At 43.1% G+C, this 72,089-nt stretch overlaps 1 protein-coding gene and 1 long non-coding RNA gene across 4 annotated transcripts; both read right to left on the minus strand.

Annotated features, from left to right (window-relative positions):
* Positions 1 to 2,700: 2,700 nt before the first annotated feature.
* Smad4 (SMAD family member 4) lies at positions 2,701 to 48,044 on the minus strand. Of its 3 annotated transcripts, XM_087593287.1 has the most exons (13): positions 47,938 to 48,044; positions 47,706 to 47,773; positions 33,607 to 33,983; positions 31,752 to 31,926; positions 31,115 to 31,144; positions 24,115 to 24,327; positions 20,280 to 20,399; positions 20,072 to 20,188; positions 18,750 to 18,800; positions 11,463 to 11,646; positions 10,629 to 10,797; positions 6,040 to 6,178; positions 2,701 to 4,784 (listed from the first exon to the last, which is right to left on the minus strand). In XM_087593287.1, the coding sequence occupies exons 3-13, from the start codon at positions 33,853 to 33,855 to the stop codon at positions 4,573 to 4,575; spliced, it is 1,659 nt and encodes a 552-aa protein (XP_087449413.1). In that variant the 5' UTR covers positions 33,856 to 33,983; positions 47,706 to 47,773; positions 47,938 to 48,044; the 3' UTR covers positions 2,701 to 4,572. The 3 variants fall into 3 exon arrangements, with proteins under 3 accessions (XP_087449413.1, XP_087449412.1, NP_062148.1); XM_087593286.1 differs by having other exon boundaries at positions 47,706 to 48,044; NM_019275.3 differs by lacking the exons at positions 47,706 to 47,773; positions 47,938 to 48,044 and having other exon boundaries at positions 3,304 to 4,784.
* A 9,152-nt stretch (positions 48,045 to 57,196) lies between these two features.
* LOC102551612 (uncharacterized) lies at positions 57,197 to 60,492 on the minus strand. Its single transcript, XR_015642639.1, has 2 exons — positions 59,265 to 60,492; positions 57,197 to 57,629 (listed from the first exon to the last, which is right to left on the minus strand). It is a non-coding gene; the product is annotated as an uncharacterized LOC102551612 (long non-coding RNA).
* Positions 60,493 to 72,089: the final 11,597 nt, after the last annotated feature.

The raw sequence follows: 72,089 nt of genomic DNA on the forward strand, positions 1-72,089 counted from the left end.
CGTAAGGACATATGTAACTACGTGTCCACAGAAGAACAAGTACTGAAAGATCAAGCCCAGTCTCACTGAATAACAAAGAAAAAGTAAGATTCCCCCTCAAACAGCAGAAAAAAGGTAAAGAGCAAATCTCAAACTGCTGCAGGGTGGGCAAGGTCACTTAGAAGCCAGAGCTGGCAGAATAGTCCAACCCCTCATCTCACAGACGAGGCAGCTGAGGCCCACAGAAGGGAATGACACATGACGTCATGAACTACAAGTGCAATGGTCTCAAATGAGTCCAGAGCCAGCTTCAGGTTGAATAAGAACATGGAACTCTGGAGCTACTGAGAAAAGCATCTTAAACTGCTGAAAAGCATTTACAGCAACACAGAGAGATGATTGTCTTCACCGAAATTCTCCTCAGTCCTTCCTACATTACAAAAAAAAAAAAAAAAAGGACTTAATAGCTTCCTTCATTTAATTTGATGCTAAAATCCCTGAAAACATCACTCATTGCATCAGCTGTCCCTTGGGGTATCAGACCCTCAGTTCTCACAAAGGCACCTATAGGTCGGAACTATCTACAGAGGACGGAGGCCAGAGAGCAGGGCCAGGACACGGAACAAGCAAGAGTGTTTTCCACAGCGTGCTGGACTGGTACCTCCAGCAAACAGTGCAGCTTTCTGAGTGAACTCGGTGGAAACGAAATCTTTCAAAACACCAGGGAGGGGGAGCAGCCATGGGCTATGGATTCTTATTCACTTATTTCTCTCCACATCAACCATATAAAACTCATCAAGAATTAGGGACCATGGAAGCAATCAGAACAATGCCAAATAGCAGTGCACCAAAGTCTTCTTCAGCCCCCAAGAGGAAAGTGTCCTGGGTGACACCAGTACTCCCACTTGTCTGGTTCCCTCCCCTAAGCAGTGAAGACCAGAAAACACTAAGGAGAAGCTCACTAACCACAAGAAGCAGTAGCTGACAGCAAGGAGGAAGAAAGAAGAGAGCCAACACTCAAACATCTAAACCACAATGGTCTTAGGCATTTAGGAAGGGCTAGGCAGTGCTATCTCAGAAGCCCCAGAGGTCCACAGAGACAGAAATGGCATACCAGTATATTCTGATTTGTGTAAATAGTTCCTGCCAATAAATGGCTCATTTTTCAAAAGTTTTACTGTTAGTAAGGCAAGATGATGAAAACTTTCATTCCCCAGGACTGCCAGATGAACAGCCTCACTGTGCTGAAAAAAGGCCCTGCCAAGGACGCTGCTAGGAATAAGGCCACTGCTTTTTAAGTACTGCTTCCGGCAGGCAGGCAGGCAGGCAGGCAGGCAGGCAGGCAGGCAGGCATCTCGAGAGAAGAAACTGCTTGGTTGTTAGAAGGGGAAACCAGAAAGGCCTGAGCAGGAGTCTCACAGCCTTTTCTCTGTGGTCATGCAGAGGAGGATTGGAGGGAAGGGACCATTCACAGATGGCTGTGTGGCTTGTCCCCTCCAGGCCCCCACTTGTGAGCTATTAGGTGCTCCACTCACGACAGTGACCTAAGTCACACTTTACCGCTCGACCACTAGATAAAGAAAACAGTGATGAAGACAGGAACCTATAGGAACTACCAAAAACATCTGTGGCCAGCTCCAAACAAAACTGCTCCTTCCAAGGGCTCTCAGCTAATGGCGCGACAAGTTAAAATTTAACAAGATCTAAAGAGAGAACACTAGCCAGTTGCTAACAGACAGGGAGCAAACACACTTCACATGCACAGACACTTCACAGCATTGCAGGAAGACTCCCTTCTCCAGACTGTAAAACTTCAGTTACTTCCCCTCCAACGTCGCTAATACAAACCACACCATTCACCACAAAACTCAATTTTTAACTTTGAAATACAGCACGGCTAAATACGTGTTTGCTGATCCTGCGGGTGTGTTCCTCAGCAGCTGATCCTGGGTATGAACCTGCACTGCTTACAGGAGCGATGCATTAGGGCAGTGGAAAAGACTAGAAAAGCAAGTTCACGGCAGTGGTTTATCCTCAGCTCTGTGCAGCAGGAGTGGGAAAGGAATGGTTAAGGTAGATTCTGGCCTAGAAAAGAATCTACTTCCAAGCAAATAAAGGCAATACCATTAAGGACCTCTTTAATCATGCATAGAAAGGCACGAGACAAAAGTAGAATGGGGTTCAAACTGGGTGGGCCTACTTCACTCTCCCCCAGCGTAAATCTGAGCTATGACTTAGAAAAAAACCCACCCAGAACCATACTCACATCATAATCAGACTCTAAGAACTACAGAAACTATTTTATCTCAAAATTTTTAACCTTAGGGGAGTTGTTTAACGTCTTATTCAAAGATAGTGATGTATAAGGAACAGAAACAGATTAACTGAGCTGTCAGGGATTCTGGGCTCCTTAGAAGCACAGGACAGGCAAATTACAAACATCGTCAATAACTAGAAATAATTTCTATGGCTCTTAGTAAGAAAACCAAGACAAGGGCTTGGCTCTGAAGAGATCCCTCTTAGCAAATATTTCCCACATACTTTATGAAAATGATTAAATATGGGACAGTTTCCAAACTTTCCATAAAGTACAAAAGGAAGCATCAAGTTACAGCACTGCATGGTCGGATAGCCTGGGCCTTTAAAAATCTGCTACACTAAAACTTATTTTTCTCACTCCTAGTCCCCATTCATAATGAGACGGATCTAAAGGCAAACATCTCTAGAGAAGGTATCTTTTTATAATTCTGTCAATACAACATTTTTTAAAAAAAAATCAAACTTATACAGATAATTAGGTCTGTAACAGAAGTATTTGTAAGTACATAAGAGTAGAAACTGGTGAAGAAGCTTCTTACAAAACAAGATGTGTACGTTGGACTGAGATGTACACCAGTCGCAGCAGCACTCTGGTTTCTAGGAGCCTCCGGAACCTTCTGGCTTAGGCAGGCTGCAGGATGTGTTCATTTCTGTTGGCACAAAGAGAACGGCTATGCACAAGTGTTTCCAGAGCTCAAATGCCTATTGTAAGTTAAAATTCACAGAAAACTCTCAAAGAGTAAAAACATCTCAATGATGATCTTGGTTTTATTCACACTATTTTACTGTAGCCTATTTTTTTCGCTACAGAAAATAAAAACTCAAAAAATAACCAACTCTACACATGATCCATAATGTACATGGGAAAGTCCTGGTAGAGTGTGAAGGAAAACCAGAGCTGCCCAATACAACTGGCTGTTGCCTGTCAGTTAGTAGAAGGTGTCTTGCCACTGAGATTGGATTCAAAAGTGCAAAAGGAAAGCATTTTAAAAACCAAACCTAGAATTCAACTTCGTATATGGACTCAGTTTTATTCACTCTAGTAACTAGGTAAAAAGTATACATGTCTGTGGTACAGTCAATGCGTCCCACGCTTCTACTTCAACGTCTACAAAGTCACCACCAAGGGATCAATGATGGCAAACGAAGGGCTTAGGATAACCAAAAGGTATAAAAAAGTTTGCAGTCTTGCCCCAAGATACAAAAACTGAATTTTAAACAATGTCAAAACATACATGATTTAAACAGTATATGAAAAAAAGTCACACATCAAATCAAGTACAAAAATATCCAAACTACCTGTTACCAACTGCACGGTTTCCGTTATTCTGCACAGTCTTTAACATAGAATTTAGCAGTTTCCAAAATAGTCATTATTTCAGTTGAAGCACTGCCACCTTGCAGAACAGTGAAGCATCAGGCAGAGCAACTCTGCTTTTAGTGTTTTTATAAATACAAAACCTTCTCCCTATGAATTAAGGGAAAAAAAATTCCTCCCCTAGGCTTTGTTTTTTATAAGCAACCTTGCACCTAGAAATATAGAAGAATTCATGTACTGTTTAACAGGGCACAGTGTATCTCTCGGGGATGGCCATCCATTAGGGATAAAACTGTAATTTTAAATGGCATTTCTTTGACTGGTAATTGTAAGGAATTGTCAATATGCACACAGATTAGTGTTTTGTCTTGGGGAAAAACCCTAAAGTCTGCAAGACACTATGAATTTAATTCACCTTCACTGTTTAACTTGCAAACACCATTCTGAATAAAGACTGACAAAAGGCTTTAAGGGAGTGAAGCTGCTTTTGGAAGACTGGACTGCCACTTGCGTGCAGCTCGTTCAGCAATGACTTTGCCCACTAAGTAACAGGTGACTTAACTTTGAGAACTTCTCAGCCTTAAAGTCAGCAACAGTGAATTTATTCTGCAGACAACACATCAGTGTCCTGCATGTAAGGAGCTCTCTCTCGCATACTTAGAGGGCTGAGTTCCCAGCACTGGAATGACTCCTTCATACATAACAACCAGTGAAGACTTAGTAAAAATTGGATCTTCCTGATCTTCGAGCTCTGAGCCATGCCTGAAAGTTCTAAAATAGAAAAACAGTTTTAATTCAGTTTCTGTCTGCTAAGAGCAAGGCAGCAAACACATCTTTCAACCCTTTATGAAAAGACAGAGCAGAACAAAAATGCAATAAATCTTCAGATTATAAACACGAGTATATTTCATAGTCCACCATCCTGGAAATGGTTAGGGCATCCATGGTGTGAGATCTCAGTCTAAAGGCTGTGGGTCCGCAATGGGCATGGTGTGCAGGACTTCATCCAGGAGCTGCAGAGCTCGGTGGAGGTGAATCTCAATCCAGCACGGGGTTTCTTTGATGCTCTGTCTCGGGTAGTCTGGGCCCCAGCCCTTCACGAAGCTCATCCTGAGTATGCACAAGCGCCGGAGGTCGTCTACACCAATGCCAGCAGCAGCAGACAGACCTAACGGGGGGGGGGGGCAGAAGTGGGGAGGGAGTCAGGGAGCAGGGTCCTCTCTTCCCACCCTCCCCAGTCTGCCTTCTGTACTTATTTTCCTCTCAGCATACAACTTCTCTATCAAAGTGTCAACAGTAAGCACAGATCTAAACCTTATCACTGGCGAGTAAGCATTCAGTTAAGATAGTTTATATTCCACATATGTGTTTTAACTGCCAGAGAGTAAGTAGATTTCTACGTGCCACCAATAATTCCCCACTCTCCTCTTCAGAAGTAGAGGACAGGAGTGAAAATCAACTGATCTGAAAGTCAGGGCACGTCCACAGTTCTAAGAACTGCAGAACCTGCACTGCCATATTAGATCAGGACAGAACTAATAGTCAGAGGGCCATGTTCTTGGCCTCCCTTAGACTCTCCGTTGACTTGTGCTGTCTCTTGTTTTCAAATATAGGAGGGAGAAGCATGAATAAAATTAAGGAATTGAATACTAGTCTGAATTCTTAAGAAAACAGATCATGTCTACAACATTAAAACTAGCAAATGGTTTAGATCCCCAATCTTATTTAATTAGTGATGTCTTGTGTATGTCTAAATTGTGAACTCTTGAACGTATGTCCCAGCAGACTCTGTATCTCACTTCCTAGTCAGAACACAGTCATACAGTCAGTCCACATTTATCACTATTACCATGACACTAACGGGAAGGGCTTGCACGTGCTGTGGAGAAGCCTGCAGCGTCCGTCACTGCAGTTTTCTGAGGCAGTGTGATTGCTTACCACACTGCAGAAGTTAAGAACAGGGGTTGAATGAATCACTAGTTATGCCTTCAGACATGGAAGATGAGTGCCACGTGTTTCCATCATAAAAGTCTATAGTCAGGAGTTTAACTCTGCAGTAAAAAATTCCCCATCAGTGTGAAACCTGGCACAGTTCAGTTTTACCCTAAAATTAAGTCTACAAGTTATAAACTGCCACCCTCACTTTACTCTCTCTGTTTCTAAATGGAGGTGTACAGTTTCGAACCTTCAGTAGCTGTTCCCACCAGCCCGAAGCGTAATAGGAGACTGGTACCCCCTTAGGCCCTGATACAAATAGGCTCCTACCCCAGACAAAGGGGAACTGACATAGAAGATGTTTACAGATCAAATGTTATAACCCAGTAAAAAATTAATTTCTATTATTGCTTGAAACAACCAACTGAGTGAGTGAGAGTCAAAGTCACCGTTGCACTTTGAACAGAGAAAACCAAAGGCACACGTACTGATGGCCGGGGCTATTCCACCTACGGACCCAGGACCAGGGATGTTTCCTGCCACAGCTGCCGCCTGGGCAGCAGCTGCGGCTTGCGCGGTGGCCGCCTGCTGCTGCATCTGCCGGTGACACTGCCGCAAATCAAAGACCTTTTAAAAGCAAAAGTGTACGTTTAATATATGAGCACACTACCAAAGACTCCATTTCATCAAAAGCCAACAAGCGCTGTACAACAACCAGAGTTCCATTTGCATCTCGTAAGAGCGAACTACAAGTTTTCAAATTTCAGGGCCTTTCCAAAGTACCTAGGCTTGAGTCTCAGCAGCCACACGACAGTGTGTGACTATGTACATGCAGTCCTAGGGGATCTGATGCCCTCTTCTAGCTTCCAAGGGCTCCAGACACTCACTTGGGGCACAGACATACATGAAGACAAAGCACCCAGACACACATAATTTTTCAAAATAAGTTTTTAAAATTTTATAGTTTGGATATCAGCAAGAGGTGCATTTCAGTGTTTGGAACAGATCCATGTGAGTCAGCTGTCCCTTGCTTTGTAAAGAGCTACCTATCTGTGTCAAAAGAACAAGTAAGAAATTGATCTTTTCAGAATCAAACTACTAAATTGTCTTTTAAGCTACAAGGGACGGCTTTGATATCTGGCCAGTATCTTTGACAATGCTTGAAAGTGAAAAAGTTTAGCAAACTGCACTGACACTATATAAGAAAATATCTAGTTATTATATTTAAAACATTTACTGGTGTGTGTGTGTGTGTGTGTGTGTGCGCGCACACACGCGCACGTGTGTTTATGTGCGACGTGTATACAGATAGCTGTGAGATACCTCATGTAGGCTCAGAACCCATCTTGGGCCCTCTGGAAGACTGAAAAGTACTTTAAACTGAGACCCTAAAGCTTGTGGAGAAAGTACTTTGCCAACTGAGCCATTTCTCTAATCTTTACCCTAGAAGTTAGTTTTAATGAAATCCAAATTACAAACTGTTTTTATAAATCAAGCCTTTGATGTTTTATCTAAAATTATCATCATCTGGGTTTAATTCTAATAGCTTATATGAAATTCATATTTTGTTGTTTTACATTGCCTACATGCAATCGCTTTTTAAAAACCCATCACTAATCAAGTATAATACATGTAAAATTCTTCTTTGGGGCTTGGGGATAGAGAGGTCTCACTATGTTGTCCTGATTGGCCTGGAGCCCACAGAGATGTTCCTGCCTCTGCCTCCCAAGTACTAGACTATGTACCACCCTAGTCCATATGTAACATTGCTATTTAAACAAAGGCTAAAAAAAAAATGTTCAGCATTCCTTCCTACCCACCACAGATCATGAAGTCAACCAAATAATCCTCACATTTGGGCACAGTACAGTTGTGTTGTAAATGACCACCTATCCAGCTGGACGAACAGTACACCAGTGGCATGTATTACAAGAAACCACAGAAATGAGAACTGATGATGTCAATGTGAAGATGAATAAAAACAGTGGCCAGACACTGCGAGAAGCCTTTCTTCTACATGATTCATGTGGCTAACAATGCTAAGAGCAGAGAAGGGTCAGCTCTCCTGACTGGGAAAGTGCAACCACTGAAACACAGCCATCTTCCTTTCAGAATCATGTAAGTTACAAAACAGTATTTCTGACCCACCCTTCCTAAGCCAAGGAACAACTTAACTACAACTACTTATGATCATGCTTTCTGCAGTTACTCTCAAGTAAGTTTATTACAAACTCATTACATAACAAGTGAGTATAATATTTCAGTGTACTTTTTTTTCAATCAAGAGCCAAATTTTGCATTACTTTTATAAGCCTCAATTATAATTCTGCATCAGCTTAAACTATCATCAGGAAAAAGCCTAGAGAAGAAACACACAGTGGTGTAGTGCGTGCATCTGTATTAAGACTGCATACAGGATTTACTAAGTTACTGAACTAACTAAAGGAAGAGATCGAAATACGGGACTGAGAAAATGGTGCAGTGGTAAGAGCACTTGTTGTTCTTACAGAGGACCCAAGTTTGAGGCCTGGACATGATGGCTATAGCCATCTATGATCCCACCTCCAAGAGACCGCCAGTCATTTCTGACCTCTGCAAGTACTAGGGATACACGAGGTATGCATTCATACGTAGAAAAATAAAGAAATGTAATTAAAAAAAAACTCAAAATGCAGATGCTGGGAATAAATTAAACTTAATGGGTTCCTAACACTTTTAAAGCTCCCTCTACATAAACATATGCTTGTTTTAAAAGAATCTTCTTCTTTCCCCCAACATGTGTACGTTCAAAAACAAAGCAGATTCAATATTCAAGAAATGCTAATAAAAACTGCAATAGGATGGATGAAAAACAGATAAAATGGAACCATCACACACTAATGAGAATATATGGTTTTTGTAAAACAGTCTAGCAGTAGCAGTCTAACGGTAGCACAAGTAGGCAGATCTTTAAGTTCAGAGCTAGCCTGCTCTGTACACACAGCTATCCAGTAAGATGTCTCACAAGTAAGTGAGGAGCTGGGCATGGTGGCATATACGTTTAATCCCAGTACTCAGGAGGCGAGAGACAGGAGGATCTCTGTAGTTTCAAGTCCGCCAGATAAATTCTGGAATAGCAAGAACTACAAAATAAATAAATGACTTTAAATCTTAGACAGAAGTAGGACAAAATAGGATATGGTCTCAATGCCAAATACTGTCCTACATTTACTGCAAAAATCTGTGATTACCAAATGTTCAATGAATGATTCAGCCAAAAAGTAACTAGCCAAAGAAACAAACAACCCCACCACACTAAACTGATAATACGAGAGAGAGCGAGTGAGAGATCGAGAAAGCGAGACAGAGAGACTGAGAAACAGCCTTACTTACAGTAGCCAACTGAGATTGGAGTCATTAGCACTTCCAAGGCAGTAAGAGGGTAAAGACAGAAATCCAGCTTTTGTACTATGGAAAGGGACAACAGTCTAGTTTTCAGGGCTACAACTAGGCATCTGTCAATGAATCAAATACTAGCAAAATAGTTGGTCAGGTCAGATATGCCCCTAGGGTACAAATACAGCCTGTATCAGAGAAACTCAAGAGAATTCAATTTTGTGCATATCTGGAGGTGGAAATTAGTTCCCCAAAGGACAAAGTCTTCCTACCTCCTATTTAGAAAATTGGGTTCTGAAAATTGGGTTCCCGTGGCAAGCAAAACTGCCCACCAACCGAGGTGAAGCACAGGTCATAAACCCACGGCCAGCCCTGGACTAAACACAGGTCTGGAGTGACTCTAGCATCCCGTAAACTGGGTGGAGGGTCTCATGTAATCAGACTCTGGGGGGAGGGAAGAGGGTCGGCAGTTCAAGGTCAACCTTAGCTACTTCACAAGTGTAAGGCCTGGGCTGCAGAGAAACTGCCTCACAGTAACACAGATGACAAAACCTAAAAATTCCTGTAGAAAAGTTATAAACTGCAAACCCTTTCTCCTGGAGTGTCCTATAAACAAACCAGGCAATGATCACTGCTGTGGAACTGCTCCTCAGGAAAATTAACACACGAAAGGAACACGACAGAAACAACAGGGACTGGTCAGATCAGCTGTCACGTCCATAAGGACACAGGCCCACGTGGTCACTTCCTCCACACTCAGTATGCTTCCAAGTTTCACAACAGAAGCCGGACGGTGGATCATATATGTCCTCAAGAATTCAAAACCAGGCAGAGATATGGAATGAAACACTCCAAAACCTGCTAAGGAAGCCACAGGCATCCTTCACAACTGTAACCGAAAGGCTGGAGCCGGTTAGCTACCGGAAGCCTCTCCCCTTCTGTGCACACGCTCTGTATCTACAGTGCTACATTCTCTGTAGCTGAAGCCCTTCCTAAAGAAGTGTTAAGGCACTCAGTCCCACCATGTATGACTGCTGGTAAGAAAGGAGCTCAGGATGAAAAATCTCAAATAAAATACAATTAACTCACTGCACCTATATTTTTCTTCCCAAAAGAACAAGTGTTAAAAATAAAATTGAACCGTGCTTAATATGTAAAAATAAAAAGGAATCTGTTTCTCAGCATCGTAATTTGCAGTTTTACGAAGGGATGAGACACTCCATCCCTTGACACAACTTTACAGCAGTCCTCCATAAACTCTTAGACACTGGCCGAAATGAAATGTTAATTTTTCACCAATTTCGTGTTCTAGAATATAGGTTTGGAGATTTTTAGTCAATGTTTTCAAGAATTTATGTATTAACTCTAAATGACTTCGAAAATCTGAAACCCTAGGACCACAAAACGAGCCAGCTGCTCCCAGTTCAGCATAGAACCCGAGCAGGAGCGCACGCTGCTGTGGTGGAGCTGCCGCTTGTTAAGACGGAGGCAGCCGAGGCTGGCCTGAGACTCACAAGCCCAGATGCCGTGAACTCAGGGGCCTTCTCCTGCCGTCCAGTGACTGTGCCCACTACAGCAGTCTCTCCTCCTCTGGACAAAACAGGTCAAACTCACACAGCCTTCTACTTCCTCACCTCTGTTTCCAGACTTCAAGCAACAGAGGTTTGTAAGCCTAAAATATTTACACGTAAAGAGGACTGACCTTTATATACGCACTCGGGTAGATCTTGTGGACGGCGTCACCAGGTGCTCGGCCAGCTTCACGGTCCAGGTAGTAACTCTGCACGAAGACGGCGTGGTCACTGAGGCACCTGACCCACACGTCCCCTTCACCTTTACACTCCAACTGCACTCCTTTGCCTATGTGCAACCTCAGGAGGAAAGACAGAGCCACATTCACCTCGTTACAGCCTGTCTCAGCTCAGGGCACAGCCAGAACAAAGACTGTAAGACAACACCTCAAAGACAGCCATTGTTAACAACTCTTACACAGTACTTACTATATAATAGTTCTCATACAAAGTTCATTTAACCAAAATAACACAGTGATGTAAATTCTATAGTTTTAAGATTCTGTGTGTTTTGGGAGAGGGCACCATGAAGGTCAGAGGTTGGCATCAGACCCTTTGGAGCTCCAGTTACAGGCAGTTGTGGTGCTGAGAACTGAACTCTACTCAGACAGTAGCATGTTTTTAATGACTGACCCTCTCTCCAGCCCTATATCACTTCTATCACGAAGCCATTTAAGATCTATGTAAATTCAGCTATTCACTCACATGAGCAATGCTTCAAGTATTCAAAAGCCATTTATGATTACCAGCTGTCGAATGGGATAGCAGAGACAGAAAGCATAGTTATGAAGCAAAGAAAGCTTGCTTTTTTTTTACCTCTATATTTAGCAAGTACCTACAATTAAAATGGAAGCTCACAAGTTCTAAGTATTGAAAACGACCTTAACTCTATATTTAAGACTCCTATTCATAGAAAAACAATAGTCTTGAATAAAAGTTAATGTACTATTCAATTTTTACCATACCTTGCTCTCTCAATAGCTTCTGTCCTGTGGACATTGGAGAGTTGACCCAAGCAAAAGCGATCTCCTCCAGAAGGATCCACGTATCCATCCACAGTTACAATAGGACAGCTTGAAGGGACTTTAAATGTCTCTCCTACCTGAACATCCATTTCAAAGTAAGCAATGGAACACCAATATTCAGGAGCTGCAGAAGACAAAGGAAAAGGAACATGCACCCCTGTGACAGGTATTAGGGAGGGAGGCGCTGACTACACCAAACAAAACTAAACCAAGATGAAGGGGTAATGGGGTAAGGAAATGAAAGAAGTCTACTAAAAGAACGTAGTACACTTAAAGAACAGTGATTTCCACATTATACTCACAGTACTTATACCCTGACACTCTAAGGACCAAGTCACCTGAGAACTTAACAACATCAGAAATCAGACTCCAGCTGGGTGGCAGTGGCGCATGCCAGCACTTGGGAGGCAGGGGCCAGGGGCCAGGGGCCAGGGGCCAGGGGCCAGGGGCCAGGGGCAGGCAGATTTCTGTGAGATAGGCCTGCTCTACAAAGAAGGGCTCCAGGACAGGCAGGGCTACACAGTGAAACCGTGTCCTGAGAAACTACATAACTAAGTCAATCAGACTCTAAAATAAACTGTTATTATGATAGTTCATTCTATTGCACATCTGTTCTGTGGTCTGAATTTTCAATTTTAAAAACTACACCAGCCCTAATACATAGTCTTTGTTATGTTTTTACATAACAAAGGCCCTAATTAGAAAAGTCCCTAAATCAACATATTCCTGCTTATACTTAAAATTATGTAGTTATTTTACAGGGAGATTACTGTCTCTCAAAAATCAAAGGTCATTCGCCCCACGTACACACCCCATGTATGCACGGTGTATTTCTAGCAACTGCTTCAGTGAAGCAGTACAACTTCAGCTCTGAGCACACACTTAGCTTGTCATGTGATGACTGTCAGGTGGCGTGGGGGAAGAGACAACACTTGGTTTGGGTTACAAATGTAGTTATTTACTTCTGATTCTGTTTGTGTTATTAAAGGAAACTCATACATGTAATTTTTTGTTTTCCTTTTATATTTATTTACCACCTATCAGGAGAATCTTTTGGTGATACACGGAAAACAGCAAATGAAAGAGTTTCCAGTCCCTCACAGATCTACCTCAAGCAGGTTCAGGTCAAATGAACAAGTGAATGTGAAATGCACATCATGAGTAACATTGCAGAGAGAATCGGAGGGGAAGAGGGAGGAGGGAGAGGAAGGAGAGGGGAAGGGTAGGCAGTGGAGGAGGAGGACAGACGGGGGTGTAGATAGGGTGGTAGAGGAGTGTCACAGAACAGAAGATGGCTGGAGGTCACCAGCTTACAAAGTTGAGGGACAATCTACCCGAAAAGTTGGGACCTGAGTAAAAAGCTCTGCACTGGCCCCAGAAGAGGAATTTATGAGAGACTAGAAAAGGAGTAACAGTTCTGTCTGCAGACTCCTCTGTATCATGGTATGTTATAGTACATAATAATCTGAATCAAAACTTTCAACAATCTAAAACATTACTTAACATGACAAAAAAGTCCCTCCCAAGGAAGTAATGACACTTAAAACTTAAAAGGAAATAATATAAATATAATACTAATGAATGAATTTCCCAAGAGAAAAATGTAATTGAGCCGAGAGTGGTAGATGTACACCTTTAATGCCAGCGCGGAGGCGAAGGCGGAGGCAGAGGCAGGTGAATCTCTGTTAGCTCAAGGCCAGCCTGGTCTACACAGTGAGTTCCAAGAAAAACAGGGCTATGTAGGAAAAAAGAAAAGAAAAAAAAAAAAAAGAAAAGAAAAAATGGAAAATTTTAATTAAAAATAAACAAACAAAAAACCTAAACAAAACACTTTATAGGATGCTGGTTAATACTGTCAACAGGATCTACAGTCACCTAAAAGACAAAGCTTTGAGAATGTCTGTGATAGTCTCTATACTGGGTCAATAACTAAGGTAGAGAGACCCACTATAATGTGAATGGCACTAGTCTAGAGAGGCTACCACTCTGGACTGAAACAGGAGGGGAGCAGGGCACAGGTACTGCTTCCTGACTACAGATGTAATGTGCTCAACTCCTAACCCTCTTGCCACAATAACACCCTAACTATGACAAACTGCACCCGAGCTGGAATTAAACCTTCCTTTCTTATGTCACACATTTCCTCAAACAAGCACAACAGAAGCACAGTACTGAAAAGTGGGGCCATTGCTGTGATCCGCTTGACCACGGGGTTCTTAAGCCTCGGGAACAAAGAAGAATGTGGAAGTTTGGAACTTTGATCTGGAAAAACCCTAGAATGCTGGACACGGAGCTTAAGGGGTCATTCTGGTTTAAGTTTGAAAGTAGAATGCCAAGAGAAATAAAGACAGTTAAGCCCAGGCACTGTATCTGAAACTGGTTAAAGCCATTCTCATTATAGCCTGGCTAGACTCTGGCTGAAGCCTGCCTGTGTTCTATAAACTTTAGTGAGGACAAACTTAAAAGAAATGGGTTCATGTGCTTGGTGGATGAAATAAGTCTTAGCAGAATATTCAGTCTGTGTCATAGTTACTGCTCACAGCTCTTATCAGATTCACAGTGAAAGAGAAAACAAAACAAAACAAAACCCACAATGGGCAATAAAACATGAAAAACACACACAGTTGGCCAAGAACAACAAAAATGTGAGCTTAAGTCACACAGAAGTAACAGCAGCAGTAAACACTGAAGAGATCAGGTACCACTGCACCTCAACTATGTATGGTGAACTACATTCTCAAACTGTGGGCCAAAATAAATCTTTTTTAACTTCTTTGTTGAGGTGTTGTCACCGCAGCAGAAGTAGCAAATACACAAAGGCACCTAAAGCTGTCACACAACAGAGAAAGTGCTCACCAACGACATTATCAAGACACACAAAGGCATGCCTGGGACACCAGCACCCAGGAAGCTAATGCAGGAAGAATGTGAGTGACGGCAGCCTGGACTACATAGGACTCTACGGAAGATTATGCATTAAAAAAGAAAAAGAAAAAAGAGTAGGTGACTCAAAAATGTTTGAATACTTTGTAACATCAATCCAATTAATTCACTGTAAATCTAATTCCTTAAATGTACTTGTTTAGGACATACAAAACACACCTCAATGACTGTTTAGAACATACAAAACACCTCAATGTTTTTAAACAGAGGTTTCTGAAACATTTCTGAAGTTACTTTCTATAGTAAAAATCTTTGAGATATATTTATTTTCATCTTGTTTGTCTGCATGTGTTTGTGAATTGCATGTGTGAAGAGGCCAGAAGAGAGCACCAGGGGCCCTAGAACTGCAGTTATAAACGGTTGTGAGCAGCTACCTGGGCAGCAAACCCAGATCCTTCGGAAGAGCAGCCACTGCTCTCAACTATAGTTAATGAAGAGATCATATTATGTTATAAACAATAGTAGTCAGCAAATAAGTAGGTATACTGGCTGAAGCAATTTAAAAACTACCCAAATTTATGACTGTAATAAAAACTAATACCATTTACAAGATCTCTGAGTAGATAGTGTAAAAACAAAAATTTTGTTAGGAAGTGAACATGATGCTGAGTGAGGCTTCCAATCACAATGCATTTCCAGTCTACTGAAGGCTGAGGCTTCTTAAAGGCAAGAGTCAACTCAAAGAAGAAAAAAGTAAGTTTTATAGCCTCCACATTTAAGAAAAATAAACCTTTATCATTGTCAACTGAAATATCTACACATACATGAAACCTTTCATACTTCCCTGCCACCAAGATCCCGCGTGCCGAACCCCAGACCCCGCCGGCAGCCATGCTGTAAGAGCCGCAGCCTCACTCAGGGCCCACACACTGCCTGCTGACAGCTGACAGGCGTTTACACAATTGAGAATGAAGAGGAAAGTGCATAGGTCACAACACAGAGCAACGATGGAAACCCAAGACCTAAGAAGGTGAAAGAAGGAGTCTCTGTCTCTGAGGACACAAGGCTACACGTAAGCTAAGTAGGGGACAGCTTGGTACTGCTGGGCGACAGACAGCCTACTTCACGAAAAGCTTCTTTATTCTCAGCAGTCAGAAGGCACTGTTTTTATTTTAAAAACAATGGAAAGCTAATAGAAAATACCCCTTAAGCTTTTTTGCATATATATCTTTGCTATTTTGCCTCAAAGACAAACCACATAAAAGAAACTTCTGTAGCTTCTAAGGAGTAGCAGGAAACAGGAAACTGGGACTATTCATGTGCAGGCAAATCCTGAGTGAGGGAGCCCAGACCGAGAAAGACACACATGGTGTGCACTCACCTCTAAGTGGACAATGGCCATAAAGTACAGGGTAATCATGCTACAATCCAGACCCAAAGAAGCTAGCAAGGAGGGCTCAAGGGAGAAAGCTTGAATGCCACTCAGAAAGAGAAATAAAACAGACATTGGGGTAGATGAAGGAAGGAACTGGGAGGGGGGGAGTTAGGTGCGGGGAGGTGAGGCAGCAGGGGAAGACTGGGAGAAGGAAAATTGAGGGGCTCCCAGGAATCTATGGAGGTGACCCTAGTTGAGACTCCTAGTAACTGGGGATAATGGCCACCTCCTGTGGCCAAGTGGGACTTCCAATGGAGGGAGGGGGACACCAATTCACCCATAAAACCTGTGACTCAGAATCTGTCCTGCCTATAAGATATACAGAGATAAAGATAAAGATTGAGGGACAGCCAACCAGTGACTGGCACAACTTGAGACCCACCCCATGGGAGAGAGCCAACCCCTGACACTACTAACCCCTGTCTGCCATGCTTGCAGACAGCCCAGCACAGCTGTCTCCTGAGAGGCTTCATCCAGCAGTGGATGAAAAAGGATGCAGAGACCACAGTCACACATAAGATGGAGCTCAGGGAGTCTTAGGGAAGAGTTAGGGGGAAGGACTAAGGAGCCAGAGTGGTTAGGGACGCTGTAAGACCTACAGTCAATTAATCTGGGCCTGTAGGGGCTCAACAAAGACTGAACATGTGTAGGCTAAACCTAGGCCCCTACACATCTGTGGCAAACGTGCGGCTTGGTCTTCATGTGCGTCCCCTAGCCTGACTCTGGATCACTTCCTCCTAGCTGGGCTGCCTTGGAGAGAGACGGTGCACCCAGACCTGCTTCAGCGTGGTGTGCCAGAGCGGGTGTGGGGGACTCCCCTTCTCTGAAGAAAACGAGAGGGAACAGTCGAGAGGGGGCTTATGAAGAGAAGGAGGGGTTGCGATTGGGATGTTAAAGTGAATAAATAAATTAATGAAAAAAAAAATGAAGACAATCACATGATTTGAGGTTCTTTTGTTTTTGTAATATAAGAAATTCAGCTAAATACTGTTTGTAAAGGGGGTGTGGACTGTAAAGCACAGGTTTTATAAAAACTGTACAGTTGTAATGGAAAATGTATCTCTCCAAAGTATTCTTTAATTTCTGAAAATAAAAATGAGGTAATACAAAATCTGGATGGATACCTAATGGACTCACTGAGTTACTCTTTTTATTCCTCAGATCTGAATGTGAGCCTATAAATCTGGTATGAGCATATGAATATACTCCTGAACCACAAACACCGCAAAGACACTGAAGAAAACACAACAGAGTGGCTGACCTTCTAAAGAATATGTAGGTAAGGCACTGGCAGTGCACACCTTTAATCCAGTACTCCGGAGGCAGAGACAGGAGGATCTCTGGGAATTAAGGTAGCCTGATCTAAATAGTAAGTTTCCAGGACAGCCAGAGCTACATGGTGGGGAGAAGACCATATCTATTCTACCTGTCCAATAAGGAAAGAAGATGTGACGCTGGTTACCGTGCATGAGTGTGGCTAGCATCAGGTAGCGTCGGTGGCACTGACAGGGGAGGGAAGGACACAGTTGAACGTTTCTTGCCTTGACCCTAACGTCTTCGCGTCTCTCTGACTCTGGATCTCTACTGCTGTGGGAACACACCGTGACCAAACAGCTTGGGGGAAAAGGGTTACTTCATCTTACAACAGCCTCAAGCTGCCTTCCATCCCTGAGCAAAGTCAAGGCAGAGCTTAGGTCAGGAACTGAAACAGAGCCCATGGAGGAGCCCTGCTAACTGGCTTGCTCCTCTTACAGCAACCAGAACCACCAACCCGACCCAGTAATGGCAGTGCTCAGAGTGAGCTGTGTCCGCCCATATCAATCATCAGGCAAAGCCCGAGCCCTGACCTACAGACTTCACTAGAAGGATAACTGCAGAACTGCAGCCAGGTGGACAAAGTCCCTTCACCCTTCAGGATGCATTGGCCACTTCTGTGATCTACTGAACAAGAGGTAGCCATGCCAGCACAGGTGCACAGAGGTATCCTCACGTACTGAATATTGTTCTCTAAAAGCAGGGGCTACTGTGAGAAGACAAAGCCAATCACTGCCATCACTTACTGCACTATGCATTCCACTCGTGTTACGTCTCTCTTCAGAACTGTTCCATCCCCTACTGAGCTACATATGAAACACTAAGTTATCCTTTAACTCATAGCCATATTTTGAAAGTCTTTATTAGACACACAGTTGTCCTGTGTCCTGTAGAGCCAGACGCCAAAACCTGCAGTTGTTCAAGTCTCTTACGTAAAATGATGCTTTGTTTGCAAATAATATACTAAAAGGCATGTGTAAATCATAGGAGAATAGATACCACATGGTCTTACATAAAGGGCTTGAGTAGTCTTAGAACTGGGTATCTAAGGGGCATCCAGGACCAGAACTCTGTGACTACAGAGAGGCAACTAGCTGTAAGTGTATCTTCCTGAGTGAAGAATGAGAAAAACTCCGGTTCCTATTGTCTGTGCCTTTGACATCTCAAGGTGTCAGGGTTTTCTGTGCTCAAAGTCTGTGTCTACCACATGGCCCCGGGAGTCACACCCAGTCCCATCAGACTTGGCAGCAAGCCCCTTCACCTACTGACCCACATCGCTGGCCTCCCCCTGGGTTTTAAGCCACACTTCGGAAGCTACTCTACTGCCGCTCAGTTTCCCTCTGCTGCGTATTTATGTATTCAATGCCAAAACCTGGCAATTCTATACATAATACCTGTTTTTAAAAGGTTTTTACGTTTCTTTCAGACAGTTAAAAACTATAGTCTATAACCATCACCTGCTCTTAAACTGCTGATTAAGTCAGTGATTATTACCCTGTCTGAGTCTAGTTACCCTGTAAATAATCCACCGGCATTCCCACACCAGTTATTCTAATAAATGTACATACGGGAAATCAATATTGAAATGCACTTACCAGGATGATTGGAAATGGGAGGCTGGAATGCAAGCTCATTGTGAACCGGCCCTAAAAAAAATAATAAAAACCCCATTTTATTTATTAAAAGTTTTCTAGTACTAAAACTTTTAATAAACCTTAAATACAAATATCATAAGCCTTAAAATTTATTTAAATCATTTATGCCAAGAATTTAAAAGTTTATTTCCTGAATTATTTTGTGAGATTAACAGCTAACCTCTTAGTGTTATCTGACAAATTCTATTTAACAATTTACCAGTTATACATGCAATATTTAATACAGATTATAAATTATTTATATAACAATAGTATAATTAATAATGCAATGTATAGTAATTTAAATTGCTAACCTTTCTAAAAATCAATGCTTATATTAAGTTAGGGGCATTTATATAATAGAACAGTAGCAATCATAATTGAAAGCTTACTTATCAACACACGGTGCTAAAAACTTCACAGAATTACTATACTCACTTTTTACAATATTGCTTCAAGCAGATAAAATTACAACCCTTGAGGCTTAGTAAGTTTAAACAAGTGACCAGCAATCATAGAGCAAACCCAGTAATTGTACACACTGGTCCAGGCAGCCATTAGAAATCACACTCTCCGAACACACGGGAAGGTAGTAATGTAACTGGTATGTAACAATAAGCATACATACATATCACACACACTCACTTATGTGACTGGAAGGAGAGAACACTAGAAGTATCCTCTAGTGTTATTATTTATGCCTTTTGTACTTTCCAATATTTTTGTATTATTAATCTTAAAATGAGAGGAAAAGTGGTATGTAAGACTTACATTCCTCACTTTTTACTTCATCCCTATACTTGTGATTTTTAAAGTCAAATGAACAGTGTTTCTATTCTACTGAAGCTGGACTGTCTGTAGGGTGTTGTCCCAAGACGCCTGTATGAAAAGGACACCTACACAGATCCAACATCTAAGATCTCTTGTATCTACTGCAGTGATTCTGTGGTGAGGGGAACCTTGAGATCGTAGTACTCAAGGCTTACGTCGACTGTGGGTGGGTACACATACAAGACCTAAAACATAAAGCAAACAAATGCATGGAGGTCGATGTAGTGTCGATGAGCCGTCAGCGACAGTGAGATGATGAACAGCGTGCAAAACAGACGTGTGACAATTAAGAACTGCTTACAAAAATACTGCGAAAGGAAAAAGCACTAATCATTTAACAAAATTAAATTGTAAGATGAATAAACGATGCAAAACCATTTTTAAGAAAATAGAAATCAAAGTACTAGCTAGAAAAGAAAAAGGCCCTGCGTACAATGAAAACAAGAGCTTACAGTAATGTCCAGGATGGGGCGGCATAGGCGGGTGGTGCTGAAGATGGCCGTTTTGGTGGTGAGGCAAATTAGGTGTGTATGGTGCAGTCCTACTTCCAGTCCAGGTGGTAGTGCTGTCTAAAAATTAAGGCCCATATGCATTAATTTGCTTTTATAACGGCTGCCTCTTTTTCTCAACTCTGAAAAGATTTAAAAGGCGTGTACATACTATGGTGGTAAGTAGCTGGCTGAGCAGTGAATCCATTCTGCTGCTGTCCTGGCTGAGGCCCTGAAGCTATCTGCAACAGTCCTTCACTATGGCTGCCTGCCAGAATGCTGGCCGGCTGACCTAGAGAGACAAGAAGACGTTAACACAGCACATGTGGAGATGCGGGTCTATGCTTTTATACAAAGACGAAGGTCTGATTATATCTGATGATCCACAATTATAAACGTGGGCCAAAGGCAGAACTCATCCATTACCTACCAAATGTAAAACCTAAAAGCATCTATAAAGGCAAACCTTCAGACGCTGTTCAAAATATCCCTTTCTTAAGCCATGTCTTCCTAACATTAGTAGCCTATTTCTTCAGACACTCTCAGATGCTGAGAAATGCAGCTGCACGGCTAGGCTATTGTGACAGCGTTAGAAGCACGTCAGTCAGCTCAACCAACCCTCCCGCACCTCACGCAGACCACGCTGGACTTTCCTATTAGGATCTTCAAAACCCAGGCAAGAAAATGCTGCCAACATAAAGTTAAATGTCATGGCACTGGTGCTGGTGATGGCAGGACAATGGCATTTAACAACAAGCACAGGAGGACATGTTTTAGATGGAATAAGATGGCAAGAGTGAAAAAGTAACAAAAATAAAACTAGTTCCACATCACACCAGTACAGCATTTGTAAAACAACCAACAGAAGCCTATCCGTCAATTTTAAACATTTTCATATCCTTTTTACAAAGTCAGAATCATGCGAACAATGTCACTGTACACCCACATTTATATTAAATTAGTTGCTCCCTCTGTAATACACCAGGAAAATAAGTTTCATTTGGCTCCTATTCTGTTCAAAATAAGTTTCATTATGTTTTATTATCTGGCATTTTAAGGTTTTATTTTGTAAGTGGAAAAGCGTATTTCTTTTTTTCTTTTTCTTCTTTTTCTTCTTTTTTCTTTTTTTCGGAGCTGGGGACCGAACCCAGGGCCTTGCGCTTGCTAGGCAAGTGCTCTACCACTGAGCTAAATCCCCAACCCCGAAAAGCGTATTTCTTAAAGCAAGCATTAAGTCACATTCATCCCGTGTGGAAAACACTGAAAGGTTCTCACTATCACTTGTCACCCACACTGTGGAGTGACAATCAGAAACTCAAAGTCACTGCAATCCAAACCATCAAGAAAGAGGAAGTTGCCAGGCATAGAGGCACGTCCACAGTCCCAGGAAAGCTAAGCAAGACGAATTCAAGGCCAGCTGAGCTATAATTACTAAGATTCTGTCTCAAAATAACAAAAACTAAAACAAGGACACTGTCTCCCCCTACATAGCATAACTCCTTAAAACCAAGGACCGCAAAGCCACTGCACTCATCCATCTCTAGTGAGCACGGTCACCAGTGGACACGATGTCACAGTGTAAGCCCAGTCATGCAAAGGCCTTCCCATCCCTGTTTGTCTAATTTCTTTCCGTTAATTCTATCAATATATCTTTTTAGATGTAGGGGAAAAAAATCTCACAAGTTCTAGAATCTACAATATTTATATTTCAATTACAAAAATCTACTTTACAAAGAGAATTGGATATATTTTGTTCACACCTTTTACTGGCCTTCAAGCACAACTTTCCCTGCAGAAGGAGAGGGACAAAAGGTGAGGAAGAAGTCATTTGGAAATCCCTGAACAAAGCCTGATTTTCAGAGACCATAACACAAGTGCACGGCTAGGCCCCAGAAGTGATCCCCACGTAGGAGGATGTCATTACATTACTCTCCCATCTCCACCGCTTCTGTTAGCCACACTCCAAATGAGTAAGCCTGAACACTAGGTAGGTGATATGCGGCCACACATGTAATGCTAGCATTTCAGAGATGGAAACACACAAGTCAGCAGTCTGAAGTTGACCTGGCTTATGGAGTGAAATCTTTTCTCAACCCCTGCCCCCAAAGAGCTACACACACACACACACACACACACACACACACACACACACACACGTCAAATGTGCTAAGGTGGTGACCACTGAAAAAATACTATACTACTTTCACGTGGTAGGAATGGACTAATGAGAAACTGTGAAAACATGACAAGGGCTGGGTATATCCAGTGGGAAACTTCTTGTCTATCATGGGTGACACACTAGCTTAGAATCCAGCCTGGGGGGGAAAGGGGTGGGGCAAAAAGTTCAGAAACAAACTTACTTCTCCCCAAGATTAGAAGTTCAATGTTGAGTCTAACATAGATAAAATAACATTCTCTTAGGTGGTAACAAAATATCAATCCTTATCAATCAAAATCTCTTGCCAATATAGGTTTTAAAACAATACTCTTAGCAATCAGTGCAATTAACATTATTCCCATGCTCTATAAGTCATTTAAATTTAAAAATAATAATTAGGGTCTAAGAAGATGTCTCAGTGCATAAAGCACTTGCTTCCCATGCACGAGGACCTAAATTCAAATGCCCAGAATCCACATTAGGCTACATAGAATAGCATGCGTCTGTATTTCCTCCTCGGAGGTAAATCAAGAGTCACTGGCTCACCAGCGACTAGCAGATGCAGCTCAAACAAGAGACCCTGACTCAAACAAGATGGAAAGAAAGAAAGGACCAACGATAGAGGCTGTCCCTGACTTTTCCATGTATACCACAGCACACACACCAGCATTCACACCTACACATATATATCATACACATTAAAAAGATTTTTTAAAATTTTAAATTAAACAAGCAAGTTGCTCTATTTTGCAAAGCAGGAAGTTGTTCAACCTTTGGTGTTGTAAAGCAAACAACATAAAGAAAACCAGATCACACTGTCTTTGTTGGGCTCCCAGAAAAACTTAGCCTAGGCTGAAGGTGTAGCTCTGTGGGCGAGGTCTTAATTTTAATTGAGGTGATCAAGAAACAAAGAAAGGAAAAGAAGGAAGAAAAGAGAACAGAACAGAAAGTAAGCCTCCTATGACACGGTGTAAAAGGTAACATTTTTACCACAAGAATCCTTTTCAGAGACATGGGTTTTAGTTTTATACTGAAACTGGTCAAAATACTTGAATGTCTCCCCACTGAAACCAAGTCTGTTTTAAGAGCCTTTTTTCCCAAGTAGTCACAAAAGAAAATTGAGAAGACTATTATAAAGTTACCTTATCAGATAAAATAATGGACTAAAAAAAAGGCTTCATGTGCACATCTTCATTATAAACATCTTGGTTGAGAGCTGTTTGCCGGTCCAGTGAGACGGCTCAATAGGTAAAGGCTCTCACTACACAAGCTTGGTAACCTGAGTCACCAGGAACCCATGTAACGGGAGAAGGAGAGAAATGACTTCACAAAGTTATCCCTGCTCATGCACATACATGCACACACACAATTACACATGTAAACACATACGGTAATAAAAAATTAAATTAAAATTACTTGTTAACTACTTAACTATTTCTCTAAAATCTCTCTGAAAAGTACAGGGGACTTTGTGCTCACACATACAATAGTAAACAACATGTGTAAGATTTCAACTGAAGATCACAGTCAAAGTCACTATATTAGTAAACAACATGTGTAAGATTTCAACTGAGGATCACGGTCAAAGTCACTATATTTGACTGTGTGTCAGTATTAGAAACTTTAAACAAATTACAAACACTACTTTCTCCATAACGAATTCAAATACCAACCTAACATATGTTTACTTCCAGGCTGAGTGGTATGGCTCCAGAGTGAGACTTCACCGGGCATGTATCAGGCTCCATACCATACCCAGCACCAGAAAGACCACAACAGCTCCAAGTGACTACAGATACATATCCCATGGTTAGGAAAACTTACGACTCTATCTGACTGCAACACTCACTTGTGGAAGCCACAGGAATGTTGGGGAAGTTGGTGGTACTGGTGGCATTAGACTCTGATGGGGCTAACAGAGCTGGGGCGCTGTACGTCTCCGTGGATGCGCGATTACTTGGTGGATGTTGGATGGTTTGAATCGAATGTCCTTCCGTGGGTAAGGATGGCTGTCCTTCAAAGTCATGAACATATTCATCCTTCACTAACATACTTGGTGGAGCTATGCAAAAAGAAAAGACACATTTTTATATTCTTCCATTTTCACACACACAAAAAACTACATACCAAGTAATATGACAGTATCTAAAACTTAACCATAATATCAATTCACATTCAGAATTGCTTTTCATATTGCAGAAAAGCATTTTCTCAGCTATAGCTACATTAGAGATTTTATCAATTTGACTCACTGAAATTTGAAGACATATTCTTCAGTTTTCTGACAAACTTAGAAGTACATAATCATCTAAATAAGTAAAAACCAATGCCTAGCAAAATGAGTTCAGTCCCTCCATCAGACATAGGATGTGTCTATGCCTTCACCTGGTGAAGAAGAATTCTGCCTCCCTGAGGATTTCCCACGTTTAACCTCATCCTCAAGCCATTGGAGACAGTGCTGCTGTCACACCTGAGAAAAGGCACCTAAAACCACACACGCCAGTGCTCTTTCACGATCACCAACATAAAGATACCGAGTCAGTCTACAAGCACACAGGCAGGCACTCAGTCTGACGCTGTCCATCGATGACTCCTCCATCTCTCACAGGCTTGACTCACTTGAAGCGATAGTGCAATCCACATGGAAAGACATCAGCAAGCAGAAGCACCATCTTAACACGGTGACCACTGAATTAGCTGAACTTAAGAGCCAACTTCCAGACAAGGGGCTCTGCATCCAAAGTACCAAAACTAAGACAGGAAGGATAATCAACTTGTCTCTGACGTGGCCCAAGTGTTCGTAAATATGAGCAGAGGAACGTCACCACAGTACTGGCAACACCCACACTAAAGCCGCATGGATCACTGACTACTGACTCCTGCTTATTCTACTCCAGGTTGAAGAGGAAGCCTGTCAGGTGACAGGAGACCATGTTCCCCAATATGATCCTAATCCCCCGCTCTTTCAGCATTCTTACATGCCACTTGGCTGAGGATCTCAAAGCTTTCGGTAAGTGCCATTACAGAAAGCCGGAGTTCCAACAACCTTCAAGAGGTGCCAGGTGAGCCAATCAAAGGTCAGTAAAAGGTCCTCAGCATAGGCCACCATCCTGTCCACTCCAGGAGAACTCATCATTTCTCTAACAGTCCTGCTTCAGTCAAGGATATTAAATTCAAGGAGGAAATAGCCCAAGCCCATCATGCAAGTCTGAGGGCCATACCTCCTGCCTGTCCTGCAAGTCTGAGGGCTGTAGCCAAAGGAACCACAACATTAGGGAAATGGTAGGTCTTATCTGTGGAACTACAGAGAGTTTTATTGGGTTAAAAATGTAGGAGAGAGTTCAGTAAGCTTTGGAACTTTTCTCAGCTGTGTTAGGTTGTCGGCCATATTATTAAAGTCATCTTATCCTTTAATTGATTTGACAAACATAAAAAAGATACACTTTAGGCACATGAGAAAAGACTGCTCACAGGTACTCCATGGGTTGGAAAAACCATGCTAAGGAAAGAACTTACATCAAGACCAAAAGCCTGATCATCATCTATCATGGAGTCTGACAAGATGGCTGCTCAAAATGGACAGATGCTAGCACAAGTCGTGAGGGATATGGGGCTTACAGACTATGAGCCCAGAGCTATGATCAGATGTTGAAGTGTGCCTTCCAATATGTGACCACAGTTCTAGATGATGCTAAAATGTATTCAAGCCATGCCAAGAAGCTACGGTTTATGCAGATGTGCACTGGCAATACAGTGTCTGCTGACCAATCTTTGATGTCTCCTCCTCTGAAAGACTTAATAGATTTTTCGAGACAAAGAAATGATGACTGTGATAAGCTGTAATCCACCCATAATACTTGTAACAATATATGCTTGTTCTCAAATCCACTGCACCAAAATTAAGTAGTATACTGCATGTGTTCAAGCTGTATTTTAGAATATGGTACATTAATTATACTTAATTATACTATGGTTTTCAATTAAAATGCTGAGTCTATTTTAGTAGAATTAGTAATGGTTTTCCATTGACTTTTAGGTATAGAAATAAATTGCCAAAAATTTCAAAAGCGCAAAGAAAGAAGGGAAGGAGAGGAGGAAGGAAGGAGGGAGGGAGGGAGGGAGGGAGGGAGGGAGGGAGGGAGGGAGGGAGGGAGGAAGAAGGGAAAGAGGGAGGGAGGGAGGGAGGAGTATGTTTGGAAGTCCTGCCAGCCTAGAGAAAAAAAAAAACAAGTCACAAAACACTATGGTGATACACAGATTTAGGGGCTCAGAAGATGATTTGCTACCAAGGCTAGACACCTGAGAACGGTTCCAGAAACTCACAGTAAGAGAAATGATGCCAAGTAATCACATGCATGCACCCATGTGTGTGTGTGCACACACAGGAATGCATGCATCCACATGCACATACATACTTGCTTTAAAAAAAGAACCCACCAAGGCCCAGAAGTGTTCACAGTTTGTGATTTTTATATATAAAAAAGGGAATAATGCATGTATTTTCTGCATGAAAAATAAAGACGCCCTGGAAGCAAACACTAGGACCTAACCAAGTGACCACACAAGCAGAGATGGGAGCACTGGGAGCCAGCTTTCACCAGACACCTTTCTATATTGTTTCATTTATGGACCAATTATGCTGCTTATTAAAAAAACCAATTAAAAAATACAGTCTATACTTTTTAAGTCCATGAAAAAAGACTCAGTTCTCTACAGGACTAGAACTGATAAAAAGGGTTTACTAGAGTGGCTCACAGAATGCAGTCCAGCTAGTCCAGCAATGGCTGTCTCCTGAAGGAAAGTCCAAGAATCCAGCATGGGTTCAGTGCACGAGACTCCGTGTCTCAGCAGTCTTCAGTATACATGAATCCTGGAGGAGGCGGCTCTGGCAGCAGTGAAGGACTGCGTCCCCTCACCAGCAAGATCTATGAACTTGCCAGTGAGTGTGCAAGAAGGCAGAGACAAACATTCTTTGTGCCTTTGTATAGGCTGCCCTGAGGTGCAGTCAGATTTAAAGTGGGTCTTCCAACTTCAAGCAGTCTGCATTTAAAATAGGTCTTCCTACCTCAAATGATCCAATTAGGTAAAAACCCCTCACAGGTATGCCTAGTGTAGGCTTGGGATGTTAGTAAATCCAGATATAATCAAGTTGACCATCAAGAATAGCTAAGACAAGTCGTCTACTCCTTGTCAAGCCAACACACCATCACATCTTATTTCATGCTTAATTTCCAAATAAAACCAACAATCAGGTCAAAATTTCACCTAACCTGACATACTATCCCACTTACAACCAGAAGCACATTATGTACTTTAGAGAAGGTGACAATGTTTTTGGAGGACATTCTTTTAGTACCTCAAATACAATTACACTCTGATGTTATCTCAGTGATGCTACACTTCAGGATAAAAACGTAACAGGAAAGAAAACACAAATATCTGAGCAAACACATTCTTAACAAAATATGACAGAAACACTTATGTCAATTATAAACATCATTTCTGCAGTTCGTCATATACTCTACTCCCATCTGTATTTCCTCCGCCCTCAGCAAGCATCTCAACAGGTCACTCTTTCTGGGGACGTGATCCACACTTTCAATCCTGAGGAGTTTGTGTGCTTTATCACCCTTCCTGCATAGTTCCCACTGACTTGATTCCCATGCCATGGCAGCACCAACAGACACCCTGAAGGATACCCTGGACTCCAGACCAATCTTGCATACCTCCACTGTGGAGAAGCAATACACATTCCCTTTTGGTAATCTGGATCGATCACCTTCCTGACTCTGTTACTATTTCCTTAGACTAAAGGTTTGTGCATCATAACCCTAAAGTGGCCAGGAGAAGTCTGAGCTCACAGTCCAGTGCAATGTCTGCTGTAGCTTCTGGCACAGGCACTCTCGCTCTGCAACCAAAAATTCCTAGGCCAGCAGAATTTAAGGTTCCAGGACAGAAAGCAAAATGATCCACCCCAAGTGGATCACCTGGGGTGATAGTGAGTAGAATTAGTCCCTTTTCCATCCCTTAAGTCCTGAAACTGTCAATCCTATGGGAGAAACCATAATATATAGCGGGTGTGATTCCGAGCATATGCTGCCTTCTGAAGAACCCTGCCCCAGCCCCCCAGGCTGCTGCCACCTAATCAGTGCTGTAGCTGATCTGTGGTGAGAATTCTGGAATTTTGGTTTCTTTAAAAACACAGAAATATTCTATGTTTTTGTTTTAATCCCAGGTGTGGGATATGAGGCTGCTTCAGACTGTCCACAGCAGCTCTGAGTTGCCCCGTTCACTGGTGGGGGGATAGGAGGCCTTGATTTTGTCAGCTGCAGATTCTGCAATTCTGTGATGTTTGGAATTCTGGGACTTTTCAGAGGGTATATAAATGCTAGAGCCCCGAGAGGTAGGGTGGGCTGTTGGTTACTGTTAATTGCAGTTTGTAAAGTAGTTATGTGCAAAGAAACAACAAGAAGGAATTAGACATCCTAATGGCAAAGACCAAACTTGGCTCAAGGAACTCTATGTCCCTAACCAGCAGGAATTAGTCTAATGATAAGGTCTCCCTCCCCCCTTTCCAACCCCTGACTTTACTCAGGAATCTCTTTCCTTTCCTCTCCTTTTTTCTCTCTTATCTAGTGTTAGGGATAGAAAGGGTGGGGGAAAAGGGTGGAGAAAGACAGAAGAGAGCAGAACCCACAAAACAGCAGAAGACAGACAGCTGCACTGATCCATTCCTCTGTGACGGCAGCTGCAATAGACTCCATGGCCCTGTCACATTTCCCTGGCTGTGACATGGGTTCCTTGGTTAGAAGCAATGCTGTATGGAATACCATGATGGTGGAAAAGACACTCTCTAAGTCCATGGATGTAATGTTGGCAGAAGTATCACGTGCTGGAGACAGAAATCCATAACCAGAATCCGTATCCAATCCAGCAAGGACAAAGTGCTGCCCTCTCAGTGAAGGAAATGGTCCAATGTACTCAACCAGCCACCAGGCTTTGCTGGCTGGTCACCCTAGGGAATGGTACCTTATCTGAGGATCAGCAATGGTCTCTGTTGTTAGCAGATCAGCACTGAGCACGCAGCAACAGCAACAGCCAGGCCAGTCTTGATGAGTCCATGTTGTCTCACTCACATGTAAACTCTATCTGTGCCACAATGGCCACTGCTCATGGGCCCACTGAGTAATACCAGGGAGGGCTGGAGAAAGGCTGTCCACAGAACAGAACACTTCGTCCTATCTTCTTGATTACTGAACACCTGCTGGTCACCTTTTGATGTGCATGGGACACAAGCATCTTCAGATACTTAACCATTCAGAAAGATCAATTCACATACCTCGTCCCCAAATGCCTTTCCAATTTTCTAATCACATTCTTTCCAACTCCTTGCCTATCCCATCAAACCACTGGCTACAACCAACCAATCAGTAGTAAACAATCTTGGACCTGACAACTTCTCCTTCATAGCAAAACTACAGACACGTGTACTATTTATTATCTGAAGTTCTGCCTACAGTGAGAACTTACTTTCACTGGTGTCTTGTGGAGTTACCCTAGATGGTTCCTGCTTAACATGTAGAACCAACAGAAAACTAGGCCCTAGTCTTCTCTTTCTCAGTTAACCAATCATAAGGGACATCCCCTGAGTCTATAAGACGATGCCTGGACCTGTTAAGAACTTCTCCTATTCCAGGCCCTATTCTAAGCTGGCAGCATTCCAAATCACTTGGTATATTAGTCAAAATAACACAGCCAAGGGAGGAATGTGCTGAACTCTGAATAGAAGAAACATGCCACATTTTTCTTAATATCCCTTAGCACAGCAGCAGGCAATAAAAAAAAAATCTCAATATTTGTAAAATGAATACATAGGTCAGTATGGTCAGTTTCAGGAAAGAGATGACCCTTGCTAAAACTGATGACCACACAATCCTAGCTGACAAGAAAGGAATGTTTCATTTTTCTCAGCTTTTCATGAACCAGCCTACTATTATTTCTTTGTCCAGTTCAAAAATGAAATGTGTGAAAAATCTGTTTTCTAAGCAATTTAAAGCAGGCAAGACTGTCTACAGAACTACCACTAGGGGGATCCACTAATGTGGAACCCTCACAGCCACTCCATATTGAAATTGTGAAATTATCACGAGTTTCCTAAACCCTAATTCTAAGAGCATGGATGAGAACGGTAACACCCTGCAAGGCACTTATTCACAAGATGTCCTGAGCCAGCAGAGGGAGAGGTTTCAGCAACCTTAAAGCCATCACCCCCAGAATCAGGGCTCCCACTACCACCAACCACAGTTCTAGAAACCTGTAAGCCACACAGTGGATGCCTCTATTTCAGGCACTTGGAAGGAAGAGCCTAACGCCAGGCAGGCTTTCCAGAACTGTAAAACTGTGGGAGACCACGTTCACTGCTCTACGATGACGATGCAGCATCTCCGTAAGTTAGGACTGAGAGGGTTCAGTTCCTTAATAAAGCCATTTTTAAAATTCCATTTTCATATATACTAAAACACCCAAATTAAAACCAAGTGGCTTTTCTCATCTCAAAACACTTTAGCCTTTTGTTTCACTGGGGCTTTGATGCCCCTTCTGGCTTCCACAGGCAGCCGACACATACGATACACAGGCATACACGCAGGGAAAACACTCAAATGCATAAAATAATGTAGTAAGTCCAATTTTCAATGTTACTACATACCTCCCTACTAAATCTGCATGTTCAGTGTAGCAACTCTTTTCTTTTTAGTGTTACTAACTCCTACACAAAGCACTTATGAACAGGAAATAAATAAGACATGTTAAAAGAAAAGAGAAAAAGTTACAAGAATCTAGTTACTTACCATTACTCTGCAGTGTTAATCCAGAGAGATCTTAATTTTTTTTAAGGAAAAGAAAATGAAACATAAATCATTACCATGAACATATCTTCCATTACATTTTAAGTTATAGAACATCAAGTTAAGCCAGAGATTATAAAAATTCATGGGCCATTTCAGTTTAAAAAGTGAAGCAAACATTTACTATATGTGTATCTAAATTTCTATTTATATAAATACACATACACATATATATATATGTCTCTCATCTTATTTATAACAACAATGTACAAAAGAGGTAAAGGATCAATTTTATATACTCAGTTTTAGAAGTAAAAAAACCCCACAACTTGTTCAGATTTAAGCATTTACATCATCTAACACATCTGACTCCTGAGCCAGGCATGGTGGCGCGTGTCTCTGTGACAGTGCTCAAGACTGGGAGGAAGAAGAGCAAGAGTCACCCTTGGCTACACGGCCAGCTCTTGGCCAGCCTGGGACATGAAACCCAGTCTCAAAATGAATTTTAATTCTGATTCTTTAACTTCATTTGAAGTCTTGAGTAGTCCTCAAATACAAGCTTTAACTTCGAGAACTTAACATGACTGGGGTCTTTTCCCTTTACACATCTGTGACGGTTCTGCAGTGACAGTCCACTTACCAATTCCAGGTGAGACAACCCGCTCATAGTGATATGGGTTCACACAGACGCTATCACATTTTAAGTCAAATGCATACTGACAATATTTAACATGTTTTAGTTCGTTCTTGTGTAGATCAGGCCACCTCCACAGACGGGCATAGATCACATGAGGAAATCCTTTCCGACCAGCCACCTAGGACAAGAAGCAATTATTAATTTATTAAGTATAAGTTATGCAAGGGACTGTACAGAGTGAGAATCCATGACACTGCGAAACACACGCATGGCCTTGTTCCAATTTCCTTGGATACAACTAAAATCCTAGGCTTCTAAAAGTCGTCTCTTCTTTCTGAGGTCTAAGCCAACTGAAGTCTAGAGCTCCCAAGCATCATCAGAAGGGGACAATCACAGGAAAGACCATGGTAGAACTTTAGCCCCCACTCCCCAACCTCTGCTGAAGGGAAAGGTTACAATGTAATATAGAGCTGATAACAATGTTAATTTATGTCTAGGTAATTAAACCTGCAAGAGAAAAAAAAAGAAAAGAAACAAAAGAACAGGGTTTGAGAGCCTGGGATAGCTGACCACGTGGTTATGGAAGCTGGTCCTCCTGGAGAGGCTATGGAGGTTTACCTTGCCTATGCCTCTCTCAATCTGTAGCCCTTGCAATAGCCTTCATAATGGTAAATATGGTTTCCTCAGTTATGGGAGATGCTTGAGTAAATTACTTGAGCCTGTGGGTGGGACTGTGGGAACTCCTGACAGCAGACAGAAGCACAGGTAAAACAACCAGACCATTATGATTGGCATCTCCAAGTAGACTGGGTCAGAACTGAACTGAATTAGAGGATGCTCAAGGACGTTACCTGAAGACCGGCTTGTTTACCAAGATAAAAGAATTCTTCATGCCTTTTAAAGTCATGTCTTCAGCATATACTAGGAAAAACAGGTTTGTGAGTCCCACACACAATTCCACCCCTGCGGCCAATTTCAGACTGCGACTATCCTTTCAAAGACGAGAAATCCAAAGTTCAAGCTAATTGAAACATAGGAGTACACACCTGTGATCTCAGCCCTCGGGAGGCTGAGCCACAAAGAATAAACAGCCTCTCCAGAATCTCACTACAGCAAGAATTGGACTCCCACAGTTCAATTTCAAGGCCTGCACTCAGGTTTTTAAAATGCAAAAGTGTGAAATTGTCAAAAATTATGTCTAAAATCTAGAAATAAAATTCTAAAATCTACCTTCACATTTCCAAACTTCCTCACGCATATGATATCACTTGAAAAAAGTGACCACTGAGTATTGCACTCCAATGAAAATAGTCTAACATCCCTAAATGACAAGAGTCCAGTGTTATCAGTTAGGATATTTACAATACCAAAAAGGGTTGGCAGGTGGCGAGTGTGAACTATAAGATGAATGCCAACGTGCTATACAGGAAGTTCGCTTTCAACATTGGGTTTCTCATTTAATTTTTTAAAATTGTTCTTCACTGCATGATTTTTGAATAATAACATAAAAAGATAACATCTATCTTTTATGTATTCTTCCACATACTCTCATCAGGCACACTGGCAAAAGATGTACAGTATGTCGAGACAGAGCTATGGAGCTCGGGAGATAGCCCAGCACTGAGAATGCCTGAGGCTCTGCTCTGAGGCAGCATCCGGGAATGCTCTCTTCTGGCCTCTTTCAGTATCTGTACACATGTGCACACAAACACACATAAGCAACAAAAATAAATCTCTAAATATATGAAATAAATATATGAAGATGGAGCTCACATTAAATTGGTAGTAACTTAAGAGAAAATTTTAAAAGTATCTATTACTCTACCAGCCCAGAAGACGTTCAGAACTCCAGACTAACCTGCAGTCGTCCATCCAGTGTTCTCTGTATGGTGACACACTTGCTGGGGTGAGCTCCATTTGTAGTGATAGCTGTTATTAAAGAATCCAGTTCATCTTTCTTCTCTTTCAGCTTCTTTACCAGACTCTCAATTGCTCTTTTGGCAAATGTCTCACTCTCTCCACCTTGTCTGTGGCACATCAAACTGTGTACAATGCTCAGACAGGCGTCATTGCTTGTCGGTGTATTTGTAATAGACATATTGTCCATCTGTTCACGTTTTTTCTTTTAAATCAAACTTTCAAATTTCTGGAGTAATTTTGATCTTTTGAAGGCAGTGAAAACCAATGGCCAATGTTGTAAGAAAAATTTTCAAGACATCTGGTGAGCAGGATAATCTAAAAAAGAAGAAGAAAGATGAGAACACGTTTCAGAAGGTAGATACAATCATTGTGGGAAAGTTTTGAAAAACTTTTCCACTTAAATCAAAAGACTCAATGCCCATAGTTTTTAAGAATGTTTAAAGTTTGAAATGACAATTATAAAATATAGTTTTTGATACTCCAAATCATTAAAAATTCAGGCCTTCTCATCACAAAGGCACACTAAATCAAGTCTTACCAAATGTGCCATTACCCCAAACTTTTCCTTAGTTATTTCTGCACCCTATTTTCTACAGCACTGCTACAATCCTGACCCTTCTTAGCATTTATACTCGCCATTGTTATTTCACATTCACCTTCTCTAGAGCAGTGGCTCTCAAGCCTCGCAGTGTTGAACCCTTTAATACACTTCTTCATGCTGTTGATTCCCAACCATAACATTATTTCATTGCTACTTCATAACTATAATTTTGGTACTGTTTTGAATCATAATGTAAATATCTGATATGCAGGATATCCGATATGCAACCCCAGTGAAAGAGCCATTCAACCTTCAAAGGGATCATGACCTACAGATTGAAACCGTTGCTCTAAAATATTTTTATAAAATGCTTCTCAACTCCTTATATCCCCACATAAGGAAGCAAATGTTCGTGTCTATCAATAGTTATCATTTACTCACATGCATAAATATAAATAAAAAGATGAAACAAGGTCTTACTCTGTAGCCCATGCTGGCTGGACCCGCCACAATACCCCTGCATTAGCTTCCTAAATGCTAAGGTTACAACCAGCTAATAAACTGTCATCAAAGAGACACTTTCCAGATAACTTTTTGCACGAGGATGTGGAATCAGAGATCAGGATTAGGATTCCAGTTATACTAAGCAGCTAGACAACGAGTTACTTAACCCTTGAATCTGGAACTAAAAGAACTCAAGGGAGAAAAAGCAGTATGAAGCGCACTGTACAAGGTTTCAGCACAAATACTCCCTGCCTGAATCCTGAGGTACTTGTTTTTAAAGGATGTTATCCGAAACACATTATACACTCATTTATTATATCTTCTCCTAGTAAAGCATTCCACAGAAAATATAGGAGACAATGACAGTTTAGCCACTGACAGTTCAAAGGCATACAGAAGGTTAGATAAAAGGACAACCATGTGTGCAGCGTCCACAGTCTCACTTTTAAATAATGATGATTTGTTAATGGAGAAAAGGAAGAAGGGAGAAGTATAAGAAATCACTGTACAGTCAAAAGAAGAAAAGAGAAACAGAAAGAGAAAACACAAATCCTGGCTAGGCATGTAGTGCACACCTGCAATCCCACCTTCTTGGGAGACAGAGACAGACCATAAACCCAATGCCAGACTGTACAACTCAGTAAGAGCTAACTGCCTGACACACACCCTATACACACACACACACACACACACACACTCTGCCAGACTGTACAACTCAGTAAGAGCTAACTGCCTGACACACACCCTACACACCCTACACACACACACACACACACACACACACACACACACACACACACACACACACTCTTTTCCTAAGGCTAAGTAATAAATTGCCTGCTTAGCACGCTGTGAAGCCCCAAGATTCAAGATTTGGACTGGAAGAAAAAAGCTCCACTCTAACCTGAGAACTACTAGTCTGATACCTCTCACTGCCAGACTCACTAGTTTAACTTCTATATTACAACACCTGCTGTGGTAGTTAGAATAAATATGCACCCTATAGGTTCAAATATTGGAATGTTTCATCACCAGGGAGTGGCACTATTCGAAAGGATTAGAAGAATCGGGAGCTGCAGTCTGGATGGAGGAAGTGTGTCACTGGAGGTGCTAGGCTGTGACTTTCTAAAGCCCTCCCCACACCCTCTCTGCCTGCAGAACAGCTACTGCTCCCACTAAGATGATAATGAACTAAACCTTTGACACTAAGCCAGCCAGCCCCCAACTAGCCTTGGACTTGGTGTCTCCTGTGTCTCACTCTTCAGCAAATGAACAGTATGACTAAAACACCTGTGGACCAAAAACTGGAACTGTCATCCTCATCATTATATACCCATTGCTAGGACAGGACAGGTAAGTCCCGCATACTGTCCAGCAAACACATTGCTGTGTTTCACATGCTTAACTCATAGCATTCTTTAGCCTAAAACATTCATCCCCATTTTAACCACTCGGTAATTAAGCCCTAGCTTCCTTTCAAATTACAGCTAAAATATTAATTGCCCCCATAAGGGTTTCCCCTACTAAGCTGTTGCCTTGCTCTCAACCTCAGTTACCTCCCTAATATGCTTATGTTTCTTATTGATCCCCTCCCTCAAATTTAAATTTAAATTTTAAAAAATATATATTTATTTTGTCTCTCAGTTCTAACAGTTAAATAACACTACAAATGTAGAGGGTCAAGAAAACACAGTCTCACATTTCAAACTCCCAATACCATGTAGCTCCTGACTATGGTGATATGAATAAAAATAGCCCCAAATACTCCTATGTTTGAATACTTGGTCCCAAGTTGGCAAGGACCAGGAGGCATGACCTTGTTAAAGGTGTGTCACTAGGGTCTGGGTGGTGGGATGGGTTCTCATCATTGTCTTCGTGGTCACCACCTCATGGTTGTGTCTCACCATGTAAGCTCTCACTCCCCACCATGATGACCAAGGACTGACCCTGTGAAACTGGAAGCCAGCCCCAATTACACACTTTCTTTTCTAAGTTGCCTTAGTCATGGTGCTTTGTTGCAGCAGTAAAAACATTAAAAAAAAAAAGACACACCAACACATACCAAGCCAAGTGTCTATAGACTGACCTGACCATTTTTATTCTGTGGTACTCTCCTCTCAGGACAAACTTAAGTTTGCAAAGAAGCTCTTTTATATTCTAAAATTATTATAAGTTTGTACCAATGTATAATTTAAGTATCTAACCATTTTTCCACAGTGTTAATATTAAAGGTTATTCTTTATTAAACTTAAACTGGGGTCTGGCAGTATTACATACAAACGCTACATCAATTTTAAGTTTCTTTGAACACAAAAATAATACATAAATATGTATATATGTATTTCTACATTATATGGCTTTATACTATAAAAACGTGATGGACATGAGCAAATACTAACATGATAAAATAAAGCTGTATGTTCCAACTAAAGTTCTAACAACATAAATGACCTCCTTCAGTCTCTCTCAGTGGTCTCATCTATGAAATGAGCACAGTATCTATTGGTCCTGCCCACCCTACAAACTACCTCAGTAAGAAAATGCAACAGAGGGGTTGGGGATTTAGCTCAGTGGTAGAGCGCTTGCCTAGGAAGCACAAGGCCCTGGGTTCGGTCCCCAGCTCCGAAAAAAAGAACCAAAAAAAAAAAGAAAGAAAGAAAAGAAAATGCAACAGTGTATACAAAGCCATACAGAGCCGTAACTGACTAGAGCAAGGAACCCACACTTGCAAACACTCTGGAGCTACACATCAGTAGGCATGGATCAAGAAGGCATTTTCTCATTTCTGTAACATCCCATTTCTGTAACAACCTAGAGCACCTCCTTTGTTGTCTTGAAATTAAAATGCAATCTGATTATTTAAGAAATTTAACTGTCTTGGGCTGGAGAGATGGCTCAGAGGTTAAGAGCACTGGCTGCTCTTCCAGAATTCCTGAGTTCAATTCCCAGCAACCACATGGTGACTCACAACCATCTGTAATAAGATCTGATGCCCTCTTCTGGTGTGTCTGAAGAAAGCTACAGTGTACTCATACATAGAAATTTAACTGTCTTAATAGCTAGAGGAAGCAAAGACTCACATAGTTGAGACCTATATAAAGGCACACCAGATCAGAGATGTAAATAAAGAAGTTGGAGCCCCAGAATGTAGCTCACAACATATATGTAGCATGGGTTAAACTCTGGAACCCACTTCTAAAAGGGAGTTAAGATGTTTATACTGTATGTGGCCTCATAAACATGAGTTGTATATTCAGACTTTTTAAGACAAACATGTTGGTGACTTTGATTTTTCTTAAATGGTGAACAGATAAAGCTCGAAAAAAAAAAAACTGAACTATACACTAATTATATTTTCCTCCTATGTGAATTTGTAGGATATTTTCAAGTCTTGTGAGATGCCAAGATAATTCTTCCCTGTGTCTTCCAGAATCCTATCCCTTAGACCCCACCTACAAGGCCACCTCACAAAAATGTCTCCGATACTCCTTAAGGAGCACTGCTTACTCAGTAAGCGGTGACTCTGGCTGGGTGCAGTGGCCTCAGCTAACAAGGAAGGTGGGACAGGAAACCACCTGGACCGCAGTTTCTTATGATCCCATCTGGGGTTCCTGTGGAGGTCACACACACACACACACACACACACACACACACACACACACACACAACAGCAGTAGGTGGTTTGTGAACCCACAAAAAACAATAAAGCCAAGGCATTTCTGGTGGTGCTTGCCCACACTGTGTGACGTCACTGCAGACAGATTGCAAACGACTCTTCACAAACTACAGTGTTCTTACTGCAGTTCCCAGCTCTTACTACAACAGAATGGTTTAACTGCAGAGGACACACACAGTATTTTCCTACCAGCATTCTTTAACATGTATCAAGTTAGTGTAATTATGATGTTGTATTAGAATGTTTGATTTTAAAAACTGTCATTTGAGTGGCTGACCTGAGTTTCATTTTCTTTTACTTGCGTAATGAATTTGGGTTTGGGATTGGAACTAAATTTCCAACAATTGGGAAACAGCTCTAAACATCTTTCTTCATCTTGTACTGTGTATGTATGTGAAGCAGTATCCTCAGCACTGATGCTCATAAAAATCAAAATACCGACCAATTCCGAAAACATTCTCCATTTGGCAGTTTCAAATATTTAGCAAAGACATAATTCTTTATGTAAAAAATCAACAAGCATGTCATGTTATCAGTACAAATTTACTCTAATCTTCAATAAACTGTAAAACGTTATATACAGCAAAAACTTATTGAATAAATTATGCTTTACCAGTAAGTGTTTGGCTTGTATGCCTATTTTTAGATGCTACATATCCAAGTCAAAGAAAAAAATGTTTTGAGTTCAAAGTTTTAAAAAGCTGGGCAACATAGTAACATTTCAATTCATAAAATAATAAATATTCTTTTTTCTTTTCTTTTTTTTGTGGGGTAAGGGGTTTCAAGACAGGATCTCTCTGTGTAGCCTTGGCCATCTTCGATTTGCCTGCCTCTGCCTCCCAAGTGCTGGAATCTAGGTTCTGAAGGCAGTGGTGAGACATGTGCTGTCTAGGGTAAAGTACTGGGTTTAATCCCTAGTTCATGCAGGTGTGCACAACATATCTAGAAAACTCAAGCATATTACCAAACACATAAGAACTAAAGATATGGAAGCAAGTGACACAACATAAAATGTTCCCATCTTGATATAATCATTAATCAAATTAGCTATGCTACAGTTATAACCAAGTCCCAAATACCTATCGTTTTCAAATGTATTTTTTAAGCTCTTTATTCAGCGCAGATTTGCGTGGTGGTACTACCCACTGCCCATCCGAGACTGACAGAGCGCTATCTCTCCATGTTAGATAGAGGGAAGGGAAGGAACAGTATGCATTACCTTTAAAGGTTATTCCTTAGCCTTGCCTCCAACTGGCCATAACCATATTGTAATACCAGTGATTCTCAACACAGCCAATTAGTCTCTTAAGGGACATCTGGTAACGTCTAGAGACATTTTTGGTCTCTGGTCATAACTCTGAATGTGCCTGTTCTCTGATATTAGAAGTAGAGTAGGGTCAGGCCGAGTTAGCACTTAGTTGAGCCTAATTTTTGACGGTCACTGAAGGGAAGGAAAATTGAGCAGCAGAGTACCACTGGCAAAGGATAGGATAGTACCAAACATCCTTCAAAAGGCAGACTATCCTTCAGAACAGAAGAAAACTACCCAAAATGTCAGTAGTTCCTAGGCTATGACAAATTCAAGAAGAGAAGAGAAGAAAAAGGGGGAAAGCCAATTCTCCCACAAGCCAGGAGGGCCATCAGAATACTTGGTAAAATCTCATACTATCTACACACATGAAAATCAACTGCCAGGCTGAGAGGAGTGAGGGCGACGTGAAAGAAACGCGGGAAAAAAGCAAAGAAACAAGAGTCACACACTCTGTCAGATAGCCTAAATAACTTTTATAAAAAATAAATCTTTTCCAGAACACAAAAGTTAGTAGTAAGAATGACACTATTTAACATCTGTGCAAATTTCTTTACTGTGTAGATTAACAGGTAACAGCTGGATTCTACCTTCTTTAGCATTCAGTCTGCTGTGGATTTCAAATACAGGAAGAAAACGTGACACAGATATGTATAACTGGCAAGAATACTTTAATATTCCTTCCAAATAATAATGGATATTCACCTTTTATTCAATACCAAAACTTAGAAAGTGGACATCAGTTAGGGTCATGAAGAGGTGAAGAGCAGTCTGAATTCTGAGACTCTGGGTCTGTTGTAGAGAACAAGCATGTGAGACCTGAGTGTGAGTCCCTAAACCCAGGCCAAGAGAAGACAAGAAAAGCAGAGCTGAGCAAGCATGGCGGACACGCTTCAACCCCAGTGCTGTGAGGTAAAAGCAGACGATCTCTGGAGCTGAGACTAAAACAAAACAAAGTCAAGAAAACTAAAAGCAAAAGCAGACCACTGCTGACAGACAGCACCCAGGATAACCCTCTGGCTTCCACAATCGGCTGCAAGCAGTACAGAGAGCACTGCCCATGCAAAACCGAGTCTCTCCACCTCACTCTGGACATATTATAACCTTAGGAACTGGTAACCCAGGAAACACTGGTTCACTGAGTTATGCAGATTTCCAAATGCTGACCCATTCATTTCCTTACAGAATATTGTTTGTTCATTTGTTGTTTGACACAGGGTCAAGCCGTAGCCCAGGCTGTCTTAGAACTCACTATGGAGATCAGACTGGCCGTGATCCTCTTGCCTCCCCCTCCCACATACTAGGATTACAGGCACAACTATGCTCAACTTTCATGTATTTAAAAAAAAAAAAAAAAAAACCACATTCCTTAAAAATCACCAACAATCTCACTAGAAAATCTTTAACACAGACAGAACCACGTTTTCCATAACTCTAACTTTTTCTTTGACAAGTCCATCACTTTCCTTACAGTGCCAGCCCACATTATTCAGTTGACCAAACAGTCAGGTCTAGAGGACGGCAGCCTCTCTACAGGCGCTCTTCTGTGAAGGGAAGCAGCGTTCAGCGTGATAGCTGATGGCTATCAATCATGGGAGTTAGTTTTCCTAGACATGAGCAGTACACTCGAACATGCACAAATGTTTCATACACACTTCCCATTTAATCACATAAAACACAGACTACTTAAAAGCTAACACTGTTCATTTACTTTACCATCGGCATTCTTAAGCGAAACTGCATTTTTTTCAAATGCTCAACACATTACATGAATGTGAAAAACACAAGTAAACTGTTTTAATTCATGCCAAGGAACTTACTGGTCTACCTACCACTCTTGTACCACAGTGTAACTGCACACAGGAAGACCAAATGTCTCGACCCTACTATGAAAATTATTTTGAGCTCATGAACTCTTTAATAAAGAGTATGGGGCTTCCCAGAAGTCCACCAAGCGTATTTTGAGAACCACTGTTTAAAAGATTAGAAATGAAGCTGGATTTTAATACCCGGCCACTGGACGATGGCTGCCTCAGAATCCCACAGAAGCCCCAAGCAGCCACAGCAGGTGAAGGCCTGCCTGCCTTACAGCCCAAGTCTGAAGTGCTGTGAGCTCTACAAAGCACTCATCTACTTCACAGGCTTCTCTTCACACATCACCAAAACACAATAAAACAAATTATACCACCATGAATAAATGTACCTAATTTAAGAGTAACAACAAAGTGGCATTTAAAAATAATTACCAACTTCATTTCAATAACTACGCACACTATCCTTTCAATTAAAAGTCTATCACTTTTGCTTTTTGGTTTGCTTGAAAAGGCTTTCTTTCACTGTGAGGCCTTGGCTGTCCTGGAACTCAAGAGATCCTCTTGCCTCTGCCTCTCGAATGATGGATGAAGGACTGTACCATCACACGAGTCTTCACCTGATCTATGTAGGATCCATAGCATTATGTGCGTTCAGTGTCTTAAAAAAATGAACTCTCCACACCTCACTCTGGACATATTATAACCTTAGGAACTGGTAACCCAGGGAACACTGGTTCACGGAGTTATGCAGATTTCCAAATGCTGAACCATTCATTTCCTTACAGAATATTTTGTTTGTTCATTTGTTGTTGTTTTGACACAGGGTAAAACCGCAGCCTAGGCTGTCTTAGAACTCACTATGGAGATCTGGCTTCAGTTGACTAATTAACCACTAGTTCTGTCATCCTTCCACCAAATGATTCAACTGGGATTAACTAGTCAGTAGTTACCACTAACAAATACCCTCAATTCATTATGCATTTATGAATATATTTTGAAGTAATCCCATTACTCAAGAGCTGAAGGAAGATCTGAAATTCAAGGCTCTGTGGCAAAATATACATATATGCACATGAACACACACAGGCACAAGCACACATAACCCGAGAAAGCTCAAGCTGTATACATTCAACTATATTTACAAAAACCATCCCTTACTAGGACAGCAAGTATTTATCAGAAGTCCTTTCTATTTAATAATAGAAGATGCATTCAAAACATGTAAATTAGAATTTGTAAGTTCTGAGCAAAATACTCAAAGTATTTATTATCAAAATGTTAAACAAATACAGAAATAAGAGTAAGTAGTATAAATAACCACACACTTCACAATCAAGGGGCTTTATTTCCTAATAGTGACAGCCATGATTCTTCCCTTCCACTCCTATTCTGAAGAGTGTGTGTGTGTGTGTGTGTGTGTGTGTGTGTGAGAGAGAGAGAGAGAGAGGGAGATGGAGTTGGAGTTACAGGACAAAAGCAGTTACATGTTTATAAATAGTTCTTCCAAAGCCAAGAGACACAGGTAACTTTATAGACCAGCACTCTGCCACGACTTCAGGTTGAGCAACTTGGAAAGGGGTAGAGTAGCTCAGTGGCATAGCACTAGTCTGACCATGTGTAAGGCCCTAGCTTTTAATCACTGCAAAAACTTTAAAAAGAGACCATACGCCCCGAGGATCTCCCTACAGCACTGCCAACTAGTTGGGCTAGTTGGGCAACTTCGTCCCAGTACATAAAGTAAAGCCCCGACTGCACAGGTTTAATCAGTGCAGCTTTCTTCTAAAGGGCCAGGGAAGTCAGGGTTAAAAACTTCATCACTTCCAAGCTGACTAATCCCTTAACACAACCAAATTCCAGCGCTGAAGACCTGACTAAACAGTTAGGAACACAGCTTCTTCTATGGAGACTGGAGTTTGGTTCCCAGCACCCATCTTGGGCTTGTGGCCTCCTTAGTAACCTGCAAAGACACACATACACACACACACACACACACACACACGTGTGTGTGTGTGTGTGTGTGTGTGTGTGTGTGTGTGTGTGTCTAAAAATTAATAAGATGCTGGAGATACAGCTCAAAAGTTAAAAGCCCTGGTTGTTCTTACAGGACAAGGATTCAATTTCCAGAACCTATGTGGTGGCTCATCTCTAACTCCAATTTCAAGGTATCCACAGCCTGCTCTCCTTGCCCCCCAGACGCCAGGTACACAAGTGGTGAAATTACACAAGCAGGCAAAATATCCATATATAGTGGATATTTTTAATAGAAATAAATCTTTAAAAAAGAAACCAAATTCCATTGGAAGTTTAGATGTTAATTTAGAAACCAATTGTATGATCATAAGAAATTCAGCTTCCTGGGTTCGGTCCCCAGCTCCGAAAAAAAGAACCAAAAAAAAAAAAAAGAAATTCAGCTTCCGGGGTTGGGGATTTAGCTCAGTGGTAGAGCGCTTGCCTAGCAAGCGCAAGGCCCTGGGTTCGGTCCCCAGCTCTGGAAAAAAAAAAAAAAAGAAAGAAATTCATCTTCCTAAAATTTGTTACTAAACAATACGAATCATTTGAAAATAAGTGAGGGGGTCAGGAAGAGAGGGATGGGAAGAGAGGAAGTCAGAGTTGCAATGGTCACCTTCTGCATGGATTTATCACTGCATTAGCAAGAGTGTAAAGGGGAACTGTGTCGGCAGAGACAGGGCTGCCCAAAGCCCAAGGCCAGTCCTGACTACACCGTGGGACCTGACCCCAGACAAATAAAACGAGAGAAGAGCATAAATGATCATCTTCAAAGATGAGGCCCCTAAGGCTCAACTACTGTGGTCTTTAAGCTCGCTACACAGCCCAGTACAACTAAATCAAAATTTCTGTGGGAAGGAGTCAGGCATCAGTGTTAAAGCAGTAGAAAGGGATGGGAGGGCAGCTCTGTGACAGAACATGCCTAGCACTCATGAGGACCTAAGTTCTATCCCTAGCAACAGTGGGGGACTAGCACCAAAAAAGTAAATAAATAAACCCCATATGGTATCGAGTTTCTAAGCTAGGAAAACAAACTTATTTAAGATATGAATAATGCATGCAGTTGTGTTGAAAAAGACAACCAACACCTAACTGACTAACACAGGTAAACACGTTGTTCTATGAGTGTCTGACCTATGAACCTTATCGATCTAAGCAACTTGAACACCTACCAGCCTAGGTTTACATAAGTCCCATCCTCGTCCTACCTCTCCCAGCCCTCATTCACATTCATATTCAAAATAAATGTTCCTGGGTGCCAGCTACATCATGTAAAAGTGTCAAGGTGACACAATCTTGTTTCTGAGAAGCTGGTATTCAGCCAAATTTTCCATTACAAAAATTACACATTTTAAAGTAAAGGGAAAAAAATCCAGCAACTCTAAATGTGTCTCATTAGCAAGAGCTGTGGGTATTTCGATCAGAACAAAAGTAGCTCCCGTACATGCTATCTATACACATTTATCAGTTATCTGAATGTCTACCTCAGTGAACCTTACTCAACAGATGGGGGAAGAACTAGATAATTTGAGAAAGAGGTACTCAACGTGACATTCCCTTCTAACTTGAGCTTTCATTTAGCCCAGAAAACAACGAAAGCATTTAGTCAGGTTAGTTTTATACATAATTAAGGATCACCTGAGTCAGTCTTCCTCACGGCTTTAACAAAACACAGTGGAGGGTGGGAGGTGTCCAACCATACAAGGAAGCACTGAACAGGACCTTTATAAAGAGACATTCATTCTGGGTGAATGAAAAGTGAAAAGAAAAACCAAAACCTAGGCATCAACTAGATGGGGGACAAAAAAGAACTGAAATAGGTAATACTTCATCAAAAAAAAAAAATGAGTATGTTCTCATTAAGAGATCAAAGTTTTAAAGAAGTCCATCCAAATACGCACTGTAAATTTAACTGACTCTGCAGACTGGAGTTAACTGCCCTGGTAGAGGCCTCCTCAGTCATGCACAGCTCAATTAGAACAGTGTGTGCCAATGTTACTGTAACTCTGGCTCAATCAGAAAAAAACAAAAAACAAAAAACTCAAACAGGTTCTAACTGAGAGTGGTGTGTGTATGTGTGTGTGTGTGAGAGAGAGGGGGGGTGGGGGGAGGCTGTTCTGCATAAATTAGTTTAATGCTCTACTATTAACCCCTCCCCGTGTGTGTGTGTGTGTGTGTGTGTGTGTGTGTGTGTGTGTGTGTGTGTGTGTGAAGCAGAGAATCGGGAGACACAGCTCACAGAGAGAAAGACTTCAATTAACACGTAGCATAAATGAAACTGACCTTAAAGAAAGCAAGATCTGTACACCTCATGTAAGCACAACTATTTCAAGAGCAAAGCTATCAGGAAAGTTCAGGTCCATATAAAAATATTCCAAATTATTTCACTGACTTGCTTAGCACAAAATTTCCTTAATTCTGTAAACACAATGTTAACTCTTCCCGATTAAGATTTACAGCAGAAGCTTTTACTCCAAAGTATCAACTACTTTTTCAAAAACAAAAATATGTAATACCTCTTTAATGCATACTCACTCAAAAGCCTAGAAAGCAAAGAAAAAGGCCACCTGTCTTACAGCACTCACTAAAAGAGCCTTAAGAGTCTTGCCAATTCTCTTCAGAAAGGATTTGTTTTAATTCCATCAATTTAAGTCTACATAATTCATCACATCAAGGTCTGAAGCTGCTTCATGGGTGTTAATCTGCCTCTGTGCAGGTTTGTAACAAGCTCATTTGAAGAAAACAAAATCCTGAGTGTATGAGCATCCCGTCCCAATTTTGTATTCCAGCACCTGAGAAGCTGAGGGACAGGGTTGGGCAGGAGTTCAAAAAAAGTGGTACAGGAAGCCCTATACACTCGTGGCAGTACATTAAACACTAAACGAAGCATTAGGGAGAAATTGTATTTTTAAAAATATTATAGCAATCATTTACATTTTGAAATAACATGTACTAATCCCATCAGATATATCCAAGACACAGAGTCTACAGAAGGGAACAGTTACTTCTAAACATCTTATGCTACATTTCAACTGCAAGTGCTTCATGTCCTGAAAGCAAGGTAAATTTGTGAAATCTATAATAAAAGCTATTCAAATGCAGTGCTTGGATTTCTGTACTTAAAGTTAAGATTCCACATGGATTTTGTCAGAAGAAAGTCCTGAACCTGATTCTTAAAACGTTCAAAGAATAAAACTGCTACTGAGGGAGAAAAGATGCTAAATCTGGCGAAATTCAACGATTGTTAAAAAAAATTAAGCGAGATTACAAGCCTGCAGAACATGAATTCAGGGTGCTTAAAATAACTCCCTCTTTATCTTGTAACTTTATTTCTAAGTGACAATCCCACCTTAAGTTATCAAAAACTAAAGGCATTGATAAAGTACTTTTAAAATGAATTACCTGGAAACCAACTTTAAAAATTAAGTTTACTCCAGGTTCTGTGGGGTGGAGGTGGGGCAGTCGGAAGGAGCTATCAATAAACAGGGCTTTTTAAAACCTCTGGCAAAGGAACCTTTCAAGTTAACTAAACACGCCCTTGTCTTTGAAAATCTGGCTTGAGAAATCATAACAACAGTTTTGGGTGCTGAAGCCAACGCCCTCCACCCTCCACCAATTTCACGCTCCATGCATGTAGCCCTAACAATAAAATAAACTACGCCTTTTATTAGGAGACACATTTTATTAGGGGAAGGAGGTGGTTCAGTTAGGCGCTAAGAATGTTTCCCGCATGCCGCCATCACCCACAATACCCAAAAAAGTAAACAAATCAAAGCTACAAACGTAAACTCAGAGCACACAACCAGGAAGAGAAAGTGGGGACAAAGAGAAAACAAACACTTGCTGGGGAGAAGGCACGAGAACCGACCCGGGGCATCCGGGGTACAACGCACTCGGGCCGGCCCGACGCGTCGGCCCGGGCCGCGGCCAAACTCCTCCCGAACAACAAAGAGCGGCGGCGCGGACCGGACCGGACCGGCGCCCGAGTTCCCGGGACGGCGGACGCGCCTAACTGCGAGCGGAGTTGGGGCCCGGGACCCACGCGCGGGCACGCGGAGCCGGGGCGCGCGGGGGCGACCCACCCGAGCTCCGCCGGGCCCGCGCTCGCGCCGGCCGCCGCGGGAATCCGCCCCGGGGCGGGGAAGCGCGGGCGCCGAGGCCCGGACAGGGGAGAACCGCGCGTTACCTGGGCTCCGCGCCGCGCCTCGCCGTCGCTTCCCGGGCCCCGCCCGCGGCGTCCGGCCCAGGCGGCCCCTCTCCCCGCCGCGCCGCGGACTGCGCCGGCCGGGCCGCAGGAGCTCCGGAGCCGCCCCGCCGCGGGGGGCCTCGCTCGCGGGCGCCGGCTCCGGTCACGCGCTCCCGCGCCGGGGACGGCCGCGGAGCGGAGCGCGGCGCGGGAAGGGCCTCCCGAGGGCGGCGGGCGGGCGGGCGCGAACACGGGCTCCGCCACCCGAGCCGCTCCGTTACCGCAGCGGCGACGACGACCAGGGCCGTGTTGTTGCTGCCAACTTGTCGGAAGGACACTGAGCATGCGCGCGCGGAGACCACATCCGGGTAATTTCAGGGTTTGGCCCTTTTCCCCCCCGCAGCGCTCCTTTCTCCCGGCTGCCCCCGCCTCCCGCCCAGAGCAGAGAGGATCCCAGTGCGCAGGCGCCCGCGGGCAGCAGCGGTGGCGGCCCAGGCTGAGTGCGCGCAGCGGCGCGGATGGGGAGTCGTCTTCTGAAACGGAGTGCGGCTCTGAGTACCCAAGCACCGTGGGACAGCTCGGGACGAGCGATGGGCATGCCTGCCGTGTTGGGTTGGGTTTTGAAGACCTTGATGGACACAGCCGCACCGAGGGCGCGTGTTTGTAGCAGTTTACTCTGGAGAGGGGTTTCTGCCCCTTTCATCACACCGGCCTGAAAACCAGCTCCAAAGGGTAAACTCGGAGGCGCAGGCGACTGTCAAGGAGGCACCGGTTCCAGGGTCTTGCCCGGCGTGGTTGCCCGGTGTGGCCAAACGTGAGCTGTTGGAAAAGAGGCGGGGATTTCGAGTTGGAGGCGACCTTCAAGACTTGCTTTCTGTACACCTGCTAAATAGGTTGCGCAGGCTAGGATGTGAAGCCCCGTTTCAGAATTTCACACCTTACAAAACAACCCAGAACTATCTCCCATCACTTAGGTGGCCCGATATCTAAATATTTCAGGGCAACCTAAAGGGACAATTCAAAGTTTGTTGTCCATATACAAAGCCTTGGATCCATCCCAGTACCACAAAAGTCAAAGGGTGGTGAATTTTGGTGGCAAAAGGCCTGTCTCTGATTTTGACTTTGTACTTACTTTCTTTTATAATTTTATGAATTTTGTACTTAGTGACTAGAACATCAGATTACTTTCTGGTCCCGGGCTCTGAATCAGAGCCCATGCCTGTAATCTTAGCCCTTGGGAAGCAGAGGCCAAAGGATCTCCAACGTGGTGGATTAACGTGGCAAACCAGGACTAAATAGTGAGACCTTAGCTTTAAAACTATTTAGACACCTAGAAAACATAAATTTTATGGTGTTTTTTTTTTGTTTTGTTTTTGTTTGTTTGTTTGGTTTTTTTTTTTTTTTTTTTTGCTTCGTTGTTCACCTCTTATCAGGATTCCTTCAAGTCCAGCTATTCGACTAAATCATTTTTTTCCCTCCCGGAGCTGGGGACCGAACTCAGGGCCTTGCGCTTGCTAGACAAGTGCTCTACCACTGAGCTAAATCCCCAATCCCGACTAAATCATTTCTTAAGTCTGTTGGAGAAACTTTGCACAAGACAATGTGTAAAACTCCCAGGGTAAGCCAAAGGGACAATTCAAAAGTTGATGTCTGCGTTGAGAAAATAAACTACTTAAACGAATCGATATTAAATTCCTTCGCAAATCCAATTCTTCACTGTCGTCAAAATTGGCGGGTGCAGGGGCTGGGGATTTAGCTCAGTGGTAGAGCGCTTACCTAGGAAGCGCAAGGCCCTGGGTTCGGTCCCCAGCTCCGAAAAAAAGAACCCAAAAAAAAAAAAAAATTGGCGGGTGCAGCACAAATTGGGTTATAAAAAAAGATATGAAGTTAGGGAAAGGATATGCGGGTTGGGGGAGTTCAGGAGCTGCTGAAGACTAGGGGTGGATAAATCTATATACAATGTATCCATGTATGAAACTCCCAAAGAATACAGTTTAAAGATTGAAGGGATATGTGTCAGCTGACAGATGTTAAAACTGATCAGTTGTAGATCATGACTCTTTGGATGCTCCTGAAGGGAAGTATGTTAAAAGTAAGTAGTATTACTACCACTAAACTTCTATTCCATCCGTATCAAGTATATATGACTATGTAATATATTATACTTCAGAAAATTAGAGCAGTACATACTGTCTGTTCCTACATTGTCCAGGCACTGATCCTCTACAAAAAAGCAAGACTCCCTTAGGAAAGAATTCATTCCCTCACACAGTTGTCAGCATTCATTGCCTGTACATCACAGGGTTGGAGGTCTCAGTCTCTTGTGTCAGGTAGAGGCCCTCTCATGTACTCTATAGCAGTGGTTCTCAATCTGTGGGCCACAACCCCTTTGAGGGTCAACCCTCCTTTTCACAGGCTTCACATCTCAGATATCATGCATATTAGATATTTACATAATGAACCATAACAGCAAAATTACAGTTATGAAATAGCAACAAAAATAATTGTATGGTTGCGGGTCGCCACAGCAAGAGAAACACCATTAAAGGTTTGCAAGCAGTAGGAAGGTTGAGAACCACTGTTCCAGAAGAAGCCTTCAATAGGGTAGCTCGCTTCTTCAGAGCCAGCTGAGATAGGAGTTGCATCAAGGTTTTATCATTGTTCTGTCTCTCTCTCTCTCTCTCTCTCCCTTGGAGCTCCTCCGTGTGTGTGTGTGTGTGTGTGTGTGTGTGTGTGTGTGTGTGTGTGTTCCTGTTCCTGCCTGGGGAGTGCATGTGTATATATCAGTGCGTGGATATGTGGAGGTCAGAAACCGCCAGGTGTCTTCCTCTATCAAACTCCACATCATTATTGTTTTGAGATAGGGTCTCTCACTGAACCTAGAGCTTGGAGATTTGGCTAGACTAATTGTCTGGCAAGCTCTAGGGATCCTCTTATCTCTGCCTCCCAGTGCTAGGATTACAGACATGCACCAGCACGCCTAGAGTTTTAACAGGAGCGCTAGGCATTGAACCCAGATCCTCATGCTGAATGATAAGTACCTTACCAACTGAACCACCTCCACAGCCTCATCACTATCTCTCTCTCTCTCAAAGAGATGTTCCCAAAGCTGACCCAAACTCCTGGGCTCACGTGATTCTCTCGCCTCAGCCTGCGTCGAGCGGGGACCACTAACACCTGCTTGACTGTGGTCTTCTGTGGCATCATCACATAACACAGAATCATACGGGACCTAAAGCAAAGCACTGGTTGTGTTTATAAAGGGGGAAGGACCACACGGCACGAACACTAGGAGGTGCAGGCCATGTAGGATGAGGACCTCGTGGATCCAGGAATACTTGGTCTCTTCTTCACAGTCCCCTTCAGGTGCCCTTTGCTTTTTTGCTTAAGGGGACTTGACTATTCCCTGGGACACTGCCTCTCTCCATCTCTCAAGCAGTGGGAAATGTATTTTCTACTATGAGCTCCTTGTACTATATCTTCCCTGGGGATGAGTCTATTAAGTGGTTATTCAGTACTAAGGGATCAGTCCTGAAATCATATACATTCAAGTAAATGGACTGATCAAGTTGTATTTATTTAGGTATATATGTTATTTTTATATTATTTATTTGGGTATGGATATAATATATACATATATGTGTATATATATGTATAATATATGTACATGTTATATGAATACTATATAATATATATTTATATATATATATATATAAAAAACAAAAGGATGCTATGAATTCTAGAGGGGCCAAAAAGGGTATGTGAGAATGGTTGAAAGGAGAAAAGACAAGGGAAAATGATGTACTTATATTTTAATGTCTTTTTAAAAAGCAAATAAATCATCTGAATTTCCACTTTCCCAGACCCATGACCTTTATTTTACCATCTGAGCCTGCTCCTCCCTCCTTGAGTTCTAAGGAGGCCACTCACACACAGGCTGAAGCTAGCTCTACGCAGAAGGTGGTCCCACCCTTCTTACCAGGCCAACAGCTCTGCAGAGCACTGTTCCCTCCTTCCTGTGACATCGGTGTTCCCTTCTCCTCCTTCTGTAGGCCTACCAACAGCTGTTACTTCTCCACTCCTACTGAGCCTTCTCTCTGCCCCATTTGCAGAACTTCTACAAGAGTGTTACGTAGAAAATACTTCATTTTTAATTCTCCCTTCCAGAAGTGGCATGCATACATAGGGTATAATTCTGTTTCTATAAAGTCCCCGAATAAGTGATGTAATATGTCAAGACACACACATGTGAGGTAGTGATAAGCTTGACAGCCCAGCACCCACATAAAAGCCAGGCGTGGTTGTACCCTCCTGTAATCTATCACTGGGAAGGGGGAGACAAAAATATCCCTAAGGCTCACTGGCCAGTCAAACTAATCGAATTATTGAGCCCCGAGCCCCTTTCTCCAAAAAAAAAAAAAAAGTGCCTGAGGAAAGTCGCCACTATTCCAAATACATGCACAACTATGCACACACATCTGCAGACACACACATATGACTGCAGACGTGAAGCCACAGATTACCGTACTTCCGCTTGTCAGCTGAAGTGGTCGGTCCTCGACCCTCTCCTCAGCCCTTCCCATCATCCTTTGCAATTGAACACTCTGTATAAATGACTATTGGAAAGGTTAATAATGAGCTTCGTTTTGCCTAATGGTTAGGTCCCATCCTGATAGACTTTTTTTTATGTCAGCCAACACAGCTAATCACTGGGTAGAGCTGTGTTTTGTGTTGTTTTATGTTTCAGCCTCTTGGTTTCCATGGTGTCTCTGTCCCTGTCATTTTGCTGGCTCCACCCCTTCTCTCAAACCTTTTAACCTTGCACTGGTGGCCCCAGACTCACTCCTTCAATCTCCTCTTTTTCTTTTCAACCTATCCATGTTTTCTCAGTGATCTCATCCATTCTCTTGACTTTCAGTACCATCGGAGATATATGATATCATCACAAGATGACAATGGTCAAATTTATATCACCAACTCAGCCCTTTCATCTGAAGCCCATATTGTGGTTATCTGCCAAATCCCAAACTCTACAAGTCACAAACTGAGCGTTATTCTCCCCCCACACCGTGACCTCATACCTGAGTCAGGCTGCATCCTGTGCTTTCCCATTTCCAACATAACAGCTAGAAACACATCACTGCCAGTCAAGCATGGTGGCACACCCAGACAGTCGCACCAATCAGAAGGCCGGAGAGCTCAAATCCAGCCTGAGCTAAACAGTGAGATTCTGTCACAAAGGGACTAAGGGCTGCTTCTACATGTTCCTTTTTGTTCTTAGTCTGAGAGGAAGAAAAAAGCTGAGAAGTGGGCAAAGCAAAGGCTCCATCTTTCTGTTTCCCTCTAAAAGTCACTGTCCAAGCTGGATTGAATGGAACCGTAATGGACCACGGTGGACAGAGTCCCAAGCAGGGAAAGTGGTAAGGCGGGAAGGAAGGAATTAGGAGGGGAGGGGAAAACCCACAGTGACAGCTCTGTGGTGAAGCGCTTGCCCACCATACACGAGACCTTTAAGTTTGATCCTCAGTACCAAAATAAATAAATAACAAAGCCTCAAATCATTCCTTTTTTAACGGTCCCCATTTTTTTTTATATGTGTGAATACACTGTCACTGTCTTCAGACACACCAAAAGAGGGTGTCAGATCCTATTACAGATGGTTGTGAGCCACCGGGAAATGAACTCAGGACCTCTGGAAGAGCAGTCAGTGCTTTTAACTGCTGAGCCATCTCTCCAGTCCAACGGTCCTCATTTTGTTTGGAGTGAAGGTCCCCGTAGTTATAAGAGTTCTAAGTCGGGGCTGGGGATTTAGCTCAGTGGTAGAGCGCTTACCTAGGAAGCGCAAGGCCCTGGGTTCGGTCCCCAGCTCCGAAAAAAAGAACCAAAAAAAAAAAAAGAGTTAAGTCGAGCACTGCCCCCCTCCTACCATCGCCTCTATGTTCACACCGTTGCATGAGTGTAGGGGTCAAGACTAGCTTAGGCTTTTGGGCTTGGTGGCAAGTGTCCTTGCTCACCGAGCAACCTTTTCCAGCAACTCTAGACTCTAACTTTAAGCCTATGCCAGAATTTGTTTGCCATGCGTGGTAACAGATGCCTGTAATCCCAGGATTTAGGAGGTCTAGTCAGTATTGTAAGCTCGAGGCCGTCTTGAGCTACATAGCTAGCTCTGGGTTACACAGAGAGGCCGTGTTGTTTTGTTTTTATGTGATTTCTTATATTGTTTGTATCAATGGGTATTAGTGGGGATTTGAATGATAAGTGCCCCACACAGGCTCATGTATCGAAAAGTCACTCTATGCGTATGGTGCTGTCTAGGGAAGTTATGAAACCTTTAGCTGCTGCAACCCTGCTAGAGGAAGGACGTCACAGAGGGCAAGCTTTGAGAGTGTGTAGCTCACCCCAGCTCCGGTTTACCCTGCTTCCCCTGTGGGGCTGAAGATGTGATCTATGAGCTTCCTGCTCTAGCATCTGCTGCCATGCCGACCCCCCACCACCACACACTAGGGCCTCTCCTCCTGGAACTGCCAGCCGAAAGAGAATCTTTCTTTTTCTCGCTTTTCCTCGTGGTGTTTCATCACGGCAACAGAAAATCGAACAACACGCACTGTACTCCTTATGCAATCGAGACGGAGTTCCTCGCTGGGTGTGGTGACTCATGTCTTTTATCCCAGCACTGGGAAGACAGAGGTAGGTGGGTCTCTATGAGTTCGAGGCCATCCTGATGTACATGAGTTCTAGGACAGCCTGGGCTACAAAAAGAGACCCTCTCTTAAGAAGTAGACAGCAACAATAACAATGATGACGTTGACAATGGGTTTTCTTAACCTTAAAAGACTCCAAGACTCTATTTTATAAAGGTTTTTTTTTTTTCAAATCAAAGGGAAACATTATAAGTGGATCAATAAAAAAGCCTTTCCAGCCTAAAATATTACACTAAAATGCTCAGAAACACGTGTAATGGAAATACAAGATCAGAGACCAGAGAATGATATAAAATTTCTTTTAAAGGAAAGCTTGTTCATGTTTTTTGGGTTTTTTTTTTTTTTTTTTTTGGTTCTTTTTTTCGGAGCTGGGGACCGAACCCAGGGCCTTGCGCTTCCTAGGTAAGCGCTCTACCACTGAGCTAAATTCCCAGCCCCATGTTTTTTTCTTAATGGATGATAGATGGGTTATTCTATTTAGATTCCTCTGGATATACTGAAAGAATGATGTAACAATCTTATTTTAAAATGCCAATACTCACAATGTGACAGACATAATAAAGCTACCATCACTTAAAGCTAAAACGAAACATCTTAGATATGACCTTTAAAAGTACAAGGAATGTAGTTTCTCAAATTTCTTTTATGAGGCAAGGGAGGAAGTCACTTTGAAGACCACCGGCCCAAGGCACTGGTGAGAGCCAAGCCACCACCTTGCGGGGCTTTTCTGGGTGAGCCACTTCTATTTCCATCCACATCTCTGACCTGTGCAGACTGAGGCTTCAGAGGGTTGTGTCCCTGGATCCCTTAAGGGGTCCTGCACCTCCTAGGAACAGTCCTCTCCCATGAGAGACAGCCACGGACTCCTGCCCCTCTATGAGGACAGGGACAGTCCCCATAGAGACAAAGGAAAGAGCAAAAGTGAACACCGTGGGAATAGCCTAACAACTGACAGCTTCAAGCACTTCACTGACACATTTTAGTGTTTCTGAGGCAGGGTCTGGATATGTAACCCAGGCTGGCACCGAGCTTGAGCTCCTCCATCTTCCCCCACCCCACATGTGCTGGGATAATGGGTACACAATACCATGTCCACCTGTTTAACCCAATGTCTTTTTAAAGAAGAACCCCAGGGTGCCCTTCGGTGATTCAGCAGTGGTTTGCCTAAATGGGAAGTGTGTTAGCAATCTTTAGCTTCATGTCCAGGACAGTACCCTTGAGGGAGACTTGGGTGTACATTTGCCTGCCAAACCTTTTGTTCTTAGTTTGAGGGGAGAAAAAAAAAATCCGAGAAGTGGGCGGAGCAAAGGCTCCGTCTTTCTGTTTCCCTCCAAAATTCTGTGATAGCCGCTGTCCAAGCTAGATCAAGCAGGACCTTCATGGGCAGCTACAGACAGAGTCTCAAGTGGAGAAAGAGGTGGGGTGGGGAAGGAAGGAATTAGGAAAGGAGGGGGGAAACCCAAAGTCCATCTTTGTCCAGCCAGCAACCCTCAAAATCCACAGGAGGCCCCTGGCATCACTGATGGAGAGAGGGCAGCACAGCACTGCCTTAGGGGCTCTAGTCGCGCCTCTTCAGGGCATTGGATGTTGTACTTGGTCCCTACTATGTGCCAAATACTGAGAGATGAATCTACTAACAAACATTCTGGAACAGCTCCCAATCTTGTGGGTGACAGTGAAATGCCGAGATAATTCTGAAGGTGTAGGAGTGAATATTAAGGGGAGTGGGGGTGGGGAATCTAGAAGGCCTGAGGGAAAAAAACGATTCTCCAGCTGAGTTTTGTGAAGCAGTCATTAACTGGAAGAAGAGAGGGAATTTTTCAAGGCAAAAGAAACAGACTTAGAAACACGAAACTGGGGTGTTTGTGGAATGGTTTTTAAAAATCAATATGTAGCCATGGAAAAACTTGCCCATGTAAAACAGCCAGAAAACTATTCATAAAAGATTAAACAATAGATTATTTGCTATAGTAAGTAGAGACTGATGTTTATCAAAGAAGAAAAGACTTCAATAAGTTACGGTTCATCCATGCAACAAAAAATGTCAGACCTTGTGCCCCGGGTGTGACAGCCATGAAGCAGAGTGCTGGCATTTAGGCTGTATGGAGGAGAAATAAGTGTGTCACACTATGGGGGTACCACACAGGGTAAGAACAGAGCCTGACAAATACAGAGGCAGGTGCTGTCAACCAACCATTGGACTGAGCATGGGGCCCCCAATGGAGGAGTTAGAAAAAGGACTGAAGGAGCTGAAGGGGTTTGCAACCCCCTAGGAAGAACAACAATGCCAACCAACCAGACACCGCAGAGTTCCCAGGGACTAAACCACCTAACAAAGAGTGCACAGGCAGGGATCCATGGCAAAGGATGGCCTTGTTGGACATCAATGAAAGGAGGTTCTTGACCTGTGAAGTCTCAATGCCCTGATGTAGGGGAATGCCAGGGCGGGGAGATGGGAGGGAGTGGGTGGGTGGGTGAGCATATTAGCAGTTCAAAAACTTAGATGTGAACTTGATTCAAACTTGAAATTTAACACGACCAGGACCTAGACTCTCTGGGACTCTGTCTCAATCCTGTTTTTTGGTGAGTCTCTGGGACCAACTCTGTATCCTCCCTGCCACAGACAAACCAAGCTGCAGGTTCCCTGAGGCTGCAGCTTCTCAAGTCCTAGCATCAGCCTGAACACAGTAAGTGTCCCACGGGATGTGAGCACAGAGACAGACGGGTGGAAGAGGAAGAAAACGGATGTGGAGCAGAACGTGAGGAGAGACATGCTGGTTAACTCAACTCTTAGGGCCATACACACGTCTGACTTTTTATAGTCTTATTGATATATGATATTGAAATCTCTTTTTCAGTAGACAGTTTAACGCATTTCTGTAAACGTATGTGTCACGAGGCTGCCACCAGCTCAATCACGTTTTAGAACAGCGCATCCCTCTAATGGTCCCTCGCACCATCCTTCCCCTTGGGCCCTTTTGATAAGTGATGCATTTTTCTAAGAGTTTTCTAGAAGTAGAATCTCATGCACGCAGGCTTTTGTATCTGGAGTCTTTCAACAGGTCTCGTGATCCAAAGTGTCGCCGTGTGCATGAATGAACAATCGGATCCTTTCGTTGGTCAGTATACTCCACTGTACACAAATCCACGGGTGCAAAAGTAGGCTAGTAGGTCAGTAATGGTCATCAGGCCATGGGAGGGAGCCGAGGGATTATAGGGTCTCCTGTGGGGAGGATGGGAATATTCTAGAATTAGATAATGCTGATGATTACACGCTGAACTCTATAAGGTTAAAATGGTAAGTTCTGTGTTATATAAATTTTATCTGAAGATGGCATTTTAAGAAACACTGCAGGAGTCCTTACTAAGCAAATCATCCTTGAAGGCCAGCTGGCCTGGGTTCAAAGAAGAATTCCGTTCCAAAGGAACCTCAAGGGGCTGGGGATTTAGCTCAGTGGTAGAGCACTTACCTAGGAAGCACAAGGCTCTGGGTTCGGTCCCCAGCTCCGAAAAAAAGAATCAAAAAAAAAAAAAAAAAAAAAGGAACCTCAAGAACTCGGACAAAGGAGTCTGCCTCAGTTCCTCTTCCAACTCATCTCACAGAACTGTGGTAAAAGCCGAGTGATAGACTTCAGCTAACTCACCTGACTTGGGGATTGACATAGCCTAATCAGTGTTGGCTTCTGTTCAACTACCCACACGTGCCATGTGCTAGGCTGGAACTGGATTCAGCAGGAAACAAACACTGCGATCCTTCAGCGAGAAATGACGCTGAACCATCAAAACGTTAAGAAGTAGGGTGGGCTTGGAGGTACAGGCCTCTAATCCCTGCTATTTGGAAAGCTGAGGCAGGAAGATCACAGATTTGAGACACACATTAGCTACAGAATGTGTCTAAAGCAAGCCTATCATCACTCTATGGAAACATTGTATCAAAGTGAATGGTAAAGGCTAGGGCTGGGCATGGCCGCATTGCTTATAATCACAGCACTCAGAGGAGACAGAGACCAGAGACCTGTGAATTTGAGACTAGCCTGGTGTACATATTGAGTTTGAACTTATAGCAAGTTCTAGGCCAGACAGAGCTACATAACCCCTCCTCAAAGACAAACCTAAAATGGACAAGATCCTCTTCAGTTCAATCCTCAGTACCTGGAGGAAAAATTGTCCCCCTACTGGGGACATTCTGTAAAGTAAGCTGATTTAAAATATATATCAATATCGTTAAAGACAAAGACCAAAGGAAGGCTCTTCTACTTCCAGATTAAGGAGACAAACAGACATGCCTTTTTATTTTTGCTACTAAAGATACTATGGAATAGAGATTAAGTAATGATATCGAACAGATTTTATTTTGTCTTTGTGTGTGTAGGCAACGATTGGACCCAGGACTTTAATACATACTAAGCACATGCAGAACCACTGAGCCCATACACCCCAGGCCTGGTGTAGGAGTGTGTGTGTGTGTGTGTGTGTGTGTGTGTGTGTGTGTATTGGAGGTGCTACCCTTTGCCCAGAGCCTCAGATGACCCAAAGGGAGTCCTAAGAAATGTTTCTGCATCCTTAATCTGCACACATACACACACACACACACACACACACACACACACACACACACACACAGAGTTTGAGAGCCTTAAGGAAGGGTTGAGGCAGACACTGCTGGTCCCTAGACCATGGATCTCAAGAAGCAAAAGTCCCACACTGCATGGCACAGACCTGCCAGGATCCAAACACCGGTTTCATTAAGGGAACAGCACTATAGAAAGAAATAACAAGATGTGGGAGTCATCCAGTCATCAGCCTGCCCCCTCCAAATGCTTTCTGGCAAGTCGAGCTGCCTCTTTTTCCAACACACCTTCATTCACAGAATGTGCAGAGAGTACCCACTGGGTGCTACACTTTAGGATGCAGAGCTGGACGAGGTGAACATTCTTCACTGAAACAGTTACCCTTATCCGGCCCATCCCTTCTCCTGGGAGACTCTGAGTCAGCCTTAAATCCAAGCAGCGTTGAGTCCAACAGGTAAACTTGTCATCCAAGTCTCAATGTCACAGGCACAGAGAGGACATTGCAGGAAGGGAGCGCCAGAGATTTCAAGTTTCTCAAAAGCAGGGAAAAATAAAACAGGAGTTGGCAGTCTTGCTGTGGCATTTGGGTGCTAAAAGTCTCTTCTAATTAATATTTCTGTTGTTTTATTTTTAGTTCTCAACCTTAAACTGCACTACCTAACCAGTGCCAGGTTCTTTTCGTGTTTAATATTTTCATTTTTAATTAACTGTTTGGGGGTGCACGTGTGTGAGCACATGTGCCAGAGACATTGAATCCCACTGGAGCTGGAGTTACAAGGGGTTATGAACCCTGACCTGGGTGCCGGGATTCAGACTTGGGTCCTCTCTGAGAGCAGCACGAGTTCTTATCCACTTTACCATCTTCCCAGCCCTAGTCTCGTCGTATGTTTCAAACATTATTCTTGGAATAGATACTTGAGATAAATAATCGGTTTTACATAGGACCAACATCAGCTACTGTTGTTAAAGACCCTGGGTTAGTGTGATGTCACTCTCAGAGGTGGGAATTCAGCTCAGCAGATAGGTGCTGGAAAGCAGGATGCTAAGTGCGTATGAGCAGATGGTGCCTCGTGGAAGATCTGGAAAAATGGTGAATGGGTCTACCTGCAGCACACTCACCTCCCTGAGGCCTCCTGCACACACCCATCAGCACCTCAAGATTATCCTGCCCCTTTGTCTTTGCAAGTGTCAGCTGTCCTCTGTCTGCCTTTGTCTTCTCTTCCTTTCCCAGGACTGACTTTGGTTTCCCTGGTACTTCTGAGTAGTTTCATCCAGCTGCTGCCCAGGAACTGCCCCCTCCCCCTTTATCTCTTTGCCTCTGGTGGCTACTGCCTTCCCCAGCTTCCTGGGCAGGGCACACATCTTCAATAAAGAAGAGGACACCTCCAGTCAGACAACCCCTCCTGCAGCAGGCTACCCCAGAACTTTTCACTTCCTTTCAGAATGGCTGGTTCCCAGGTCATCTCCCTGAATCAACAGTATCGCTGCTGATCATCTTTTTTTTTTTTAAAGATTTATTTATTTATTTATTTATTTATTTATTTATTTATTTATTTATTGTATACGAGTACACTGTAGCTGTCTTCAGACACACCAGATCTCATTACAGATGGTTGTGAGCCACTATGTGGTTGCTGGGAATTGAACTCAGGACCTCTGGAAGAGCAGTCGGAGCTCTTAACCGCTGAGCCATTTCTCCAGCCCTGCTGATCATCTTTTGAAGATGCCCTTGAGTCTGGGGAGATGGCTTAGAGGGTCAAGCACTTGAGCACGAGGACCTGAAGCCCATGTAAAGCCAGGTACAATCCCAGCGCCCCACAGACAGATGGAAGGCGGAGATAGAAGAGTCCCTGGGGAGACTCATGGGCCATTTAGACTAACTATAAAGTGATAAACAAGAGACCCTGTCTCAAATGAGGTAGAAAGTGAGACACCTGCAATCACTATGATATGTGTGCCCCAACTCACACATGTGAAAACACACATGAAAGCACACACAACACACATGAAAACACAATGCACATGAAAGCACACATACAAGACACACAACACACATGAAAGCACACATACCACACACATGAAAACACAAAACACACATGAAAATACATACAACACTTATGAAAACACAATGTACTTGAAAGCACACATGCAACACACATGAAAACACAACACATGAAATACATACAACATATGAAAACACATGACACACGTGAAAACACATACAATACACATGAAAACACAATGTACATGAAAGCATACATGCAACACACAACACACATGAAAACACAAAACACATGAAAACACACATGACACACATGAAAACACATACAACATACATAACACACATGAAAACACACAACACACATGAAAGCACACATACAGAACACATGAAAATATACAACACACATGAAAACATGTACAACACACATGGAAACACATACAACACACACAACACATACAATACACACAACCCACATGGAAACACAATACAGCACACATACCCCTTTTTTTTAAAGGAAGAAAGATGCTCCGGGCGAAGTCTTCTCTGAGGCTCACCCTCCTTGTTCAGCAGTCAAGGCAAGTAGCTCTTTGCCTGAGAGTTGCGAAGTTCACCTGAACTTGCTTGAACTTGTCCAAAGCTATACCTGTGAGTTAGAATGTGGTCCAGACTCCAGTTAACCAGGGTCTACTACAGCTCTTTGGAAAATGCTCTCTCCTTACTGCTGTCCTGAGAAGGGAAAATCCAAACAAGATTCTTCAGCCAAGGCCAAGAGCATGGTGCACAGTGAGTAGCTCACAAGGTCTGGGATGAAGCGGACTGCTGCTTCCCTTCCTTCCCGGACTTCCCAAGTATCATCAGTCTGAAAGGCCCAGCTCGCCTCCTCCCAGCAACTCCATCTCCTCTGATCTCATCCAGGGGGCCGCAGCTCTGCTCTGCTCTTGACTTTTACTGTCCTGTGTGTTTACATTCTACTTAATTAGGAGCCAGTAGCACAGCATCCTGGGTTATAAATGATCTTTGAAGTCAAATGGACAAGGCATTAAAGATCCTGGGCAAGTTACTAGACATCTGAACCTCAGTTAAATCCTCTACATTAAAAAAGGCTTATATGTGGATATTTGTACGAGAGGAGAGGGATGTTGTTTTGTTTACAGACGGCCCTCGAACTCCTGGTTCCCCTGCATCCACTTCCCAAGAGCTAGGATTATAAAATCCCATACCTTGCCCCACCAAGTAAAACACTCTCCTTTTTTCCTTTTCTTTTCTTTCCTTTCCTTTTCTTTTCTTTTCTTCTCTTCTCTTCTCTTCTCCTCTCCTCTCCTCTCCTCTTCTCTCTCTCTCCTCTTCTCTCTCTCTCTCTCTCTCTCTCTCTCTCTCTCTCTCTCTCTCTTTCTTGGTATTGTAAAACGGTTTAATTTTTTTTTCTCCCAAACATTAAATGAAAGCTTATATCCAGTAAAAATTTGCCCAGTATCTGTTAGGCCCAGCTCTGGATGGGAACACACTGGCAGCCAAGGCAAACTGTTTCTCCTGAAGAACTTACATTCTAGTGCGATTCTACACACGATAACTGTGTAGCGGAGGGAGGCACTCGGGGTAATCAAGCTGCTTTTTTGTTTCCTTCAGGAGATCACGATGTGCAAAGAGAAGTCAAATGCAGTTTCGCACGAGAAGATCGGGAGGCTCTCTGAGAAACTGACCTATAAGCAGAGACCTGAATGATACCAAGAAGGGCGCTGTGAGGCCAGTGCTCTGAACACAGAGGGGCAGATCTGCAGGAGGTCAAGGCTAGTCTGGCCCATATATCGAGTTCCAGGCAAGGCAAGGCGGTATAGTGATACCCTGTCTCAAAGCAGGGGGGAGTGGGGTGGGGGGTTGGGGGGGGGGAAGCAAGCAACAGTGATACTAAAACAAGAAGTGAGCTATGCACACATATGAGAAGAGTGGATGGAGAGTCCTGAAGCAGAGGGAAGTCTGCCCTATTCACAAGACAATCAGAAGGTCAACCCAGGGCAAGGCAAGAGAGCTTTGGATCTGCAAAGGAAACCAGAGAGATGATGTGTGAAGAAGAGGTTTGGAATACAGAACGAGCACCAGAAGTGACAGCTCTGAGAGAGCTGATGTTTTCCTACTGAAGTTTCACACTCTGTCTTGCCTTTTTTTTTTTTGGAGGGGGGGGCTTGATTTTGGTGTGTATGTGTGTGTGTGTGTGTGTGTGTGTGTGTGTGTGTGTGTTTGTTCCTTTTTGAGACAGTGTCCCCTTTGTTACCTACACAGGCCTTGAACTCCCAGGCTCAAAAGATCCTCCAGTCAGTCCCAGCCTCCCAGGTAGCTGGGACTACAAACACATTCATGCCACTGGGACTGAGTAATGTTGTCTTAGCACATTCATTTACTGAGCAAATCTGTACAGAGTGCTGTCAGACGCTAAGCGTTATGGTACACGATAAATACGTCATATTGAATGGCATGGGTGTGAGGGAAGAAAGCCTGTGAGGAGACTGAGGTGAGAGGACTGGAGAGTGCCGGGGCTATCTGTTGCAATTTCATAAGCCAGACCTTTCGGCACCCCAAACTTGCCATTCTGTAGCCTAACACTGACGCCCAGATGTGCTCTGTGAGACATTTCTCGAACATCAGGAGATGGAAAGTTAACGGGAAGTAGAGAAGGGTTGCTGTTCAGAGTCAGCTTGGCAGGATTCAGAATCAGCCAGGAGATAAAACCTCAGGGCTTGTCTGTGAGGGTGTCTCCCGAGAGGAGCTTCAGGAATACCCACATTGAATTTGGGTGGCATGTGGGCTATAGTCCCTGGTCTGAATAAAAAGGAAGGAGAAAGCTCTCTGAGCTTCCTGGCTGCAGACGGACGGACAGTAAGCAGCCCTGTGCCACGCCTGCTGCCCCAGGGAACCACTCTCTCCGCCACTTTCCCCTGACTGTCATGAGCTATATACCCTCAGAGTATGTGACAAAGCAAAGCCCTCCTTCACTTGCTTTTGCCAGACACCGAGGACAGTGGGTAATACACAGGGCTAAGGTAGACCTAATAACCCTGGGGAGAGCACACTGCAGCATCGTTCAGAAGGGACCCTAACAGAGAAACAACCGATAGAGAAGACTCCGTTAGATTTGAAAGGCTTAGGGAGTACAAACTGCATCCCTTAATGATACAGCTGTAAAATACACACCAACGGTAGACAGACACTAGTTTACTAAAGTCTCTTAGAACACTGGTAGACCACTAGCTCTCCTGGCACAACTGAGTGTGGCACTTACACGGAATCTGATAGTCGAACACTTCGGTGTGGACAGTACATGCAGTTTGTGAGACATAGTTTTATCAGGTGGCAGAGGCTGGCTTTGAACCTCTGACTCAGTCCCTCCAGTGCTAGGATTATAGACAGGTGGCCCTCAATAGTCTTTGTGAATGCAGGCCATAGTAACGGATTCCAGCCTAATTGTGAGCTTCATGCCCCCACCCCCGAGTGAATATTCTGTCTTTTGAGGATGTGGAATAGGAGCTGAGGAATGTGGCCCCAATCCTGGGGTCCTCGCTTGACAGGGAGGAGGCCTCAGTTGGTGTTCAGCACCACAGAAGCTAGGTGTAAGCCTAATCCCAGCACTTGGGAGATGAGACAGGAGGATCAGGAGTTCGGAGGAGGTGAGGCTGGGATGGATGCAAGAGACCCTCTCTCAAAAGCAAGCCCACAATGCTCAACCAGTCACTTCCTGATCATTCGTATGATTATCTATTTGAAGTATTTATATCATATATCCAGTATTTACTGAACACAGTGTAATAAACGTAAAAACTAATACAAAAGAAAGGATAGTTTAAGTTTCCTTGAAGTTCAGTAATGTAAGAAATACATATTTTAGGGGTTCTTGTGTGTGTGTGTGAGAGGGGGGGAGGGAGAGGGAGAAGAAGAGGGAAAGGGAGGGAGGGAGAGGGAAGGAGAAAGAGGGAGGGAGAGGGAGGAGGGAGAGGTAGAGGGAGGGAGAGGGAGGAGGGAGAGGTAGAGGGGGAGAGAGAGAGAGAGGGAGGGAGAGAGAGAGAGAGAGAGAGAGAGAGAGAGAGAGAGAGAGAGAGAGAGGCTGTTTGTCCCTCTGGAGGCCAGAAGAGACCTTCAGATCTTTAGAGCTGGAGTGACAGGCGGTTGTGAGTAGCCCCACTGGGTGCTGGGAACTAAGATCCCCGAAAGAGTAGAAAATGCTCTTAACTGGGATGAGTGTCTCTACAGCCCTAGTATTTAGTTTTGAAGCAAATTGGGAAGTGGGGACATAGTCAGTGGTGAGAACCCGCTCAGCATGTGTGTGAGGCCATTGGGTCAATCCCCAGCATGGGGTCACAGGGAGAGAAAAGAAGGGAAAGTAAGAACAACTTTCTAACACGAAAACTCCACATGTCAAAGTATGTTTAAAGTAGCACTGACAGGTTTATAGTGTCGTAGCCACTTACACAATGAACAAGACATAATAAAAATTAAATAAGACAGTATTCAGAACAAAAACCTAGAAGAAAAAAGTAGAAATTAAATAATAAAGATGAGTGTGGAGAAAACTAATAAACAAGAACAAAACCGAACATTTAACGAATGAATAACTAAAGGTGTCTGTTGCCTAGAAGATAAGGAGGGTAGGAAGCCAGACAAATCAACAGCACAAAGTAAAAGGAAGAAACTATTTACAGATGAAATTTCTGTTTTAAAATAATAAAAACCGATTCTTACCATTTGACTATATATAAATGATACAAGAAAGAGGGCACTGGAGAGATGGCTCAGTGGTTAAGAGCGCTGGGTGCTCTTCTAGAGGACCCAGGTTCAATTCCCAGCACTCACAAGCAGCTCACAGTTCACAGTGTGTAACTCCAGTTCCAGGGGATCCGACACCCTCTTCTGCCCTCCAGACAGGCGCACAGGTGGTCCACAGACTTCCATGCAGGCAAAATGCCCATACGTATGTAAAATAATCTTTAAAGAAAATACAAATGAAAGAGATACACGGTTGGAAAAAATTTAAATATGGTACAGAAGTCATCGAGATGGTTCAGCAGGTAAGGCGCTCGCTGCCAGGCCTGACAACTTGAGCTTGGTCCCAGGACCCACTGGACGTGAGAGGAGAACCAACTGCACAAGTGGAACTCTATCCTCTATGTGTGTACTATGGTGTGTGTGCACACAGACACACAGCCAAGCACACACACAAATAAATACATGTAAGAAACTAAATGTGGCACAAAAGAAACATCATTTTAACCGAATATCATCAAACACTTTGAAGTCGGATATGAAATATACATTTTCTTATATTAAAGCATGATGGGAAGAGGCCAGGGGAGCAATCATTCCGTCAAGAGCTCGGTATGGCCTTTACTAAGTTCAACCTCCCTAGAACCCACGAGTGGAAAAACAATGACAACGAAAACGGGTCGTAGTAGCTGGTGAGCTTACAGTCTCGTCACTGGGGAGGCAGAGACAAGCACCTCCCTGCAGCTCTCTGAGCATCCAGCCGAGCCTAACTGGTGAGTTACAGGCCAGTGGAGATAATGTCTCCGAAGATAAGAGGGTAGAACCTGAGGAATAACACCCAAGGACACACACACACACACACACACACACACACACACACACACATACACGCGCGCACGCATGCATACCCCTGTACACACAAGTGCACCCACATGAACCTGTATGCATACTCATGTTCACAAACAGGCACATCACAGGCATGACACACAATAATGGAAAAGGCGGTGTAGTGGTTTATGTGTGTGCGTGTGTGCGTGTGTGTGTATGTGTGTTCTCAAGCACAAAGTGATAAGAGTATAAATTAGTCATGGGGAAGCCTGTGTTTGATCCTTAACATGGAAAAAACTTAAAATTAATAATTTGACTCTAGGACATACTCAGGGATAACTCGAATGAATTGCAACAGACCCAGAAGTGGTAGATAGACAGATGGCAGACAGACAGACAAGAATATTAACTACTTTTGATAATATTGCTGGTGAAGTTCGGGTGACGTCTTTCCGGGACTTGTGTGCATAGGTGATGGTGTTATTTAGAACACTTGACAATACACCATGTGCTTACTTGGGTTAAGACTTCTACCCTGGGAGCTGGAGAGATGGCTCAGTGGTTACGAGCACTCGCTGTTCTACCTGAGGACCCAACCAGGTACACTCTACATCCTCTCGGGCCTTCTTAGGCACACTCGTTCATGCACACACAGGGCATACGCTGAAAAAGACACACACACATGCACGCATGCACACACACACATAAACACACACACATACATGCACACACACACGCACATATGCACACACACATAAACACACACACGCACGTGTGCACACACAAATAAAAACACACACACGAATGCACACACACATGCACACACACATACACACACATAAACACACATGCACACACACATACACACACATGCACACACACATAAAAACACACACACACATGCACACACACATAAAAACACACACACATGCACACACATAAACACACATGCACACGCACATACACACATGCATACACACACATGCACACACACACGCACACACACACATAAAAACACACGCACACACATACACACATGCATACACACACGCACACACACATGCACACACACACACACACACACAGATTAATTTAAAAAATACCTTTACCCCAGGAAATAGGGAAGCAGATATATTCTAAAGTGTGGTCCCTTGCCCCAGCCCTGTGGTTATGTAGTAAAGTCTAAGTGAAAGATCCAAAAGCCAGAACATTCTAAGGGGATAAAATGGCCCTTAAAATACAGTGACTTGGTGGCAGCTGCAACCTAATGACTGCTCTGTCCCTCTGGTAGAGAAATTCTATTGCCTCTCCTTCCTAAGCAGTAAAACTCGTAAATACATTCTGACTTGTGTTGACCTGTTTCAAGCCTTATAAAAAGCCCTTCCTAGCAAATAGGCCTTTATCAGAGGTCTTGAGAAGTTAGTGTAACATAGGGGTACCTTGTATGTTATTATCAATGACCAGGGCACCCATATCACAGGAAAAACTGCCCAGGTTTGAGACCAAACACAAGCACATAAGTACCTCAGGTAGCAGGGTTGGGAGAAAGAAACAGTCATTTATAAAAGCAACAGACACGGACCTTAAGAGGCAAATCGCTTTGCCTGGATAGCTTGTGGTCCTTAGAGAGAAACCCCAGTAGATTTAAATACCAAGACAGACTTCCTCTCAGGAGTGCTTGGGGCTGCAGCCCTTGCCCTAACACGATCAATATCCCAGGGATTCATCCAGGTTTGTACTGCCAGAATTGACATGTGAACGAAGAGCTTTGTCCAGAGAGGGGACAACTCAGTGGGGACCAAGTCGCTTATTGCTTGCAATGAGTTGACCATTTCTTGTCATGGTATATGTGTCCTCATGTGGTACATGTATGTGTTTGTGTGAGAACATCAACATAGGTGTAGCTGTGCATGGGAGGTTTCACATTGATATCAGATGTCTTGCTCAATTGCTCTCTACAATATTGGGGCGGGGGGTTCTCTCACTGAACTTGAGGCTTATCAATTTGATAGGCTGACTGGCCGGTGAATGCCTGTCTCTGCCTCTCAGTACAGGGATGACAGACCTGTAATAACACACCCATTTTGGGGGTGGGGTGGGTCATAGAAGCCAAACTTAGGTCCTCGTGCTTGTGTGGCCGACACTTGTGTGGCATCTCCCCTGGTTAGTCTCGGTCGCCAACCTGACTAGATGACGTCACTTAGGAGACACACCTCTGCGCTTGAGTGTGCACCCAGTTTTAGAAAGGTTTAGCTGAGGAGGGAAGATCCCCTCTGAATGTTGGCAGCATCATGTCAGGCTGAATATAAGGGAGAGAGTGAGCTGAACACTCGCTCAAGGGCGGAGTCACAAGCAGAGGAACAGAGGCAGCCAAAACAAATGGAGAAAAGCAAAGAAATGGATTCTTCTCTTAGGGAAAGAAGTCACCCTTAGCAACATGTCACGATTTTTGCCCGGTGAAATTTCTTTGGACTTCTGCTCTCTAGAACAATAAGATTATGAATTAAATAAGTCTGTATTGTTTTGAATTGAATTTACGACAATGTGTGGCGATGGCTATAGGGAACTGATATGCTTGCTAGGCATGGTTGTTACTGGTTCCACAGGCCTGAGTTGGGAGCCTTTTTTTTTCTAATGCCAACCAAATTCCTCACCACCAATTTACTAATAAGGCACTACGATCTCCGTCTGCTTCAAGTGTAGAGACTTAATGGAGGGCTGACCAACCCTAGTAATCCATGCCGGCCAATCACAGCCCTCTGGGAACGTATACGTGAAGCCAGAAGATTCATTGTGCTGGGATTTGGTTGAAGATTCGAAGCTGTAAACTAAGGCAAAGCATCAGCCTGTGTGGCTCGCAGACATCTGAGTGGGTGGAGAAAAGGATGTTTGCATTAGGAAAGAAGAGAACAGAACAGTGAGGAGAGTTGACCACCGGGAGAGAAGGACCCATGTTCTTTGGAGCCTCAGAATCCAGTCGCTTCTGATGTTGGTGTCACACTTGTCCTTCACCTATGACAAGTCAATACATCGTGCTACTGTTCACACTCACTGAGCAGGCTTTCAGTGAAATACGAAGACGTCGTAACCAGCTTTCTGAGCTGTTACCTGCAGTGGCTAGAGAACGAACGGGTCCTTTGTTCATCTGTCTTTCTCTTCGTCTCAGTGTCCAACACTGTCTCCACTGTGTCTCTGTCACTTTATCTTAGTCATATGGTAGCATGCAAGTTACAAAGAGACTGTAGTCGCTCTGTGTCTACACCTTTACTAATACCTTTATGAAATGAGCAACTCCAAGTCCATTCCCAAAACATACTCTGGCCGAATCGTCTATCTGTCTGTCTGTCTGTCTATCCATCCGCCATCTATTGTCTGTCTATGTTGAAATTTAATTCATACTTTGAAAAACTCATACATGAATACATTGTATCTTGACCACATTTACCTTCTGTTCCTCCTCCCCATTCCCCTACTTTCTCAAACCTACCACTTTCATGCCCTCCTCTTCATCTTTTCTTCTTTTTAATAATCCGTGAACTCCGATTAGTGCCCACTGTATGAGTCTGAACCTACCTTCCCCTGGTCCATTCCCTCTCCCCTCTATTTAATAACAAATTACTCTGATGCTGAAAACTCTGTCAGATGGACTGCTTTTCTTCAAAGAGTTCCACGTACAGAATTACTTCTGCTCTACCACATGGGGCATTTTTTTTTCCTGAGACCGAATCTCACTATGAAGTCCCAGATGGCCTGGAATTCACAGAGGTCTGCCTGCCTCTGCCTCCAGAGTACTGGGATCAAAGGTGTGCATCACCATGTCTGGCCTTATGTGGGGTTTTGTGGGGCATCTTTAAGTTAACCTTGTAAGCTTAGATTTTTCAAACCCTACTTTTAATAAGAGTTCTTAAACACTTTAACTTCCCTTCTAGCCCACCACCAACCAAAGGGGTAGTGGAAAAGAAGCTATTAGGATACAGGTGGAATGAATCTGTTTAGAAATTGTTCTTTGGGGGCTGGGGATTTAGCTCAGTGGTAGAGCACTTACCTAGGAAGCGCAAGGCCCTGGGTTCGGTCCCCAGCTCCGAAAAAAAGAACCAAAAAAAAAAAAAAAAAAAAGAAATTGTTCTTTGGAACAAACCCCATCTGAGTTGTCAAGAAATCAGCAATTCAGTCCACAGGAATCAGCAATGGCAGCTTGATCCACTCACAAACACTTCACGAGTACACCAGCAGTCCAGTTCAGTAGTATCAGGGTAGCCAGAAGTTCTCTGCCATGCTCTCTCAACAAAGTAAAGATCATTGATGATGAAGATGTGAGACTAAGAAGCATTGAGAGCTAGTTATGCAAGACTGCCCTCTATGCATGTCAGGTCCTACTCATACTCTCTCCAAACATCACATGTTCTCCCTCAGGTCTTACTTCACCATGTGAGTCTGTCCTATCAAAGCTCCACAAGAGTTGTATCAGCTGACATCACTCTGGCAATCAGCCTGGGTCCACAGAAGCGGCAAGCCACCAGAACACCACCAGAAAGGTTTTTTGTTTGTTTGTTTGTTTCTTCCTATGAAGGCACAACGAGCGGCGCTCAGCAAAGCAATGTAAGGTGAACCAATACCTGTGTGTCAGTAGCAAAGCTTCCTTCATCTTGTGTCCTTTCACGTGTTTGCTTTAGCCAAACTTTCTCTCACCTATGTCCACTTCAGGAAAACACTCCTTCACATGTCTGCCCCTGGTACAACTGACTCTCCAAAGAAACCAGAAGTCGCCATGTCATGACCTGAAGTAAGGCATGAAGAGTTGGGTTATCAAGAAGGTCCTCCTCTTCTTCTAGTTACCTCAGCAATGGGTCTCCCCTTTCATTTGTTACATCTTATTCGTTTATTATTTTGTTTGCGGTATATCATGATGTGTGTGAGTGTACATGTGTATGAATGTGAGTGTGTGTGGAAATCAGAGGACAGTTTGTGGGAATTGGTCCTCTCCTTCCACCTTGTGGGTCTGGGACTCAAACTTAGGCTCGTTAGTAGGTAGTTTTACCAGACGAACCATCTCACCACCCCCAGGCATGATTCTTGGTTGTCTTTTAATTCCAAAGTTTCTCAGTCCTAGAATGTAGTATTAAATGCTATTATGTAAAAATATTTACATACTGTAATTCATCACTGCAATGGGGAGTAGGACTATGTCATTTACAAGGAGAGACTGAACACAGACTTTAATAAAGGATGACAAGACAGTGCCCAGAGGCTACCACTGACAGACACAACCCAGTCTTTCCTAGAATTGAGCTGTTAATCATGGCCAGAAGGTTGTTGTGGGCATGGCTTAGTTGGTACAGAGCTTGCCTGCCCTACATGTGGTCTTGGACTCAATTTCCAGCCCTCCCGAAGTTAAAAAAATTAGGGCTGTCAAGGTGGCGCTGGGTGAAGGTGCCCAACCTGAGTTCAATCCCCAGGACCCACATAATAGAAGATGAGAAAACTGTGGAACTCAGAGTTCCACAAGGCACCTACACGCATCTACACACACACA

Source organism: Rattus norvegicus, chromosome 18, assembly GCF_021556685.1.
Source record: "Rattus norvegicus strain SHRSP/BbbUtx chromosome 18, alternate assembly SHRSP_T2T, whole genome shotgun sequence".
Taxonomy (NCBI): domain Eukaryota; kingdom Metazoa; phylum Chordata; class Mammalia; order Rodentia; family Muridae; genus Rattus; species Rattus norvegicus.

Excerpts from the sequence above, each read along its gene's own strand:
- Smad4 (XM_087593287.1), bottom strand. The coding sequence starts at position 33,855 with ATGGACAATATGTCTATTACAAATACACCGACAAGCAATGACGCCTGT. Across the intron at positions 31,927-33,606 it reads CACTGGATGGACGACTGCAG|GTGGCTGGTCGGAAAGGATT; the intron begins GTTAGTCTGGAG and ends TTCTTGTCCTAG. Across the intron at positions 31,145-31,751 it reads GGTTGTCTCACCTGGAATTG|ATCTCTCTGGATTAACACTG; the intron begins GTAAGTGGACTG and ends AAAAAAATTAAG.